Here is a 71,548-nt window from a genome sequence, read left to right on the forward strand (position 1 = left end):
GTTAATGCAAAGCATATTTTTTTCAAGTAGTACAATTCAACAGGCTTTTTGTTTCAAAAACATTTGTCATTATATTACTTCCATAGACGCGGGACTAATATATCACAGAGTGATAATAATGAAGCAACAAGGGTATATTGGTGCATACAACATAATGAAGCAAGAAGTGCTGGTGCATACAACATCAGAACAGCTGTGCTGTGGTAAAGCATGCATACAAAACACAGCGTCTGGAATAAATCCGCGGGACGAGTGAAGTGCACGCACAATAATAGGGCAGACAGCTGAAACCAACGCATACTGAAAAGACGCAGAACACAGAAGGTTGTGCTATAAATGCATTAGTCGTCTTAGTAGTCCAGAACGCGCTCCCTACTTAGTCCTAAGGGGTAAAGCACTGCATAGGCTACTTTTCGTGAACGGAGCGTGACACCTTCGAACACGAATCTCGGTAAACGCCTGTGAAAGTATGCGTCTTTCAGATCCACCGAGCGAGGATCTGTTTTATCGTGATCATTACATTACATTATAACGCGTGTTTAGCAAGTCTTATGCCACTCGGTACCACTTGAAGATACTCTTTAGTCTTTACTGCTATGGAGGTATTTTGTCATGTCTAATGTATTAATAGGGCCACCAGAATGCAACCAAAGCACAATAACTAGAAGGCTAGGTAATTGTAAATCATACAAAATAAATGCCATGATCACTAGATTTTATACAGGTGTTACTATAATGATTTTGTTAATGGTGATCAGCAACCAAATATTGATAATGTGGAAGTTACTGCCTTTTGCCTTGGCATGACTTCTCACTTTTTGCTGACAATACAAAGGCAGAGTACAGTAACTTTAAAATAGTGGTCAAAAGTCAAGTTTGAGCTCAAAATTTTGTTATGTAGATCATTTTCATTACTTAAACATCTAATTGCCAGATTTTCAGCGCCCTACCTATAATTAATTTGGCAAGACAACTAAAAATCTTTAAAGTCATTTTTCTCAGTTACACACTCTAGCGAGTTAAGGTCTTTTGCCTTTGTAGGGCAGTAATGAACTCGCACGTGAGAGAACACCTATTAAGAGAGACGGACCTGACACTGGAGAAATGTGTGAGGATATGTAAAGCATCAGAACAGTCAAAAGAGAATGTGATGACTTGAGGGTCAGAAATCAGAAGTACACGCAGTTCAGAGAGTTAGACAGGCCCAGAGTGCCAAACAAACACAACCAGCTAAGTGCCAATTCTGTGGAAAACAGCATGAGTGGAAAAAACAGAGTTGCCCTGCTTACAGAAAGCAGTGCAGTCAATGTGGCAAGCTGAACCATTTTGCATCCACATGCAAAACAAAAGAGACAATGCGAAAGGGAATACACAGTGTTGCAGAAAGGGAAGAAGAACCGTATCAAGAAATCCTGAGCCTTAATTCACAAAAGGAGGACAAACATGAAAAGCAACTGTTTGCAACCATGCTGATAAATGAGAGGCCAGTAAAATTTAAACTAGACTGCGGAGCCAGTTGTAACGTCATACCCATTCAACTGTTAAACCCTGACACAGTAATGGAAAAGACTAAACAGATTCTAGTCATGTATAACAAGAGCACCTTGAAACCCATAGGGAAGTGCAGAATAAAAATAAGAAACCCCAGAAACAGAAAACGTTATTGTCTGGAGTTCATTGTAGTGGAGGAAAGCTCATCAGTGCCCCTGCAAGGAAACAAGGGTGTGCAAGCAATGGATCTGGTAAGAATACAGCATGAAAACATGGCAATTGATGATATAGTTACCATAGAGAGATGCAGAGAAAAGTTAACATGGGACAAGAGAGACATACAACGAGAGTATGCTGATGTATTTGAGGGAGATGGATTCCTGGAAGGGAAATACAACCTCGAGGTGGCTCCTGAAGTTAAACCGGTGAGGCTTCCAAAGCGGAGAGTTAAAAGATGAACTAGGAAGCCTGGTAGAGAGAGGCATCATAGCTCAGGTGGAAAAGAGCACGTATTGGATTAGCAGTATGGTGGTGGTGAAGAAACCGAGTGGAAAATTAAGAATTTGTATTGACCCAAGACCACTAAACAAAGCACTTAAGCGTCAACACTTTTCCCTGTCTACCATAGATGATGTTCTCCCGGATCTGACTAAGGCGAGAGTTTTTACAGTGTGTGATGTAAAGGATGGATTCTGGCATGTAAGGCTTTCAGAGGAGTCAAGTTATCTTACTACTTTCGCTACTCCGTTTGGCAGGTATAGATGGATCAGAATGCCCATGGGGATCAGCCCGGCTCCAGAAGTTTTCCAGCACAGGTTGACTCAGGCGTTGGAGGGGCTCCCAGGAATCCAGATAATAGCGGATGACATCCTCATTTGTGGGGAAGGCGATAACAATGAGACAGCTGAGAAAGATCATAACGAAAAACTAAGACAACTACTGGAGCGATGCAGAAACAGAAACATCAAACTAAACTTCAACAAACTCAAGCTGAAACAGAAAGAGGTGCCATACATCGGACACAGACTGACTTCGGAAGGTTTAAAGATTGATCCAGAGAAGGTGAGAGCCATAGTGGAGATGCCCAGACCATCAGATGTGAAGGGGCTGCAGAGATTATTAGGTATGGTGAACTATCTGTCCAAATTTTGTGCACACTTGTCAGATAGCTGCAACACATTAAGACAACTGACACACAGAGATGTGGTTTGGGATTGGACTGGTATACAGGAAGAAGCATTCAATAAATTGAAACAAACAATTGCCTCTGCACCAGTGTGACTCCTCGGAGACAGGGCTGGGTGCAGCACTTCTGCAGGCAGGACAACCAGTTGCTTTTTGCAGCAGAGCACTTACACCCACAGAAAAGGAGTATGCTCAAATAGAGAAAGAATGCCTGGCAATCCTGTTTGGGATAAAGAAATTCCACCAGTACACCTATGGCAGGAACACAGAAGTCCATTCTGACCACAAACCCCTAGAAACTATCACAGGAAAGCCACTTCTAGACGCACCTAAGAGATTGCAGAGAATGCTTTTGAGGCTTCAGCGATATGATATTAATGTTGTCTATATTCCAGGTTGATTAATGTACCTAGCAGACACCCTCAGCAGAGCGTACTTACCGGAGTGTGTTTCAGAAGGATCCGTCGAGACAGAAATTGAGATGATTAACATGCTGCAGTACCTGTCCATTTCAGAAGGAAGTCTACAAAAGATACAGACAGAAACTGCTAGGGATGGGACGTTTCAGATATTACGGAAAGTGATAGTCCAAGGATGGCCAGAAGAGAAAACACGGCTGAAAGAAGAGGTGAGACCATTTTTTTCAGTAAGAGAAGAGCTTAGTGTGCAACATGGTGTGATTTTCAGAGGTGAGAGAGCTGTAATACCAGCAAAGCTAAGAACAGAAATCATGGAGAGAATTCATGCATCACACTTAGGCATAGAAAGCTGCTTACGCCGAGCAAGAGACTGTGTATATTGGCCTGGAATGAGTGCCGCCATAAGAACATACATAGGAAAATGTGCAGTCTGCAGAGCAGTGGATGCACAGCAGCAGAAAGAGACAATGTGCCCACATGTCATTCCTATGAGACCATGGTCAAAAGTGGGAACAGATTTGTTTTCATTTAACAACAAAGCATATCTCATCACAGTGGATTACTTTTCCAACTTCTGGGAAGTAGACTGTCTCACAGACACCAGGTCAAGTACAGTGATACACAAGTTAAAGCCCCATTTTGCACGACACGGGATTCCAGACACAGTTATATCTGATAACGGACCACAGTACAGCTCACAAGAATTCAAACAGTTCAGCACAGCTTGGGAATTTAAGCATGTAACATCATCTCCAGCGTATCCGCAAAGCAACGGCAAAGCTGAGTCTGCGGTAAAGATGGCCAAACAGCTGATGGAAAAGGCAAAGAGAGCAAAGACTGATCCATATCTAGCTATTCTGGAACACAGGAACACATCATCTCAGGGGTTCCATGCCAGTCCTGCACAAAGACTCATGAGCAGAAGGACTAAAACATTACTGCCGACACATGACAGCCTCCTGCAGCCAGCAGACCAACACAAACAAGCCTTCTACTACAACAGAGGAGCAAAAGATCTTAGACCTCTCCAGCAAGGAGAACACGTAAGGGTTCAGCTGGACACGAAAAACAGATCTGCCTGGACACCAGCAACAGTGTTAAGAGTTGCCAATAACAGATCATACACGGTCAAGATGGAAAATGGAACTGTTGTAAGGAGAAATCAGAAACATCTCAGGACTGTCTGGAGGACCACAGAGAGCAGACACACAAAACATGAGTGTCAAGATTGAACAGTCTAATCAGAAGATCCATCTGGATGAGGGACATTCACAGACAGTACCAGACACGCACACAACATGCAGATAACAGCAACAGTGTTGTGACAACCAGAGTTGGCAGAATAGTCAAGAGACCAACACACTTGAAAGATTTTGTTTAAATCTGTTTAATTGTTATTGTGAGACAGAAGAGTAACTTTGAGTATATGGTGTTATATTGTTGTTCTTGGTCACAAGTTTATTGCATACAGTGACCACAGTGCCATATATATATATAAAAAAAAAATAAAAAAAAATAGGAAGGATGTTACAATATGTTATATATTGTCAGAAGGATGTGACAGACCATGTATGGTTGAACTGTGAGTCCTGTGTATGTGACGTCATTGAGATGCGCAAGCACGTGAAGTAAAGTGTAAGCACTGAGAAGCATGCGGTTGTGAGCATAGATATCCATAATAAAGGCTAGATGTCTCGTCCGCGCTGCTCGTTTGTAAGGTCTTTAGTGTTTAATAAGTAACATTTTGTGATTGTGAATTATCTTATGAGGCATTTTTGTGGGGATACAAATATTAATGACACTGCAACGAGTTTCATGAAATTGTTTTGTTTTATTTTTATAGAGAAATTAATTCATCATAATGCTAAAACACTAGTACCAGGAGTCCATGATACGCCTCATGCTCATGAATCTCATGCCACCCATATTGCTGAAGCTCCTGTGCTCTCCAGGCCTGAAGTAGGACATCTTGCCTCTGTAGTGGGGCTGCTCATACATGAGCCAGTGGCCGTCCATCACATGACAGGACTGGCAGTGAGACATGCGGTAACGGTCCATGATGTTGTCACAGTCGTCCATCATCTCGTACATCTGACCCATGAAGTTCTCCCTCTCGTAGATCCTCATTCTGTAGGATCCCCTGTGCTGTTGTGGAAGATAAGTCATTATAAGTTTATCAGTTTTAACAGTAAACAACATCTAAAACAGTCTAGTTATGCCTCTTTGTAGATCACCATTGTGAAATGATCCTCTTTAAAAAAAGATTTAATCTAAAAATGTTTAAATATATATATATATATATATATATATATATATATATATATATATATATATATATATATATATACTGTATATATATATATTTTTTTTTTACAGTAATTGCCCCAAGTTGATTTATTATGAACACGTTAAAATGCTCACAGAACTGACCATTGGGATCATACGGCAGGACCTGATGCAGTTGCTCATTCCAAACATTGACATGTAGTCAGCGTACTCGCCCTTCCTGAAGAAATACCCATTTCCCATGTAGTTGGGATGATCATACATCATCCAGCATCCACTCTCTACTCTGCAAGAGTGACAGCGGTTCATGTAGGAGGAGAAGTCACCACTGTCGCCCATACACTCATAAGAGCGACCCTGGAAGTTCCTGTCCTCGTAGAAGATGACCTGAAAATTAGTCAAAAATTGTGTTAATTGGTTGATCATGTATCCTGAAAGAATATTTGGAATTTGGCAACATTACAATTTATGTTTAAGTAATGTAAATCAAAATGTTAAGAACGCACTTTGCCCATGATGTCAGTCTGTCAACAGTTAACAAGTAGATATGGCTCCAATGCACTGTTCTTTGCGCTTGGCTACCTTTATATACCTGTCCTAGTTCAAAGACTGTGTGTCCCCTATTGTATATGAATGCCTGACCCAGCATCGCAGTGCACTGGCCTTTTACGTAGTCAACCGTGTTCTCCATTCTACACGTGACTAGATCATGCTTTCCACCTGTTTCAATGGTTCCTTTTTTATTCCTTTTTTTTCAACAAGAATGAGGGGAATGTTTTCAGCATTTTCCCCAATTCATTTTAAAATACTTTTTGGCACAGAACAGATTCTTTTGAATGAATACATTTGGAGGAATCATCCAAAATATCTAGAGCTAAGTGGTTGATCTTATTTGTGGTAGATTCATTTTGAGCTCTGTCATATTTTCATAATCCAATTACTAGTAATACCAAAATTCATTCAAAATTTCATTACAGTCATGGAACTTAAAATGGATGCAATAAGTGAAACTAGATATTGCCAATTTGTGTTGCATATTCCAGGATCCACCATTGAATTAATTAGCTGGAATGACAATTCGTCCCTGCCTCTGTTTTTAAAATGATACACTTTTTAATTTATTGAATGTTTTGATATAATGTCACGGTATAACACAGTAGAGAGTAACAGGAACATATTGAAATAGAAAGAGGGAATATTATCTGGAGATGACACTGATTGTTCTCAAATCAGTCATAGTCTAGAACAGCCTTTCTCAAACTTTTTTCAGTCAGGGCACCTTTCAAAAGTGCATAAAATCTCAAGGCACCCCAGTGTAAAATATAATTTAAAAACACTGCATAACCCAAATGTAAATGCAAATGTCCTGTTTATTTAGACAGAACAGTATGAACAGAGCATAATACGAACTGTAAATAACAATAACAATAATAATAACAATTTTATAGCACCTTTTGGTATATTGTGGTCAATAAAAAAAAATTATTTGCTTATAATTAACATGACAATGTGTACAAAACTAAAGTGGCCTAAATTCACGTTTATTTTTACGTTTCTGTCAGTCTGAGGTGTTGTTGCTATAATAACGCATCGCTATGGGTTGCCGCTGCGTCATTTGCGTCAAGTTGTGTGTGTGTCTTGCTTCGGTCTTGTGAGATGGATTTTTATGGTTAATTTTATATACCGTATTTTCCGCACTATAAGGCGCACTTAAAAGTCTTTAATTTTCTCAAAAAACGACAGTGCGCCTTATAATCCAGAGCGCCTTATATACGGATGGTGAACATACGTTCACCAAGACGGGGAGACAGCGCCGGGCGATTTACGCCACTATCTGCCAAGGGATCGTGGATGCCTGGGCTGATATATCAGTCTTAACTGTGATCCGAGCTTTCACGAAGGCAGGGAATAATCTCTTTATCCTGTTTTCGGTCGAAGTCCACAGTAGTTGATTGTCGAGTTCGCGCGCGCGATCAAACCTCCTCCGTGTGTTCAACATCTGATTCGGATGAACTATCCATTTGAGCTAATATTCTCAGAACACCACACAGCACCGTCATCGGCTGACAGCTGACAGTCTGAGTCTCCACTGTTGCTTAGTTACCAATGATCGCGCGCGCGCACTCGACAATCGCCTACTGTGGACTTCGACCGAACACAGGAAGAAAATACGGGTATGTGAGCAGCTGGCTGAATAAACATAATTTTTATTCATATCTTTCACATTTACTGCAGTCAGATTCACCGTGTTCACTCACATGGCTGTGCACTTGTAATGACACATTAAGGTTGTTAAGAGGCTAAAAGCAGGTTTAAAACTTGCCCCGTTTAAGTCAACAGGGTGCAAATTTTAAAAAGAGGATAACACGGTGTAGGCAACACCGTTTTTTTTCCGTATATATTTTCGTATATATTTATCTAAAATTAATTTACAATTTTATTAATACGTTCATATGTTTAAAAAGAAGAAGTATGTATTTATGTAAATATATTTATATATGAAATGTCAGATTTTTTTATTTTTTAGCCTACGTAATTTTTTGGCGGCACCCCTGACACAGTCAGGGGGCACCCCAGTGTGCCGCGGCACCCACTTTGAGAAAGGCTGGTCTAGAATACCATGATTCAGTTAGTGAACGTATACCATTGTTGAGCTTAAAATATCTTGATTTTTGTACTTTGTTTACATAACAAATTGGGTAGAGTATTGAACAAACAATTTTCTTAAGTAAAAATTACATTTAAAGAGATAGTTCACTCAAACATTCTCTAAACAAAATTACACCCCACTGACTTTCATTAAATGGACAACATTTTTTTTTTTTCAAATGATCTTTGTCATAAGAAAGTCATAAGATTTGTAATGAAGTTGAGTAAATTACAAAATTAGCATTTTGGGTGAACTGCCGATTTAAGATAGTATTTTAAATGTTGTTTTTGTGATACAGTGTTCAAAGGTGTAGTCTATTTGATGTAGTGCAGGCTGATGTTAGTTTGCATTCCAGTAAGGATATGTTCTTGATAAAGGAGCACATCGTGTAAGTTGGACTGTTGATTTAAAATCATTCAACAGTCTGTGTAGTTTTATAAATATACTAATAGTCAGTAGCGTACCGTGAGGTTTCAGTCAGGGCCTTCAGTAACGCAAAACTCATCCAGCAGTTTTGTGCGCTTGGGAGAATGTGTAAAAAATGCAGACAATCCTCCCATATTCGCAAAAAAAAAAATCTTGCAATCCTTGACATCTTGCAAAATCTTGACATCACAAGATTTAATGTGTGTGCATAACAGTGCACAAAAAGAGCCTGAGGAATGTCTTCTTTTACGCACGCCTGTACCCCATTAAGTCCGGATGCCATTACAGCGTCTCCGTCATAACACTGTGCCACTAACTTTGTTTTGCAATTTTAGCTGCCCAACACTTCAAGTACTAAAACTGCTAGATCATGAGCTCGTTTTTTTCCTGTGACATCCTCAAACTTTAAAAATCTTTCTTTTACTCCGATTTCAGTAACATACCGGAGTACAAATGACAGCTGTGCAGTGTTGCTGCAATCGGTGGTCTCATCCACCATAACTGTGACAAACTTGGTGTTGTTAATCTCTTTTATGATGGAATCATTTAGCACCTCAGCAACAGCATTTATGAGATCGTTCTGAATTTTCCCTGATGTTCCCATAAAAACGGTGGCCGTGGCAAGGTGGTGTCGCAAGTCAGCATCGTATTCTGATAGCAGAGACAGTAACTCCAAGTAATTACCTCGATTCAGGGACTCATTCCCCTCGTCATATACCCTGAAAGACAATTCTTGCTGTCCCAAAAAGACACAATCAACGAGGCGCTTCAGTATGTCTCGGTTTTTCTTCACTCTCTCATTGTGCAGGCTTGTCTCTCGTCTCTGCTGGTCATCCAGCTGCAAATCCACCCTGGACTCACCAAAGGTCTTCAAATGTACCACCGCTGTGAGGTGACCCTCGGATGCCAGGTGTTTGATAGCTGCCTTGGTGAAGCTATTAAGGCTGTTAAAACATGTGCTGTTCCATGTTCCCTCACTGGTATTAAAAAGCAAACAGGGCCAGCAAAATAGCTTGTTCCGCTCAGTGCTAGCTGTTAGCCAGTCATAGCGGTCGTAGTTACCCTCAGTGAAGTGCCGCACAAAACCTTTTCCGGCCTTGGTCAACCCATCCAGCTTAGGTGTAGATCTTCCTTTTAAAATGATCTCTTTCTTCTCTCCAAACATACGCCTTGAAAAAGGCACACGAAGGAGATCGAAAACAGGATCGGTAAGAGGTGTGAAGGCAGCGGCCATAGCTTAGTTCACTGACATTGCTCACAACCCTCCAAAATTTCAAACGGTTGATGACATCAGCGGAGGCTAGCGCCGACACATCGCTGGGCCCCTGGGGTGTTCTGTCACTGCGCATCAAAATTTGATTGGCTGATGATACACATCAGCCAAAGTTATGATCAAATGGGAAATGGCAGCTTCAATGGAAGGCTAGCTATATGATGTTTTATTAACAAAGTTCGGGAGGAGCACATTCAGATAATTAACACGGGTGGTGAGCACTCAACAATCAATGATAAGAGGTGTATATATATATAGACTCAGCAGTCTCACCTCAATCCATTGACAGTTTAGCAGCACCCCTCCACCGCCCCTTCTCCACACTTCTAGTCCTAACTACTTACATAGGGGGGAGTACTCTGGGTTCGGGGCGAACTCCGAGCTCGGAGCCCTCCCCCCGGACAGCATGCCTAATACACATTAAACTTTACCCCCTCTAATTGTATGTAAGTGTGAACTCGTGAAACTACTAGTGCTGGTCCACGGAGCTGTGATGCGTTTAGATGACCTTATGGAAAATCCAGCTCAGCCTCACAAAAAATAACCATATTCTTTCTGGAAATATAATCGTAAAAATGAAAAAAAAAAAAAAATTTATATATTATATTATATTTTGACAGGGCCAGTAGAGAAGGCCCTGATGGCCCTGACAGCCCACCTCTGCTAATAGCCATATGCGGAGGGTGAACCAACTCTAGAGCAAGGCTACACACGACTTCTTCTCAAAAACACATTTAAATAGAATGTCATGAACTAGTTTAGTGTAGCCTATCAACAACCTACACATCCCAGCATAAACGCTCTTGTTATTAAAGTGGTTATGTTCACAAACCACTTTAATTTGAACAGGCAAGCATATGGGTGATTTTACATGGCAGCCAGTGTGAATAATAAATATCCTAACCATTGCCTTACCTAATGCAGCTGTCACAGTCCTCGTCTGCACCTGTCTGTCCTTGTCTGCACTACACTTCCCAGAATCCTTCTTGTCTCCACACCTGTATTCACTCCCTCAATCATCCACCTGTTCATCGTCTTAATCATCTGTGTCACCTGTCTTCACCTCGTTAGTGTTCATTTGGACTTGTATTTAGTTTCTTCTGTTCAGTCTGTCTTGGTCGGTTCTCGTCTATGTTACATGGTGTAAAGCTTGAGTGTTTCCGTATGACCGTCATTCTGTATCTGAGTTTTGATTATATAAGTAAATGTTTGAATTGGAGTCTTTGTGTCAGCCTCTCCTTCATCCTGCACCATCATCCGTGACAGACCCGTGACAGAAGAACCGACCAAGAAGGTAATGGAGGAGGACGCTATGGATACGTTTCTGTTCAACCAGAATGGAAGTTCTTTGGAGGAATTAGTGGAAGTTTACCTGCATCTGTATCAGGATGATTACTGGGAGGAGGAGTTTTTAAAGCAACGGTTTTGGGGAGGACTCGATGATCCACTAACCCAGATACTGCTGCTCAAAGACTTAGACCGACCTTTTCTTGAGTTCTTGGACCGAGCTCTTTTTGTCTGTGGTTCCTCCCTCACTATAACACCAGCCGATCCTGAGTTTCCAGTACCAGAGCTTCACGTCAGCCACGTCCAGCCAGAGCTTCACGTCGGCCACGTCCAGCCAGAGCTTCACGTCAGCCACGTCCAGCCAGAGACCGTCCAGCCAGAGACCGTCCAGCCAGAGACCGTCCAGCCAGCTCTGGAGGACGCAGTGCTCCTTGTGGGATCCATGGCTGTTTTGTGTGTGTGGGCAGCACACACATTTGTTACAGCCCATGAACCCAGCCCTGAGCTTCCTTCGCCGCTGGTCCCGTCCAGTCCTGAGCTTCCTTCGCCGCTGGTCCCGTCCAGCACTGAGCTTCCTTCGCCGCTGGTCCTATCCAGCCCTGAGCTCCCTTCACCGCTGGTTCCATCCAGCCCAGAGACCCCTTCACCGCTGGTTCCGTCCAGCCCAGAGACCCCTTCACCGCTGGTTCCGTCCAGCCCAGAGACCCCTTCACCGCTGGTTCCGTCCAGCCCAGAGACCCCTTCACCGCTGGTTCCGTCCAGCCCAGAGACCCCTTCACCGCTGGTTCCGTCCAGCCCAGAGACCCCTTCACCGCTGGTTCCGTCCAGCCCAGAGACCCCTTCACCGCTGGTTCCGTCCAGCCCAGAGACCCCTTCACCGCTGGTTCCGTCCAGCCCAGAGACTAGTAATGACTCTGTCACTCTCCCCATTAATTTTTTGGGGGGGGGGGCATAGGCCCTCGCCGTGGGTGCCCCAAGGACCCACGGCCACCCAAAGGGGCCTCACCGCCGTGGCCACCCGAAGGGGCTTCTCCGCCGTGGCCACCCGAAGGGGCTTCTCCGCCGTGGCCACCCGAAGGGGCTTCTCCGCCGTGGCCACCCGAAGGGGCCTCACCGCCGTGGCCACCCGAAGGGGCTTCTCCGCCGTGGCCACCCGAAGGGGCTTCTCCGCCGTGGCCACCCGAAGGGGCTTCTCCGCCGTGGCCACCCGAAGGGGCTTCTCCGCCGTGGCCGCCCGAAGGGGCTTCACCGCCGTGGCCGCCCGAGGGTTCGTCACCACCATGGCCACCCGAAGGGTCTCCACCGCCCTGGACGCCTGAGGGTCCGACAGCTCCGCCCTGGCCACGCCCACGTCCTGCTCCGCCCTGGCCAAGCTCACGTCCTGCTCCGCCCTGGCCACGCCCACGTCCTGCTCCGCCCTGGCCACGCCCACGTCCTGCTCCGCCCTGGCCACGCCCACGTCCTGCTCCGCCATGGCCGCCTGGTCCATCCTGGAGTCCATCCTCCTGCACCCGGTCCGCCTTCCCGTTACGGACTCCAGGATGCCCACCCTCCCACCCCTGTTCTAAGGCGTGAGGTCACGCCTACCGGGAGGGGGAGTAATGTCACAGTCCTCGTCTGCACCTGTCTGTCCTTGTCTGCACTACACTTCCCAGAATCCTTGTCTCCACACCTGTATTCACTCCCTCAATCATCCACCTGTTCATCGTCTTAATCATCTGTGTCACCTGTCTTCACCTCGTTAGTGTTCATTTGGACTTGTATTTAGTTTCTTCTGTTCAGTCTGTCTTGGTCGGTTCTCGTCTATGTTACATGGTGTAAAGCTTGAGTGTTTCCGTATGACCGTCATTCTGTATCTGAGTTTTGATTATATAAGTAAATGTTTGAATTGGAGTCTTTGTGTCAGCCTCTCCTTCATCCTGCACCATCATCCGTGACAGACCCGTGACAGCAGCAAAACATACATTTTCTTCAAATTCTGAATGGATTATCATCTAGAAAGCGTGCAGAAAAGCGCTCCCTTTATAATCACTAAAATGTCACTCATCTTAATTGATCACGATCTCACAAAGTTATGCTTATCGTTTAAGCTGACTGAATATCTTAATTAGAATTTGAGTGCAGGGGTCCGTTCTTCGTACGTCGCTTACTCGGTTAGCTAGATTTGATTGTTGACGATTTGGCATGATGTTGGATTGTTAGGTTCTTCGACGCTCATCCTGGACTTGCTGTCATAGCAACAGGTCCTTAAGCTTAAAGGGACAATGTGTAGTTCCCCTTCGAGGGAACTCGCACTGCGTCATCGTGATGACACTTTGGGGAACGCCCTTAGCGTAATGCATCTGAAGTATGAATGAAACTAATCCAATCCTGATTGGTGCTGCGTCATGACGTAGTAGATGACGGCATAACCGGAAGATACAAAGGGACGCTGGCACACACACACATTAGCTTTTTGCTCTTCAGCAAGCGCTCTGTGTCAAACTGTCTGTCCTATTTGGTGTTGTTTGTCCCATAAGAATTGTCCTAAATAATTGCAATATAGAATCTAGTGGCTCGGATCTCGCGTTTGCCGAGGCAGCGTGTAGATTACGGGTCTACTTTGCAATGAAGATTCTGTGATTGGGATCTCGCGTTTGCCGAGGCAGCGCGTAGATTTAAGGTCTGCATTGCAATTCAGAATCTAGTGGCTCGGATCTCGCGTTTGCCGAGGCAGCATGTAGATTACGGGTCTACTTTGCAATAAAGATTCTCGGTGCTTGGATACGGCGGCTCGCTGACGGCGGTGGCATGCTGTTTCATGTGTGACGTCCCGATTGCTGGGAATGGGGAGCGTTCTTTGATCACTTTGTGATGCACGAGCGGCGCCCTGGGCGAAGCGTTTATTAGTAAGCGAGCGCGCTTGGGAGTGGGCACGAGACTTAAATTCGTATGCAACGCCCCGATCGCCTTTGATGGGGAACGTTTTGTGTTAACTCTGTGACGCGCGGCTGGCGCTTTGGCCAGAGTGTTTATTAGTAAGCGTGAGCGCTCGTGAGCGGACACAGGACTTACATTTATATGTGACGCCCCGATCGCTTTTGATGGGGAGCGTTTTGTGATCGCGCTGTGATGCGCGGGCAACGCCCTTGGCGAGGCGCTTATTAGTGAGCGTGAGCGCTTGTGAGCGGGCACGAGACTTACATTCATATGTGACGCTCCGATCGCTTTTGATGGGAGGCGTTTTGTGATAACCCTGCGACGCATGACCGGCGCTTTGGTCAGAGTGTTTATTAGTAAGTGTGGGCGCTTGTGACCGAGCACGGGACTTACATTTAATTATGACACCTTGATCGCTTGGGATGGGGGGCGTTTTGTGACAACTTTGAGAGGCGCGCGCGGTGCTTGAAGGGAAGTGTGTGTTAGTAAGCGTGAGCGCTGTTGAGCGGGCACGAGACTTACATTCATAACTTGACTGATATAAGTTTGTAATGGCCGTGTGACAGAGTAGGCGTGGGCATGGACTCGTGGACACATTCCCTACATTTAACACTCTGCCCGCTTTATGAGAGTGATTTTTGTGAGTGACACGGGAAGTGTTGTGCTTGTGTGTAGGGGTGAACACTGAGATGTGGGCACATTTTCTACACTTAAAACACCATCGGCGTGAGCCGGATAACCAGACATTACACTCTTTACGAGATTTCTCTGGGTCGCCGTAAAAATGGCGGTTGTGTGCAGGCGAGAGGGCCGTGTTACTGGCTCGTTGGCTGCTGAATGTACCTCTGCAGTAGCCTATTTGAAGGGGACTGACAGGGAGGGGAGTTTTGACGTCGGTCCAGCCGCAGCGGGACTCAACCGTCTTTTCCCCGCTGACGCTAGCATGCTCAGGCTTCAGCACGATCTTAGGCCGAGGCCCACGAGGTGGGGGCGGTCTGCGGCGGCTGTCCGAGGGCAGGCGTCCGATCGAGGGCAGGCGCCTTGGCGTCGCTGCGAAGGCTGGCTAGGCTGAGCTGGATGCTGTGAAGTAGTTCGCGCAGGAGGCTGGTCACGTGAGCGGCCTGCAGCGGAACTAGAGCGTCGCGGAAGGAACAAGTTCATGGCCTGCGTGGTCTTCTGTACTTCGGAGAAGCAGTCGACGATCCCGTTCACCGCTGGGCCGAAGAGACCAGTGGGGGAGAGCGCCGCGTTGAGAAACGTGGCGCGCTCAGATTCCCTCATGTCAGCAAGTGTCAGCCAGAGGTGCCTCGCTGTAACAGTTAGCGTGGCCATGCATTTTCCTATGGCCTGTGCTGCGGACTTGGTAGCGCGAAGGGAAAGGTCCGTCGCGCTTCTCAGGTCCGTGGCGGCGGCTGGATCCCGTCCTCTCTCGTCCCACTCACGAAGAAGATCTACTTGAAGGATCTGAAGCACAGCCATCGAGTGCAGGGTGGACGCGGCCTGTCCTGCTGCGGCGTAGGCATGGCCGACAAAAGCAGACGTAGTCCTGCAGGCCTTGGACGGGAGCGCAGACTTTGAGCTCCATCTCGCAGAGGGCGGACAAAGGTGTGCTGCAACCGCTTCCTCCACAGGGGGAATAGAAGACTATGTCTTCTCGGCGGCGCCGTCCACTTGGGAGAGCGACGCGGAGACTTGAGAGTGGAGCCTCGCGGAGAGTGGAGCATTCCACGATTTAGCAAGCTCCGTGTGGAGTTCAGGCAGAAAGGGCGCGGACCTGGAGGCGGGCGCTTGACGGCGTCGATTCTGAAGAAAGCAGCCATCGAGTCTGTTAGGCGCGGGCTCTGGGGGCGGCGACCACTCGAGGCCGAGGCGGTCGACGGCCTGTGAGAGGAGGCGCATGAGCTCGGTGTCCACTCCAGCACGGGTCCGGCCGGATTCCTGGATCGAGGAGGAGGCGGAGTGATGAAAGCCCGACCATTCCTCGCTGTCCGATGCCAGGATAGAACAGCTGTCTTTAGTGGCGTCACCTTCTGCCTCGTCGTCCGACGCGACAACAGCGAGGGCCGTAGCCGGCGGTTGCGCGTCCGTGAAGGGGGGCGGAGAAGGGGGGCGGAGAAGGCGAGGGCGAAGCTCGAGCGAGGGACTCCGGCGAGCGTTTCGCTGTGGCCACATGCTCCGGAGGCCTTTGGGAGCGGCGCTTTTTCTTGCGCGGACCAGCAAAGGGCGGAGTGACAGCCTCAGTGTTGAAGGTCTCGAGTCGAGCCCACAGGGTCGACATCGGCAGTTCTTCGCAGAGCTCGCAGCTTCCAGAGGAGAGGGCGAGCACTGCGTGTTCCTGTCCCAGGCAGAGAGCGCAGATCACGTGGCGGTCTCCGACGCTGAGCGGGGCTCTGCACGAGCCGCAGGAAGTGCGGGGCATCTTTAAAAAGACGTATCGCTGCTCTTTTAGATAGAGGTGGTGTCGCAGCAGTGAACACAACAAAGCTTAAAAGGATACGTCGCTGGATAGCATAGCTCGCACGGATGGTGACCGGCTTCTTCAGCGCTGTCTTAGGCTGGCTTTTCGCTTTCTCAGATGGCGACGCGGCTTCTCTCGGATCCAGCAATGCGAAGAGCTTCGCTGAAGAGATGAAAATCAGAGAAACAGCCTCCGAGCCCTGCTTAAGCCCATACTGGCGGGCTATGACGCTGTGAAGGCGCGAGCGCCCTTCATTGGACGTGACGTCACGTCGGGTTCAGTGGTAGGCTGCTGCAGTTCCCGCAGGGCAGCCTATGAGCACGCTAGACAGCCTGCTCTAGGTCTGCTAGCTGCTGCACTGCGTTGACAATGAATACAAAATTAAGGATAATTTTTTGGCTTCAATATCTCGAAAAGATTAATCTTTCCCGTAGCGTAAGCTAACTTATGCAATACGAGAGAACCTCTTGTAAGAGAACTATAATAGCAGAGAGGGACAAAAAGTACTAGGCCAACGCGTTTCAACAACTCGTTTTCATTCAGAGCCAGCGTCATGTGACTGAAAGCAGCTGAACCGGACAAGAAGATTTGAGAGACGCTTGTCACTGCCCCGGCAAGTTTAAAAGGCTGCACTGCACGGTTATTTATAATGGAGGACCATACTTATGTGGAGCCACAGGACCGGAGATTGCAAAAAACAAGGTTTAATGTCAGGATAGCTTTTTCCAGGTGGAAAGAGTTGATGCAGGAGAAATGTCACAGGTCGGGGCGGGCCAATCTGACCTGCACCCACCCCTAAGACCCGTACCACCCTTGGGGAAACGGAACAAGGAGGACAGACCAGAGAAATTAGTTAAAAACAAGGTTTTTATTCAGGATAAAATTATTCAGAAGAATGCAGGGTCCGGGCTACTCTGTGTCAACTTCTCCAGGAGTCAATCCGGGGGGAATTATAGCTCTTTGATCCTTTCGTTACAGGCTGGTGGTCGCCAACTTGCTGCAGGAACCCCAGGTTAGAGGGCTTCAGGCTGACGTTTTCGCTGCAAGCAGACAGGTAAGTATGCAGGTACGTACTTCTCTTCAAGTGTCAAACAGAGGGCTTACGGTTGGAGGCTTTACTGCAGGGCGGACAGGTAAGTATGCAGGTACGTACTTCTCTTCAAGTGTCAAACAGAAGGTGTACGGTTGAAGGTTTTACTGCCAAGCAGACAGGTAAGTGTGCAGGTACGTGCTTCTCTTCAAGCATCAACAGAGGGCTTACAGTTGGAGGTTTTACTGCAAAGCAAACAGGTCAATATGCAGGTACATGCTTCTCTTCACTGACAGGGTCAACAGACACAAGGCTCACCGCAGGGGAGGTTTCACTGCAAACAGACAGATAAGTAAGCAAGTACGTACTTCTCTTCAAGTGTCAAACAGTAGGTTTACGGTTGGAGGTTTTACTGCAAAGCAGACAGGTAAGTGTGCAGGTACGTGCTTCTCTTCACTGACAGGGTCAACAGACACAGGGCTCACCGCAGGGGAGGTTTCACTGCAAACAGACAGATAAGTATGCAAGTACGTACTTCTCTTCAATTGTCAAACAGAGGGCTTACGGTTGGAGGCTTTACTGTAAGCAGACAGGTAAGCGTGCAGGCTCGTACTTCTCTTCAAGCATCAACAGAGGGCTTACAGTGGGAGGTTTTACTGAAAACAGACAGATAAGTATGCAAGCACGTGCTTCTCTTCAAGTGGGCTGCCAGATAAACACACTCAATGATCCAGTGAGTACAACAGTGTGAGCCTCTTATATACAGTCAGAAAGAGATGGAAAGCTCAGGTAAGAAATGGGCATCCAGCGGGTTTAGGTTCACACTTCACACAGCAAGTAGGGCACCACATCACTTCATCTCAACAATTCAACACTCAGTGGAAAATACACGTATATACACTCACCGGCCACTTTATTAGGTACCCCATGCTAGTAACGGGTTGGACCCCCTTTTGCCTTCAGAACTGCCTCAATTCTTCGTGGCATAGATTCAACAAGGTGCTGGAAGCATTCCTCAGGGAGTTTGGTCCATATTGACATGATGGCATCACACAGTTGCCGCAGATTTGTCGGCTGCACATCCATGATGCGAATCTCCCGTTCCACCACATCCCAAAGATGCTCTATTGGGTTGAGATCTGGTGACTGTGGAGGCCATTTTAGTACAGTGAACTCATTGTCATGTTCAAGAAACCAATTTGAAATGATTAGAGCTTTGTGACATGGTGGAAGTAGCCATAAGAGGATGGGTACATGGTGGCCATAAAGGGATGGACATGGTCAGAAACAATGCTCAGGTAGGCCGTGGCATTTAAACCATGCCCAATTGGCACTAAGGGGCCTAAAGTGTGCCAGGAAAACATCCCCCACACCATTACACCACCACCACCAGCCTGCACAGTGGTAACAAGGCATGATGGTTCCATGTTCTCATTCTGTTTACGCCAAATTCTGACTCTAACATCTGAATGTCTCAACAGAAATCGAGACTCATCAGACCAGGCAACATTTTTCCAGTCTTCAACTGTTCAATTTTGGTGAGCTCTTGCAAATTGTAGCCTCTTTTTCCTATTTGTAGTGGAGATGAGTGGTACCCGGTGGAGTCTTCTGCTGTTGTAGCCCATCCGCCTCAAGGTTGTGCGTGTTGTGGCTTCACAAATGCTTTGCTGCATACCTTGGTTGTAACGAGTGGTTATTTCAGTCACTGTTGCCCTTCTATCAGCTCGAACCAGTCTGGCCATTCTCCTCTGACCTCTGGCATCAACAAGGCATTTCCGCCCACAGAACTGCCGCTCACTGGATGTTTTTTCTTTTTCGGACCATTCTCTGTAAACCCTAGAGATGGTTGTGCGTGAAAATCCCAGTAGATTAGCAGTTTCTGAAATACTCAGACCAGCCCTTCTGGCACCAACAATCATGCCACGTTCAAAGTCACTCAAATCACCTTTCTTCCCCATACTGATGCTCGGTTTGAACTGCAGGAGATTGTCTTGACCATGTCTACATGCCTAAATGCACTGAGTTGCCGCCATGTGATTGGCTGCTTAGAAATTAAGTGTTAACGAGCAGTTGAACAGGTGTACCTAATAAAGTGGCCGGTGAGTGTATATGGCCGTTACCCATCTCCTGACCGGGCCTTTACATCGAAGATCTCACTGGCACAAGGGAGGCAGATGGAAATTGATTTCGATCACTCACTATCTCTCACAAACGATCTTCGGTCCCGAGGTTACCACCTTTCCATTGAATCAGCCTGCTCATCCTCCACTTCACCGTACCGTGCCCGTTGCCAGCCCCCCCCCCCCCGTCCTCTTCGCCACGCTCGCTCTTCCTCCGAGAACACCGTTCCCCAAAAAAACACAACCCCGTCTGGTCTGCACTTCCTCCTTTTATCTTCCTTGGATCGCTACGTGTCCCAATCGCGAGACCCCATGCACAGCTGTTAGTGATCTTTGGCTAATCATCTCATTGTCAGGGATGTTTGCGCTACCCCGGAACTAGCCCGGTGTCCCGTTGTTATGGGTCCGGCGAGAGGCCAATTCGGAGAACATTAGTTCCGTCTTGAGAAAGGAATGGATTTTGTCACCCCGTGACATACCTGTTGTAATATAGTAATTTGTCAATAGGTGTCACTGTTGTATTAAGTGAGTCACCACAGTTCTGTTTTTCTTCTTCGCTGTTTTTCTCTCTGTCTTTGTCAGTAATAAAAAAAGCACGTGAAACTTCAACAGGTTATGGGCCCAGATCTTCGCTAAAGAAAAAGAAGAGGTAGTTTTACACAGGATTTTTTGTGTGAAATAGACAGTGTTCTGGTATTCACCATGGAGGATAAACTGTTTATTGAAAAATTGAGTGGGCCAGAGAACTGGGCAACGTGGAAATTTCAAATGGAACATTTTCTGAAAGCTAAAGGTTGTTGGGGCATGGTAATGGAGACTGACAACGTGGCAGAAGGAGCAAATGCACAGGCAAGAGCAGAATTTGAAAAACGGAAGGAAAAAGCATTTTCTGTGTTGGTGCTGAATGTAAGTACGCCTCAGTTGTATCTGATAACAAGCTGTAAGACCCCTAAGGAAGCTTGGAACACACTAAAAGGACATTTTGAAAGAGACACTCTAGCAAACAAGCTGTTTCTGAAGAAAAAATACTTTAGATGTGAAATGAAAGAAGGAGAAAATGTAACTGAACATTTGAAACGAATGAAGGAATTAACTGACAAGCTGGGGGCAATAGGTGCGTTGATCGAAGAAGAGGATCAGATTGTAACACTGCTTGGTAGCTTGCCACCAAGCTATGCTACAATAGTTACGGCACTGGAAACTAAGTTGGACAGTTTGACGCTACAGTTTGTTCAGCAAGCATTAATAAATGAAGAACAAAAACGAGTGTCTGCTGATGGTAACTATAGTGATGCTTTGTCCGGTGGTGCATCAGCGATGTCAATACAAGTTCGCAGTGATATGCAGACTATCTCCAAGACAGCGAGAGATGACAGATCTAGTTCGTGGAGATGTTACAAATGTGGAAAAGAAGGACATATCAAGCGTGACTGTCCAAGTAAGAAAAAACAGACTAAAATTCACAAAGCAAAAAATGTAACATGTGACCATGATGAAGATTCGTCTGAGAGTGCCTTTATCGCTAGAGGTGAAAATCAGGATAAGATGACACAACAGGTCGAGTGGTTGATCGATTCTGGAGCTTCAAAGCACATGACGTGTCACGAAGAAATTCTTCAAGACTACCAGCAATTTCAAAAAACACAGTCTGTGAAACTTGGTGATGGTAGAGTGGTTGACGCTCTAGGAGTGGGTAATGTTAAACTGAGAATGACATTACAAATCAGTGATGTAAAAAATGTCACAATGTTTGATGTGCTGTATGTTCCCAAGTTATCCGGGAATCTCTTCTCAGTGGGAGCTGCTGTAAAAAAAGGGAAATACTGTGCAGTTCAAGAAGTCTCGTTGTTACATTCGTAACAAAAATGGAAATCTCAGAGGAATGGGAACACAAAGATCTGATGGATTGTATCAGCTGGATGTAGAGGGAAGTGTGCATTGTGCATCAAGTGCACTAACAGCAATCAGTTTGTGGCATCAGCGTCTGGCTCACACCACTAAATTGAAGGAACTGAAAAAACTGGTAAATGGAGTGGACTTTCCTGAAGAGAAAGAAGTTTCTTTCTGTGAAGCATGTGTGGAAGGAAAGCTGTCAAGGAAGCCACATAAGCCAGTAGGTGAAATTCGTTCAAAACGAAAACTACAGTTGGTGCATAGTGACGTCTGTGGTCATTCTCCTCTGACCTCTGGCATCAACAAGGCATTTCCGCCCACAGAACTGCCGCTCACTGGATGTTTTTTCTTTTTCGGACCATTCTCTGTAAACCCTAGAGATGGTTGTGCGTGAAAATCCCAGTAGATTAGCAGTTTCTGAAATACTCAGACCAGCCCTTCTGGCACCAACAATCATGCCACGTTCAAAGTCACTCAAATCACCTTTCTTCCCCATACTGATGCTCGGTTTGAACTGCAGGAGATTGTCTTGACCATGTCTACATGCCTAAATGCACTGAGTTGCCGCCATGTGATTGGCTGCTTAGAAATTAAGTGTTAACGAGCAGTTGGACAGGTGTACCTAATAAAGTGGCCGGTGAGTGTATATGGCCGTTACCCATCTCCTGACCGGGCCTTTACATCGAAGATCTCACTGGCACAAGGGAGGCAGATGGAAATTGATTTCGATCACTCACTATCTCTCACAAACGATCTTCGGTCCCGAGGTTACCACCTTTCCATTGAATCAGCCTGCTCATCCTCCACTTCACCGTACCGTGCCCGTTGCCAGCCCAGCCCCCCCCCCCCCGTCCTCTTCGCCACGCTCGCTCTTCCTCCGAGAACACCGTTCCCCAAAAAAACACAACCCCGTCTGGTCTGCACTTCCTCCTTTTATCTTCCTTGGATCGCTACGTGTCCCAATCGCGAGACCCCATGCACAGCTGTTAGTGATCTTTGGCTAATCATCTCATTGTCAGGGATGTTTGCGCTACCCCGGAACTAGCCCGGTGTCCCGTTGTTATGGGTCCGGCGAGAGGCCAATTCGGAGAACATTAGTTCCGTCTTGAGAAAGGAATGGATTTTGTCACCCCGTGACATACCTGTTGTAATATAGTAATTTGTCAATAGGTGTCACTGTTGTATTAAGTGAGTCACCACAGTTCTGTTTTTCTTCTTCGCTGTTTTTCTCTCTGTCTTTGTCAGTAATAAAAAAAGCACGTGAAACTTCAACAGGTTATGGGCCCAGATCTTCGCTAAAGAAAAAGAAGAGGTAGTTTTACACAGGATTTTTTGTGTGAAATAGACAGTGTTCTGGTATTCACCATGGAGGATAAACTGTTTATTGAAAAATTGAGTGGGCCAGAGAACTGGGCAACGTGGAAATTTCAAATGGAACATTTTCTGAAAGCTAAAGGTTGTTGGGGCATGGTAATGGAGACTGACAACGTGGCAGAAGGAGCAAATGCACAGGCAAGAGCAGAATTTGAAAAACGGAAGGAAAAAGCATTTTCTGTGTTGGTGCTGAATGTAAGTACGCCTCAGTTGTATCTGATAACAAGCTGTAAGACCCCTAAGGAAGCTTGGAACACACTAAAAGGACATTTTGAAAGAGACACTCTAGCAAACAAGCTGTTTCTGAAGAAAAAATACTTTAGATGTGAAATGAAAGAAGGAGAAAATGTAACTGAACATTTGAAACGAATGAAGGAATTAACTGACAAGCTGGGGGCAATAGGTGCGTTGATCGAAGAAGAGGATCAGATTGTAACACTGCTTGGTAGCTTGCCACCAAGCTATGCTACAATAGTTACGGCACTGGAAACTAAGTTGGACAGTTTGACGCTACAGTTTGTTCAGCAAGCATTAATAAATGAAGAACAAAAACGAGTGTCTGCTGATGGTAACTATAGTGATGCTTTGTCCGGTGGTGCATCAGCGATGTCAATACAAGTTCGCAGTGATATGCAGACTATCTCCAAGACAGCGAGAGATGACAGATCTAGTTCGTGGAGATGTTACAAATGTGGAAAAGAAGGACATATCAAGCGTGACTGTCCAAGTAAGAAAAAACAGACTAAAATTCACAAAGCAAAAAATGTAACATGTGACCATGATGAAGATTCGTCTGAGAGTGCCTTTATCGCTAGAGGTGAAAATCAGGATAAGATGACACAACAGGTCGAGTGGTTGATCGATTCTGGAGCTTCAAAGCACATGACGTGTCACGAAGAAATTCTTCAAGACTACCAGCAATTTCAAAAAACACAGTCTGTGAAACTTGGTGATGGTAGAGTGGTTGACGCTCTAGGAGTGGGTAATGTTAAACTGAGAATGACATTACAAATCAGTGATGTAAAAAATGTCACAATGTTTGATGTGCTGTATGTTCCCAAGTTATCCGGGAATCTCTTCTCAGTGGGAGCTGCTGTAAAAAAAGGGAAATACTGTGCAGTTCAAGAAGTCTCGTTGTTACATTCGTAACAAAAATGGAAATCTCAGAGGAATGGGAACACAAAGATCTGATGGATTGTATCAGCTGGATGTAGAGGGAAGTGTGCATTGTGCATCAAGTGCACTAACAGCAATCAGTTTGTGGCATCAGCGTCTGGCTCACACCACTAAATTGAAGGAACTGAAAAAACTGGTAAATGGAGTGGACTTTCCTGAAGAGAAAGAAGTTTCTTTCTGTGAAGCATGTGTGGAAGGAAAGCTGTCAAGGAAGCCACATAAGCCAGTAGGTGAAATTCGTTCAAAACGAAAACTACAGTTGGTGCATAGTGACGTCTGTGGTCCGATGCAGACTGAGTCTATAGGTGGATCAAAGTACTTTGTGACTTTTATTGATGATTATTCTAGATGTTGCAAAGTATACTTTATGAAACAAAAGAGTGAAGTTCTTTCCAGATTCAAGGAATTTGAGAAAACATTATCCAATGAGTGCGGGCAGAAAATAGCAAGACTGAGAACGGATAATGGTGGGGAATACACTTCAAAAGAATTTCAAGAATACTTGAAGGTTCAAGGTATCCATCATGAGACAACTTTACCTCACACACCACAGCAAAATGGTGTTGCAGAAAGAAAGAACAGGACATTAATTGAAGCAGCGAGAACCATGCTCTCTCACGCTAAATTAACAAAGTCGTACTGGGCAGAGGCTGTAGCAACCGCAGCTTACAGACAGAACAGACTTCCTACTTCTGTCCTGAAACAAGTGACGCCGTATCAGAGATGGTGCGACAAACAGCCAAATGTGAGTCACATGAAAGTGTTTGGTTGTGTAGCTTATGCACATGTCCCAGACACAGAAAGAAGAAAACTGGATAAGAAGGCTGTGAAGCTTCGTTTCGTGGGATATGCCAACAATGCCAAGGGCTATCGTTTGTACGACGAAGAAAAAAGGAGGATTCTGATTCGTCGTGATGTGATCTTCAATCAGTCAGATTTTGACCTGAAACAGGAAGTGGACATTTCTTGTGTGGAGAACGAAGTGGTCTTGAGAACTGACGAGAGAACATCAGTCGATGCAACTGTCGATGAAACTACTAGAGTAGGTGGCAGAATCAGAAAACCACCTAAGAGATATGGTTATGATGAGTTTGCTGATCTGGTGACTGTTGATCATTATGCTAGTGTTTGTTGTGTTGCAGAACCAAGTACACTGAAAGAGGCAATGATGAGTTCTAACGCAAATGAGTGGCAGGAGGCGGCTGATTTGGAATATGAATCACTGCTTGAAAATAAAACGTGGGATTTGGTGGAATTACCAAAGGATCGGAAGGCCATAGGATCGAGATGGGTGTTTAAAGTTAAGCATCATAGTGACGGACGAGTGGAGAGATACAAGTGCAGACTTGTCGCTAAGGGTTACTTACAGAAGTATGGTGCCGACTACGATGAAACTTTTTCACCCGTGGTACGTTTTAGCTCAATTCGTACATTGCTGTCCTTCGCTGTCCAGAATAACATGCATGTGCATCAGATGGATGTGGTAACCGCATTTCTAAATGGACACCTGGATGAGGAGATCTATATGGAGCAACCAGAGGGATACATCAGACCAGGGGAGGAAAATTTGGTGTCTAAACTGAAGAAGTCAATATATGGACTGAAGCAATCTCCTCGCTGCTGGAGCAAAACTTTTACAGAGTTCATGAAGAACATTGGTTTCAAGCAGAGTACATCAGACCCGTGTGTGTTTGTTAGATCTCGACAGGAGCTGAAGATATTAGCTGTGTATGTTGATGATCTAATTCTAATCACAGAGTCGATGGAAAGCATGGAAGAGTTGAAACTAGCTCTTAGCAAGCACTACAAGATGAAGGACATGAGAGAACTGTCCTATATCTTGGGAATCTCGGTCATCCAAGACAAAGAAAAAGGCTGTGTATTTCTTCATCAGAAGCATTACATTGAAGCCATTCTTCAAAAGTATAGTATGCATGATGCAAATCCAGTTGCAACACCAGCTGATGCAAATGTAAAGCTAAAAAAGGATGATGGGGTCAGTAAGTCTGTGGATTCAAGTGCTTACCAGTCTATGGTAGGTAGTCTACTATATGCTGCGATGGCCACACGACCTGACATAGCACAAGCTGTGAGCGTTGTATCAAAGTTCAATGCAAACCCAAGTGTGTCACACCTGACTGCAGTGAAGCGAATTCTACGATACTTGAAAGGAACACTGAATCTTGCACTCAAGTATGAGCGGTCAGAGTCTGGAGCGTTAGTTGGTTTCTCAGATGCTGACTGGGCTGGAGATCAGGACGATCGTCGCTCTACAACTGGTAATGTGTTTTTACTGGGTGGAGGAGCTGTGAGTTGGCTAAGTAAGAAACAGTCAACTGTTGCTCTTTCGACAGCGGAGGCTGAGTATGTTGCACTTAGCCAAGCAGCTCAGGAATGTGTCTGGCTTAGACGTCTTCTGAATGATCTTGGGATGGATGCTAGTCCTGTGGTGATTCTGGAGGATAATCAAGGAGCCATTGCAATTGCAAAGAATCCAGTTGATCATTCAAGAACCAAGCACATTGACATTCGTTACCATTACATTCGTGAATGTGTGCAGAATGGACAAATACAACTGAAATATTGTCCCACAGATGACATGAAGGCAGATATCTTTACCAAGCCATTGGTGAGACAGAAGTTTGAGTATTTCAGGAGTGAGATTGGACTTTGTTTCATTTAATTCTGTTTTAGTCTTATCTTGAATGGACTATACTGTTAACTATGTTACAGTGTCAGACTAATAACATGGAAAAAGGACCTACAAATGTTTTTTTTTTGTTAATATAATTTACTAAGAAAGGCTTAGACCAATTGTAAATTAAGTGGGAGTGTTGTAATATAGTAATTTGCCAATAGGTGTCACTGTTGTATTAAGTGAGTCACCACAGTTCTGTTTTTCTTCTTCGCTGTTTTTCTCTCTGTCGTTGTCAGTAATAAAAAAGCACGTGAAACTTCAACAATACCCCCCCAACAAACCGTTCTAGTCCCTAGAACGCGGTGCTTCCATCCAGTCTCCGTACCGTGCCGGAGGCTGGCCTCGGTTATCCCTCTGGGACCGTCTTGGGGGTGAGGGGACATTCGCTTGGTCAGGCTCAATGGCCGGTCCCCCTGGAACCACTGCCCACCCTATCATTGGGGTTCGGTGGACTCTCTCTTCGGTGGGGGAGATGGTGTCTACAAGCCGTGGGTAGTTGGGGCAGGGGCGGATCAGGTTCCGATGCAATACCCTTTCTGGGCCGGAGTCCCCTTCGGGGCGAAGGACGTACACGGGCTGGTCAGGGCGGGGTTGTCGTTGGACTACGTAAGGTCGGGACTCCCAACGGTCACTCAACTTCCCTTTCCCCTGGCGCCGATTGTCTTTGACCAGGACCCTTTCTCCCAGCAGCAGGGGGGCTTCACGAGCCGTCCGATCGTATAACCTTTTGTTCTTCCGAGCAGCTCGTTTGATTCGGGCAGAGACCTGCTCATAAGCAAGGTGGAGACGCTGGTGATGGTTGCTCACCCATTCCGTTAGGCCGGTTCCCTCCTCTGCGGGGCTGGATCCCAACAATAAGTCCGTGGGTAACCGTACGTGCCGTCCGAACATCAGATACGTCGGCGCATATCCAGTAGTGCTATGCACGCTGTTATTATAAGCCTGTACTACGGCCGGGAGACTTGCCATCCAATTCCCCTGTTGTTCTACCTCCAATGTCCCTAATAGGCCCAACAGGGTCTGGTTGAATCATTCACACCCTACGTTCCCTTGGAGGTGATACGGCGTGGTGTGGGTTTTCTTGCACCCGTACAGTCGACACAGCTCCCTGATAACCCGGGACTCAAAGTTTGGACCCTGATCTGAGTGAAGGACTTCTGGACATCCAAAGGGTTGAAACACATGCTTCCAGAGGGCGTTGGCAGTAGTGACCGCGGTCTGATCTCTAGTGGGGATGGCCCATGCGAACTTCGTGAAGAGGTCTGTTACCACGAGGATGTTCTGAATGAGGTCAGTGGGCCGACCCAACGTCAGGTAGTCCATCGCCACCATATGTAGTGGGGCTTTGGCTTGAATGGGGGCCAGTGGGGCTCGTACCTCTCCCCGGGACTTAAAGAGAATGCAACGTGGGCACTGCGAAATAAACACCCTAACTGCCTCCTCCATCCCTGGCCAGTAGAAGTGTCTCCGCACCAATGAGGTCGTTCTCTCCTGTCCTTGATGTCCCAGGTAGTTGTGGTAAGCTTGGAGTAAAGTTTGGGTTTGATCCCTAGGCACAACTATTTGACATACCTCTTCTCCCAGGGCTGGGTCCAGTAACATTCGACAAACAACTCCCTCCTTGAGGAAGAATCTCTTCCTCTGTCCCAGGAGTTGCTGCATCCCCCGGGGTTGTCCACGTCGTTCTCTCCCTTCTGGCCAAGTCCCTCGCTGCAGCCATCCCTGTATCTGGGCCAGAGCTGGATCCTCTGCCTGCCGGTCCCTCCACCGTAGGGGGTCCCAACCCCAACTCGGGGGAGCTCCTTTCCTTTGAAGCCCAGGGGTCTCTACGATCCCCACCATGAGTCCTTCCTCCGATCCTACATTCTGTTGCGAAGTGGGTCTCAGGGGTCTACCCTCAGGGAGCCGAGACAGGACGTCGGCATTGGTGTGCTCCTTCCCTGGCCGATACTGCAGATGATAATCATAGTTGGCCAGCTGCGCCACCCACCGCTGCTCGACGGCTCCCAATTTCGCAGTTTGGAGATGGACCAACGGGTTGTTATCCGTAACCACGACTACCTTCGCTCCCCACAGGTAATCCTTGAACTTCTCGCTAACGGCCCACTTCATGGCGAGGAGCTCAAGCTTGAAGGAGCTGTAATTAGCGTCGTTACGCTCGGCTGGGTGCAGAATCCTGCTTGCATAGGCAATAACCCTCTCCTCTCCCTGTTGCCTCTGGGCTAGTACGGCCCCCAGCCCCAAATTGCTAGCATCCGTGTAGAGCGTAAAGGGCTGGGAAAAGTCGGCATAAGCCAAGATCGGGGCTTGGAGCAGTTCTTGTTTTAATTTCTGGAAGGCCAACTCACAGGCGGGGTCCCACGAGATGGCAGGGGACCCCCTCCCGCGGGTCCGTCCCGAGCCTCCAAGCAGCTGGTTCAAGGGTTTAGCGATCTTGGCAAAGTCCTTAATGAACCGCCGGTAGTATCCCACGAATCCCAGGAATGACCTCACTTGCCTCACTGTCCTTGGTGTGGCCCACTCCTGAACGGCAGATACCTTTTCGGGGTCCACCGCAATCCCCGCCGCACTGACTCGATGGCCCAAGAACTTTACCTCTTTCCTGAGCAACTGGCACTTCTCTGGCTGTAGCTTTAATCCATACCGTTCGAGGGACTGAAACTCTTGCTCCAGGTGTTGGAGGTGAGACTCAAAGTTGGGCGAGTACACGATAACATCGTCTAAGTAGACGAGCGTGGTGTCCATGAGCTGGCCTCCCAAGCAGCGCTGCATGAGACGCTGAAAGGTAGCGGGAGCGTTACACAACCCAAACGGCATACGTTCCCACTCAAAGAGGCCAAAGGGGGTGGTAAAGGCGGTCTTCTCCCGGTCTCCTTCCTCCACTTGAACTTGCCAGTAACCACTAGCCAGATCTAGAGTAGAATACCAGGCGGCCCTAGTGAGGCTAGTCAAGGAGTCCTCAACCCGCGGCAGAGGGAAGGCGTCTCGTTTGGTGACCTGGTTCAGCTTCCGATAATCAACGCAGAATCGCCATGCCCCAGTCTTCTTCCGAACGAGGACTATCGGTGCTGCCCATGGGCTGCTACTCTCCCGGATAACTCCCTTCTCCAGCATCCCTCGTAGGAGGGTACGAACCTCAGCATACAGAGTCGGAGGTACGGGGCGGTAGCGTTCCCGGCTCGGAGGCACATCCCCAGTCGGAATCCGGTGCTTTACGATGTCTGTCCACCCATAATCCTCATCATATGCAGAGAAAAGATGCTTCCATCTCCCCGAGAAGTCCCAGAGTTGCTCCGCCTGCCCCTCTTCCAGCCCATCGCCTTGTAAGGACTCTCCCGCCAGGTGGGCCGGAAGTGTTTCTTCCCGTCCGCCTGCAGGAGCCTCAGCCTGCGTCAAGGCCACCTCCACTACCGTCGGGCCCACCTGACAAAACTGAAACTCTCCTTCCTCATGGACTTGCTGGGGGATTACCGGGGTGACTCGAGCTAGTCGTTGGTGTTGATGCAGAGCCACAGCATAGGGGTTGGTATTTCTCAGTCTGACAGGAACCCGACCCCGGCGGACAGAAGCCAACCCCCGAGCCACTTCCACAGTCTGGCAGTCCGAATGGGGCTCCACCAGGACCCACTCTTGGGACCCATGAAGCTGAGCAGGGACACGAGCCCAGATAATGGCCTCGCTCTGAGCCGGGACCGACAGTGCGTAGCGACACCCCACTCTTCCCACGCTCTCTCGATCCCGCTGGGCATCAGCCATGCGGACCCGGCGACAATCGGCCATGATCCGATCCCATTCCTGTTTTTCCCCTCCCGGGGCCGACGGCATGGGTCTCGCTTTAAACAGCTCCTCCCAGCATTCCGTGATGACATTCATCCCCAGTAGGGCACGGTGAACTCCCAGACACGTATCCCGCACGATCACAACCCCCTTTTGAGGTACAAAGGTCCCATGAACCTCCAGGTCCGTGACCAGATAGCCCACATACGGAATATCCAGGCCGTTCGCCCCACGTAGGGTTAACCAGGGGGCATCTGCGGCCGAATGTCCCTGGACCCCGAATAACTCCCGAGACAAGCTTTCGGAGAACAAGGTGACCTGGGACCCGGTATCCAGGAGGCATTGGACTTTGGTCCCATTAACTTGAACCACCACAATAGGGCAGCGCCCAACTAGACAATTCCTGGTTGCCAATGGAGAAGGGTCGATTAGGGGGGTTCCGGCCCACAGTGGCCGGAGACTCTAAAACCCCCCCTGCGATCCCCGGCGTGCCCTGCATTGCCGGGCGTAATGGCCTGGTTCGCCACAGCCATTGCAAATGGGACGACCTTTTTCGTCCCACTGAAACCGGAGGCCGGAAGAACGGGGTGGGCATTGCTCTGGGAGTCGACTACCTTCGGAGGCGGCTCGTTCTCGTGTCAGCGGCAAGGGTCGGAAATGTTCTCGACGAAATTCTTCTAAGAAGGTTTTAGACAGTTCTGCCATCTGTTCGCGGACGTCTCTCCTCAGCTCTTCGCGTAGGGCCTGTTTCCAGTCAGGCGGGGCAGGAGGCAGGGGACAACTGGTAGCATTGGTGGCCATACAGTGGGAGGGATCCGAGCTGTCAGCATGATCCTGTTCGAGGGCCAGCGCTTCCTGGCGTAGTTCATCAAATGTCAAAGCAGAATTGCGGCGAAGTTGTATCCGGAGACTCTGATGTACTGGGCCATCTCGCAGCCCCAGAAGAAACTGGTCCCTGAGGAGGGCCTCTCCTCTTCCAAGCCCATGGTCCGGCCTTCTCTCCAGCCGGGACAATTGTTCTCGCAATTGCAAAGCAAAGGGACGTATGGTCTGCCGAGGTCCCTGTCTACAATTGAAGAATTGCGTCCGGAGAACAGCCGCAGGCGTAGCGTCGCCGTACAGCCCCGTTAGAAAATCAAGGATAGCCTGGGCTGTGACTCGAGTTGCTTCTGGCGCCGCTTGTACCTCTCTCCTTGCTTCGCCATCTAGTGAATTTAAAATAAACTGGGTCTTTTGTGCAGCGTTTAACCCTTGGAGGCCCGCCAGGTACTCCACTTGAGTCCTCCATGCTGATAAACTAAGTTCGGAGTCTGGTCCCCCATACTTTTGGGCCCACGGAGCTCCCATGAAGATGGGCGTGACCTGGGGGCGACCCACTGGTGCGTCTTCATCTGCCATTGCTCTGCCCCCGTCTACTCAACCCAAGGTGGAACCCTGCCGACTACGCCAAATTTATGTCACAGGTCGGGGCGGGCCAATCTGACCTGCACCCACCCCTAAGACCCGTACCACCCTTGGGGAGTCGGACGGGAAACGGAACAAGGAGGACAGACCAGAGAAATTAGTTAAAAACAAGGTTTTTATTCAGGATAAAATTATTCAGAAGAATGCAGGGTCCGGGCTACTCTGTGTCAACTTCTCCAGGAGTCAATCCGGGGGGAATTATAGCTCTTTGATCCTTTCGTTACAGGCTGGTGGTCGCCAACTTGCTGCAGGAACCCCAGGTTAGAGGGCTTCAGGCTGACGTTTTCGCTGCAAGCAGACAGGTAAGTCTGCAGGTACGTACTTCTCTTCAAGTGTCAAACAGAGGGCTTACGGTTGGAGGCTTTACTGCAGGGCGGAGAGGTAAGTATGCAGGTACGTACTTCTCTTCAAGTGTCAAACAGAAGGCGTACGGTTGAAGGTTTTACTGCAAAGCAGACAGGTAAGTGTGCAGGTGCGTGCTTCTCTTCAAGCATCAACAGAGGTCTTGCAGTTGGAGGTTTTACTGCAAAGCAAACAGGTCAGTATGCAGGTACGTGCTTCTCTTCACTGACAGGGTCAACAGACACAGGGTTCACAGCAGGGGAGGTTTCACTGCAAACAGACAGATAAGTATGCAAGTACGTACTTCTCTTCAAGTGTCAAACAGTAGGTTTACGGTTGGAGGTTTTACTGCAAAGCAGACAGGTAAGTGTGCAGGTACGTGCTTCTCTTCACTGACAGGGTCAACAGACACAGGGCTCACCGCAGGGGAGGTTTCACTGCAAACAGACAGATAAGTATGCAAGTACGTACTTCTCTTCAAGTGTCAAACAGAGGGCTTACGGTTGGAGGCTTTACTGTAAGCAGACAGGTAAGCGTGCAGGCTCGTACTTCTCTTCAAGCATCAACAGAGGGCTTACAGTGGGAGGTTTTACTGAAAACAGACAGATAAGTATGCAAGCACGTGCTTCTCTTCAAGTGGGCTGCCAGATAAACACACTCAATGATCCAGTGAGTACAACAGTGTGAGCCTCTTATATACAGTCAGAAAGAGATGGAAAGCTCAGGTAAGAAATGGGCATCCAGCGGGTTTAGGTTCACACTTCACACAGCAAGTAGGGCACCACATCACTTCATCTCAACAATTCAACACTCAGTGGAAGATACACGTATATATATGGCCGTTACCCATCTCCTGACCGGGCCTTTACATCGAAGATCTCACTGGCACAAGGGAGGCAGATGGAAATTGATTTCGATCACTCACTATCTCTCACAAACAATCTTCGGTCCCGAGGTTACCACCTTTCCATTGAATCAGCCTGCTCATCCTCCACTTCACCGTACCATGCCCGTTGACAGCCCCCCCCGTCCTCTTCGCCACGCTCGCTCTTCCTCCGAGAACACCGTTCCCCAAAAAACACAACCCTGTCTGGTCTGTACTTCCTCCTTTTATCTTCCTTGGATCGCTACGTGTCCCAATCGCGAGACCTGTTTTTCCCCCATGCACAGCTGTTAGTGATCTTTGGCTAATCATCTCATTGTCAGGGATGTTTGCGCTACCCCGGAACTAGCCCGGTGTCCCGTTGTTATGGGTCCGGCGAGAGGCCAATTCGGAGAACATTAGTTCCGTCTTGAGAAAGGAATGGATTTTGTCACCCCGTGACAGAAAGCTTTCAAAATAGACGCTGAACTTGCCTGCTTTCTTCTCAACAGGTAAGTCAATGTTACGGTCTAAATTACAAGCTTTTTTTCATTGCTTGATTGCTTCTCTGCCTTTGGAAACTTTCAATTCTATCAAATATCCGTTTGTTCGTTGTGTCAAGTTGCAGTTTGTTTGAAATAAACCTGTTCACCCGAAGGAAAACTCGATGAAGTGCTAATAGAAGACATCCTGTCATAGCTTTTTGGTACATAACGGCTACCGTAGAACAGGGGCGGACTGGGACCAAAAAGTGGCCCTGGACTTTCTGGCCCACAGCAGCCCACCACATCCTACATCACAACACATTGGCCCATTAATGTGCAGAATATTTTTTAACACCACTTATAGCATACAAATATAACACAATACAAAAATAAATGCTATTTAAACATTTATTTTAAGTAACACAACATTTATTAGGTCATATTTGTAAAACCAAAGGGAAACAAGCAGAAGAACATTAAGTCACACAACATTATTAATATAAAACTATAAAGACAGCATATCATCAGCTAGTCAGGGGGAGCTAGAGCCGTCAGAGCCTGCTGAACTGCTACTCTTCGCGCCAAACGTATCTGTTAATTTGAAGCATTTCACAGCATCTACCTCTAATGCTTTTTTTAACGCGTAACTTTTCAGCTCCACCTTTTCTTTTCTTCCCCTTTTCATCCAAGGCTGTTTTAATGTTACGTCATAATACCTGAGTGTTCCTTGGCGAATATTTAAATATTAACATGAGTGGAGTGGAATAAAGAAAGTGTTTAGCAGGATCGATATTCAAAACTGTAACGTTAACTAAGCACGCACTGCTTTGTTAACGGTTTGTGTATTTGCAGCGGGCAGCGTCGGTTTCTCTTTTTGCATGTCGAATATAGACGAATATATCTGCAGAAATAGACAGTTGTCTCATTCACACGCAGGAGCAGAACGCGCATTCTAGCTGTTAGTCGGCTGTAGTTCTCTCGGTGTGTTCAAGTCGGTTCAAGTGCAGCTTTTTTCCCGCGACAGACACAGGCGACGCGAGGGAGTCGGCTTTCATCTGCGTGGCTTGGTGTGTTTCCAGGACGTGAAAGAGGGCGTGTTTCAAGATACGCTATGGAGTAGACCAAACTAATTAACAGGGAGGGATACACTCACATGCATGCACACGAAACACACTCCTTGTCGGCCGCGCCCGCGCGATCTATTCCCTCATTCATTTGCGTAGAAAAGAAATGTAATATTTTGATTTCCGTCATTTTTTATATATATTTGTGTACCGGGCCGGCCCACATTAGCCAGCGGCCCACCGGGAAAAGTCCCGGTGCTCCAGATGGCCAGTCCGCCCCTGCCGTAGAAGCAACATCCATTTGAAAAAACGAGGCGCCGTAGAGCACTATTCGTTTGAATGCAGAATACAATTTACATATTGTAATACAATATACAAAATACAGTATACAACAAGTATACATGTATTAGAAGCCCAGCAAGCAAAATTATGATATAAAGTTCTTTTGTCCGTAACTTGCATTCCGAGGGTACGGAATCTGCATTTCCTGCCTGAAGACGAAGGTGGGGCCATCTTTTGTTTTTCTTTCATACGGGGCCACCGGCCATCTTTTGTTTTTCTTTCATACGGGGCCACCGGCCATCTTTTGTTTTTCTTTCATACGGGGCCACCGGCAATCTTTTGTTTTTCTCTCATACAGGGCCACCAGCCATCTTTTGTTTTTCTTTCATACAGGGCCACCGACCAACTTTTGTTTTTCTTTCATGCTGGACCACCGGCCATTGTTTCTTTTAATGCAGGGCCAACTCGGCCATTTTTTCTTTTTTGACATCACCACTAGTAGTTGCATAGGGATTTACCTGAATTGTTACTGGAGAGCTTGCTGAGCTTCGAATATGACTCTCTGTTCGGGGTCCTATATAAGATTCAAAAGCAGGAAGACCAGGAAGACCATCTGCCCAGGATTTTGATAGCTGAAGTAGAAACACCACGTGTTTTTTTTTTTTTTTTTTTTTTTTTACAAATTAAATAGTCAACGAATGACGGATCGGGGTGAGAAAAAGGTAGCGTGAAAAGTTTGTAATATGAATAGGAGTAGTTGGTTGTCTGTTCAGAAGTTTTTCCGAATCAGAACTCTCCCTCAATCCTTGCAAACTCTACAGATGTGAGCAAATTTACAATAAGAATGTGAACAAACAGACTCATTAAAGGAAGCGAGCGGATCATGGCTAGCGAATGCTTTAGGGCAAAATGATGCCGTGTGACCATGACCATGAGCATGCAGTGTGACCATGAGCCCTGTGACAGACTCATTAAAGGAAGTGAGCGGATCATGGCTAGCGAATGCTTTAGGGAAAAATGATGCCGTGTGACCATGACCGTGTGACCACGACCATGATGCTGTGTGACCGTGACCATGAGCAAAAAACCAATGTTTTTTGGCCACCGAAATGACGGACAAGCAGTTTGGTTGAAGTCCGCTATCATATCTAGATAGAGATTTAACTCTTCCCTTCTATCTGGATAAACCTGGCACAAAATGTCTCTGTAAATGCTAAAAGCAATTACAAATTCGCCAAACATAAGATTACGTTGCAAACGGGGATCGGAAGTTTTTAGTAGGACTGCCACGTCGCCGCAGTCCACCATTTTCCTGTCAGCTCCAGGTGAAGGGAGCAGTAATGTAGCCAAGTTAATGTCCTTACCTTGGACGATGTTAGCTCTTAGATGGAGAGACACCATTATGGCACAGGGTGAAACAAAATGCCTACCGAAAACTGGTCGGTGGAATGGCGACTGAACCGCATAGGAAGGAGCTGACAGAGTAGCTGATGTCGAAGGCACACTCGGGAGATCACTTAGTCCGAAATGAGGGAACTGTGGTATGGCTGAAAAGTTCGTTGCAGGATTTGAGCTGAGGTTAGTAAAGGAATGTTCAAAATTCGCCATTTTTTATTCTAATCCTTAACCGTTTGAGAGAGGCTTTGAACTGCAGAGATGAGATGATTATTCATGTCGGTGGAGACATCGAACTGCGGAGAAGATGACACTTGTGCAGGCAGCGAGGCTCTTTTTACTGGACGAGGTGAGGATGATTTTGCAGTTCTCTTCCTGCCGGCTTGTTTTGGCTGGGCTGACAATGATGCTTTTGGTGTCGAAGAATTAAAAACTGGTGGATTTCCCAGGGTGTTTTGGGCAAGGAGGAGCAGATCTTCTATTGAAAGACCTTGGCTGATGGGTATTCTGGGGTCCTCGAGAGCGCTGATCATGCTCTCCGAAGACCACTGCGCCCATGGGGAGATGCGGCTCTGAATGCGCGAACTGCGACTTACAGCAGGAGGAGACGGCGGGACGAATTCGTCGTCAGAATCGGAATAATCGCAAACAATATGCGTGTCTTGAGACATGTTTGGTTGGCAACTGAATGTGAGTGTGGCAGGGCGGATTAGATCCCGCCCTGTTAATTGTGGTGAGTGATGGGTGTGACAGCCTATCGGCAGCCATCCCTGGCATATTTAAGGCGGAGTTCAGGCAACCTGGGTATGTGTCATTGTCATTGTCACCCTTGTTTGGGTACGCGCGCCCATCTCTGCTGGAGGTATGTACCTAGCTGTTTGGCTAATGTTGCTGCTAGTACAAATGCACGATTTAAAGTGGAAATGTATATGTGTTAGCCAGACTAGGGTCTGGATTTGTGCGACGTCGCTGTTGGGTGCAGGCTGTCCTCATCACAGGTATGTTGCTGCTAACGGATTACTGTTAGTTTTGGTTTGATCTCCGGTAACCTATGTTTCCATCATAGTACAGCTTATGTGTTTGGTCAGATGGCACACCGGTACTATTTCGGTTGGCCTATTATAAACGAGGCTGTGAGTAGCTGAGTCTTTTGTGGGTCTAGCGATCTACCATTGGAAAGTGCGTCAAGCTGGTTGTGAGCGGTTCATCTTGGTGGACTGCGGGGCAAAAAGCTCCATAGACAACGTCGTTAAGACTGCACTGTTTTGTTCTGCTGCCATTAATCCTATTATGTGATCATTTTATTATTTTGTTGCATTATTCGTTTTCTTTTCTTTAGTTTATTTGTTTATTCTGTGAAGTTTGCTTTAAGCCAGTGCTGGTGGCCTAAGTGAGTGGCTAGTCCCAGAGCCGTCATTTGACGTGAGACGTGCTATCAATCGTGTAATTTAGCCCTTACCTTTTGTAATATTGCCACCAGCAGTTTGGTTATTTTGCTCTGTGATCAGTGCTTTTCTTAAAGACTGTGAAGAAATGAGCTACATTCGGTTTTGGATTTGTTTTCTGTGATTTAATTCACTGTTCTCATTTTGTTTCTTACATTATTTTTTTGTTTTATATAGCATTTGGCTGCTCTAATGTTTATGCTGCACTGGCAGTCTGATGTGAACTCTTTGGGAAACACTAGCCAGTTCAACTGCTGTGACCAGTAATCTGCCAAGTGTTGGCTTCTTTTATAGTCAGAATTTGTTCTACTATAATTTGTTGATACAGGTGTTTGCAGCTAATTGTGAAATTGTATTGTGTCTGTTTGTGTGTCTTTCAGGAGCTGCAGGCCCCCGGTGTAGGGAAGCTAGCTGTTTGTGCCCTTTCTGGTGGTGGTGTTTCCTTCACCGAGTGTTTTTTTCATTGGCACCTGCGTTCCTTTCACTTATCTAGTGTGAGTGTGTTTGTGAGGAGTGGAGTTGTGTGAGTGGTGTGGTCTTAGGATGCTCACTGCCCAGCTAGCTCCCTACCGGTAAGCCTCAGCCCGAAAGTGTGTTTGTGTTTCTTTGTTTTGGACGCACACTGAAGTAGTGTGAGACCCTTGCTCCTCCGGAGTCAATAGTTTTTATATATATTTAAAATAACTAGGATTGTGAAAAATAAAGTATTTTTGTATTCAGATTCACGTCTCTTGTCCTCTGTGGTAGCGAACCTGTGTGTTCTTGTGAAATTTTCCCCGTCTAGTGAAATGGGGTGGCGTAGTCTGCTTTTCCCTTTTTATTTTGCTATACTTTTCCCATAAGTGTAACTTTTGCCCTACCTTCACCTCGCCACATTCTGGCGCAGTCGGCAGGATTTTTCCACTTTGAGACAGAGACGTGGGTGTGTATACAGTTGTTTGTTTTGTTTTTTTTCTGTCTCTCTCTTTTTCGTTTTTTTTTACTTGTTCTAGGATTGACTTTTCTGAGGAGTGGCAGCAGAACAGCAGTGCACGTCTAGTGTATTAATTCTAGCCCTTATTGTGGGCTGATTCTTCTTTCATTGGTAAGTACCTCTGTAGTTGAAGTATGGAAGAAGAATTACAAGAATTGAGGGGAATGATTGATCTGCTTAGAGCAGACAATGAGAGGTTGCGTCAGGAGCGGATTCCTGTACCCCCAGGTCCTGTGGATGTACCCCCTTCTGCACCTGGGCCTTCTGTTCTTTCGCAACCCAGTAATGCTAATGTTGAGGTCACCCGACCAGAACGATTTGTTTTTGTACCACGAGATAGGAAGTGTCCAAAATTCAATGGTAGGGTTGGCGTTGGCATTGAGGAGTGGGTTGAGGAGGCCCAGGCTTGTATGCGCGTTCGTCACCTTTCTGATACCGATAAGGCGTTTTATTTGTTTGATCACTTGGAAGGGGAGGCAAGGGAAGAGATTAAGTACCGTCCAGAGGTAGAGCGTAAAGACCCAGACAGAATTATTTCAGCTTTACGGGAATTGTATGGTTGCTCACAGTCATATGTTTCGTTGCAGGAGGCCTTTTTCTCGAGAAAGCAACAGGAAGGGGAGAGCTTGTTGGAGTTCTCTCTTGTCCTGATGGGTCTACTTGACCAAGTGAAACAACGATCTCCTCACGGTATGCCAAATTCACATATTTTACTCCGAGACCAATTTGTTGAACACGTGTTTGATAGCGCCCTCCGTCGCGAATTAAAACAGTTGATACGTCGTCAACCTGCGTTAACCTTGTTGGAGATTCGTAGCGAAGCCCTTAGATGGGAGAGGGAGGGTATGCCAGGAAGCACAAGGGCCCGAAGTCATTCTGTTCCTTCTGCTTATGGGATTCAATATGGGGTGCAAGGGAACCCGTTTATTGGCGTGAGTAGTTCACCTGGGAATTCTGAGTTGGCTGAGTTGAGGGATATGCTTAAATGCCAACAAGAACAGTTAACTAAACTCACACAAAGTTTTGCTCGTTTGCAGACCCCCCAGTCGCGGAGTCAACCTCCTAGACAGGGGCCTGTTATATGTAGGAGGTGTCAAAAGCCGGGTCATTTTGCTAGGGAGTGCGACGGTGAACGCGCCCCTTCTCGTGCTCCGTTTTCCGCACGCTCCGTCCCGTCATTAGCTGGAGGAGGACGGCCTGGCCCATCAGCGACGTCGGGAAACTAGTCCCCACCGTGATTCAGGGCCATAGCACGGATGGGGAAGTAACTGGCTCAAAAGTTTCAAATATGTCGCATTTATTGTCATCTTGCCCGCACCTTGTTGTATTGATTGGTGGAGTTCGAGTACCCTGTTTGGTGGATACTGGCTCCATGGTAACTACAATCACAGAGAGTTGTTTCCAGAAACATTTCGAACCATGGGGTCAGGATCGACTTAAATCGTGCCAGTGGCTACAGCTTCGAGCTGCTAATGGTCTTTCAATTCCCTATATCGGTTACATGGAATTGGATGTCGAACTATGTGGTCAGTTGATTTCAGAGTGTGGCGTGCTTGTTGTGCGGGATCCTCCTGGTGGCTTGTGCACTCGGGTCCCAGGTGTGCTGGGAATGAATGTTCTTGGCCGATGCTACCAGGAGCTTTTTGGACAACATGGCCCGGCCCTCTTTGACTTACCTTCGACCATAGAGGTTCCAAATTCTGTTCTACAGGCGCTGCAACATTGTCGTTTAGTCGATACTCAGTCTCCCGAGGTGAGTCCAGGAAGGGTTAGAGTGCGAGGACGGAGACCATGTCGCATCCCAGGTGGCATGATGAAGTTTGTGGCAGCTACTTGTTCCGAGCAATATGCCAATAGCACTGTTCTTTTTGAACCTCCAGAGTCTGGGTTACCGGCTGGTCTGTTGGCTTCTCCGGCCTTAGTGCAGGTTACACGAGGTACTGTTTATCTACCTGTGGTAAATGTGGGAACCATTGACGTGTTGCTCTATGCTAACACTGTCCTTGGTACACTAAATAATGTTTGCGTGGTTAGCTTGCCATCGGGAATTAGTGAGGTCAGGTCTGTAGCGGCCACAGTGGGTTCCAAAGCCCCTGAAGTGATCCCTCTTGTTCAGGAACAAATTGAAGCACTTGATCTGTCTGTTTTATCGGATGTAGAACAGGGCCAGGTAAAGGATCTGCTTTATAGGTTTCAGTCTGTGTTTTCTACTCATGAGGGTGACTTAGGATGTACAGGGTTGATTTCTCACGACATTCCCCTGTTAGACACCGTTCCTGTCCGGCAACGGTACAGGCGTATACCTCCGTCGGAATATGAGGTCGTGAAGTCCCACATTAATCAGCTGTTGGAGGCGGAAGTTATAAGGGAGAGTTGTAGCCCGTACGCTTCACCAATTGTCCTTGTTAAAAAGAAAGACGGTGGTCTACGTATGTGTGTTGACTACCGTCAGCTAAATTCAAAGACCCGAAAGGACGCGTTCCCCCTGCCACGCATCGAGGAATCGTTGGACTCCTTGACAGGGGCCTGCTGGTTCTCCACTATGGACTTGGCTAGTGGATACAAGCAGGTTCCTGTCACTGAGAGAGATAGGCCTAAGACAGCATTCTGCACCCCTTTTGGGTTGTTTGAATGGAATCGCATGCCCTTCGGGCTTTGCAATGCCCCAAGCACCTTCCAGCGTTTAATGGAACGGATGTTTGGGGACCAGCAGTGTAGGTCCTTACTCTTGTACCTTGATGACATCATAGTCTTTTCTTCCTCGGTGCCTCAGCAGTTAGAGCGGTTGGAGGTTGTTTTGAGTCGCTTGGAGCATGAGGGTTTGAAGGCTAAATTGAGTAAATGCGCATTTTTCCAACGTGAGGTAAAGTATTTGGGACATGTTATTTCAGCACAGGGAGTATCAACTGATCCCGGTAAAATCGAGGCGGTAGCTAATTGGCCACGCCCCACTAGTGCGTCAGAGCTGCGTTCATTTTTAGGCTTCGCAAGCTACTATCGCCGTTTTGTTGAGGGGTTTGCGAAATTGGCAGCCCCTCTTCATAAAATGGTAGCCGCATGGGCTGCTATTAAGCCTAGGACACGAGCAGGGCAGGGTTTTTCTAGTGCCTGGACCGAGCAGTGCCAGCAGAGTTTTGATGAGCTGAAGAGTAGGTTTACCACCGCCCCAGTACTTGCCTATGCCGACTTCTCCTTGCCTTTTATCCCGGAGGTAGACGCTAGCCATGGTGGTCTGGGAACTGTCCTTTCTCAGGAACAAGGAGGTAAAGTACGGCCAATTTCTTATGCTAGCCGCAGTCTAAGGCCCACGGAGCGCAATATGTCCAACTATAGCTCCATGAAGTTGGAGTTTTTGGCGCTCAAGTGGGCCTTGACTGAGAAATTTAGGGAGTATTTGTTAGGACAGCAGTGTATTGTCTACACTGACAATAACCCTCTCAGCCACCTGACTACTGCAAAGCTTGGGGCTACAGAGCAGCGTTGGGCTGCGCAGCTGGCAACGTTTAATTTTGAGATCCGGTATCGGTCAGGGAGGAGTAACCGGAATGCCGATGCGCTTTCCCGACAGAACCCTGCTAGTCATGGGGTAGTGAGAGGTTGGTTACCAGGGACTGAGGTTCCAGAGGTCATGACGGAAGCGTCAGGGGTAGATCTGGGTGTACAAGCTACCCCGGCAGTAGTTTCTGTTTTGCCTAGTTTGGTGGGGGACATGAGGGTGTTACAGGAGGCAGATTCTGTGATTAAGGAGGTTTTAGTGTTCTGGAGGCTGGGAACACGCCCCACCTCTGAGGAGCGCCGACAGCTGTCCCAGACTGCCCGGGTCCTACTGAATCAGTGGGATGGGTTGCTGGAGAAAGAGGGCGTTTTGCATCGTCGTGTGTTTCGTTCCAATGGCGGTGAAGAGATTCTCCAGGTAGTTCTTCCAGCTGTCTTGCATAAGGAAGTTCTGACACAAATGCACCAGGGGCATGGGCACCAAGGAGTCGAGCGGACCACCGAGCTGGTGCGGCAGCGCTTCTACTGGCCACGCTTGACCTCTGATGTAGCCCAGTGGTGTCGGGAGTGCGAAAGGTGTCAGGTCGCCAAGGATACGCAGCCGGTTGCCCGCAGCTTTATGGGTCATTTATTGGCCTCCAGGCCAAATGAAATCCTGGCCATTGATTTTACACTGCTGGAACCATCTCGCTCAGGGCTGGAAAGTGTCTTGGTGATGACTGATGTCTTTACAAAGTACACACTTGCAGTCCCCACTCGAGACCAGCGAGCTGAGACTGTGGCTCGCACATTGGTGGCGGAGTGGTTCTACAAGTTTGGCGTCCCTGGTCGCATTCATTCTGATCAGGGCCGCAGTTTTGAGTCTGCCTTAATACAACAGCTTTGTAGTCTTTATCAGGTCGAAAAGTCCCGCACCACGCCATACCACCCGGCCGGCAATGGGCAGTGCGAACGTTTTAACAGGACATTGCATAATCTCCTGCGCACCTTACCCCTCTCCCGAAAGGCAGATTGGGTCTCTGCTCTCCCTCAAGTGCTTTTCTGTTATAATACTACCCCTCATCAAGCGACTGGTGAGTCACCTTACTTCCTGATGTTTGGCCAAGAGCCAAGGCTCCCTATTGATTTTCTTTTGGGTAGAAGCCAAGAGATTGGGTCTGGTGGCGTGAATGAGTGGGTGTTGGAGCACCAAACCAGGTTGCTGGTGGCCTTTGAAGGGGCCCAAGAGCATTTAAAGGTAGCGGCAGATCGTCGTAAGAAGCAGCACGACCTGCATGTCAGAGATGCACCATTGGGGGAGGGTCAATTGGTTTACCTTCGGGATTATGGCGTGAGAGGGCGCCATAAGATCCAGGACCTGTGGAGCCCAGTGGTGTATCAGGTGGTGAGAGCTCCACAGGCAGGTGGGTCTGTATACACAATTGCACCAGTGGATGACTTGAGTAGGGAAAAACGTGTCCACCGCTCTTTGTTGAAGACCCGCGTACGTAGGGATTCTCCTGCTGAAGTTTCTACAGGTGGCCCTTTAGTGGTCGAGTCGGTACCTTCAGAGGAATCTCCATTTGATGAGGTCGATCTGTGGGTTTTGGTACCTGAAACTCCACAGGCTGCCGGTGGGTTGGCACTAAGGGATCCAGTGTCATTACCGGCCCAAGCTCCTCGATGGTTAAACGAGGATATTGACCCTACAGCTTTAGTGGCCCCTGGACAGCCTGGTGTGGTTCCTCTGGATCCAGAGTTGGTAATGGAACCCTTAACTCTTTAGGCGCCAAGGTTTTTTTTTTAAAAATGCTGGATTTTGACATCAACATTTCAAAAGCTTGTGGCTTGAAAGGGTTTAAAGATAGAGATCTACTGTAAATTAGAAAAATGTTGGGGATGACTAAAAGTTTATGAAGGGTGTAAATATACTCATCTAATTTGCATATTATGACGCCATAAGGGGGCGGCCCTCTTGAATTTCATAATATTCAGGAAATAGTAGATATTGAACTGATGTTTAAACTTATTTGCATGTTTTATTTTTTTTATCCTCATTCCAAATGATGAGAAAAGAGGAAACCAACAATAACAGGAGAAAGTAGTAAATTATTACTATACTATATAGTAGTAAAACGCATATGAACAGTAGCCTACTTTTTGATCAGTTCATCAGTAATATTCAGGAAATAGTAGATATTGAATTGATGTTGGAATTTATTTACATACTTTTTTTCTTTTCTTTTTTTATCTTCATTCCAAATGATCGGAAAAGAGGAAACCAACAATAAAATAGGAGAAAGTACTAAATTATTACTATATTACAATACATTAGTAGTAAAACACATGTGAACAGTAGCCTCATTTTTTATCAGTTCATCAGTAATATTCAGGAAAAGATCACGTCCACCCCTGCCACCCCTATCCCCATTGGGCAAATGGTCAAAATGATTTGTTTGTGCTTCGTGAACACTCTCGCCTTGCACGGCAAAGATGTAGGCCTACCGCGAGAAGCGCGCGCGGCACCATTGCGCGCCAAAGATGTACCGGGAGAAGCGCGCGCGGCACCATTGCGCGTCAAAGATGTACCGAGAGAAGCGCGCGCGGCACCATTGCGCGTCAAAGATGTACCAGAAGCGCGCGCGGCAAAGTTGTACCGGGAAAGGCGCGGGCGGCACCATTGCACGGCAAAGATGAACCGGGAGAAGCGCGATCATTAGACGGCCGATCGTCGTTTACAAAAGGCAAATATTCCCCTTCAGAGTCAGAATCGGCGAATAACATTTGCAACACATCCTCACGGTACAAGTTTTTATTAGCCATTTGACTATTTTCTCTCACAAATATCACAATTTACTCCTCAGACGCTCTGAACTGAACTGCTTCCGCATCAATGACACGATCGCTCACTTGCTCTGCTGTTTCCTCCAACACTTTGAATAGGAACATGACGTCATTTTGATCTTGAATCGAAGTATTACATGTCTGCCATCTAGTGGTAGGGAATACAAATTAGATATTACACCATATTAGGACCCACAGCCTGTTTTATTAAGTATGACGTCTTGTCGCAATTTTGCGACTTTGGCGCTTAAAGGGTTAACTGTAGATCAACCTGGGAATAGTGAGATTGCCTTGCGACGGACGGGGCGAGCTAATGCTGGTCATCATTCTAATCGACACCACCTCCCTCGGACAGCGGAAGTGGTGAGGGGTGGTGCCTCTATGGTTTCCTCTGTGTCGAATTCTGTCTCTGCCCTCTTTAGGCCCTGGCACTAGGTCAGTCCTTGGGGTGAGTAGCCGTTGGTCCATCGTCGGGGCGACGTTGCAAGGGCTAGTGATAGATTGTGGCAGGGCGGATTAGATCCCGCCCTGTTAATTGTGGTGAGTGATGGGTGTGACAGCCTATCGGCAGCCATCCCTGGTATATTTAAGGCGGAGTTCAGGCCACCTGGGTATGTGTCATTGTCATTGTCACCCTTGTTTGGGTACGCGCGCCCATCTCTGCTGGAGGTATGTACCTAGCTGTTTGGCTAATGTTGCTGCTAGTACAAATGCACGATTTAAAGTGGAAATGTATATGTGTTAGCCAGACTAGGGTCTGAAATTGTGCGACGTCGCTGTTGGGTGCAGGCTGTCCTCATCACAGGTATGTTGCTGCTAACGGATTACTGTTAGTTTTGGTTTGATCTCCGGTAACCTATGTTTCCATCATAGTACAGCTTATGTGTTTGGTCAGATGGCACACCGGTACTATTTCGGTTGGCCTATTATAAACGAGGCTGTGAGTAGCTGAGTCTTCTGTGGGTCTAGCGATCTACCATTGGAAAGTGCGTCAAGCTGGTTGTGAACGGTTCATCTTGGTGGACTGCGGGGCAAAAAGCTCCATAGACAACGTCGTTAAGACTGCACTGTTTTGTTCTGCTGCCATTAATCCTATTATGTGATCATTTTATTATTTTGTTGCATTATTCGTTTTCTTTTCTTTAGTTTATTTGTTTACTCTGTGAAGTTTGCTTTAAGCCAGTGCTGGTGGCCTAAGTGAGTGGCTAGTCCCAGAGCCGTCATTTGACGTGAGACGTGCTATCAATCGTGTAATTTAGCCCTTACCTTTTGTAATATTGCCACCAGCAGTTTGGTTATTTTGCTCTGTGATCAGTGCTTTTCTTAAAGACTGTGAAGAAATGAGCTACATTCGGTTTTGGATTTGTTTTCTGTGATTTAATTCACTGTTCTCATTTTGTATCTTACATTATTTTTTTGTTTTATATAGCATTTGGCTGCTCTAATGTTTATGCTGCACTGGCAGTCTGATGTGAACTCTTTGGGAAACACTAGCCAGTTCAACTGCTGTGACCAGTAATCTGCCAAGTGTTGGCTTCTTTTATAGTCAGAATTTGTTCTACTATAATTTGTTGATACAGGTGTTTGCAGCTAATTGTGAAATTGTATTGTGTCTGTTTGTGTGTCTTTCAGGAGCTGCAGGCCCCCGGTGTAGGGAAGCTAGCTGTTTGTGCCCTTTCTGGTGGTGGTGTTTCCTTCACCGAGTGTTTTTTTCATTGGCACCTGCGTTCCTTTCACTTATCTAGTGTGAGTGTGTTTGTGAGGAGTGGAGTTTTGTGAGTGGTGTGGTCTTAGGATGCTCACTGCCCAGCTAGCTCCCTACCGGTAAGCCTCAGCCCGAAAGTGTTTTTGTGTTTCTTTGTTTTGGACACACACTGAAGTAGTGTAAGACCCTTGCTCCTCCGGAGTCAATAGTTTTTATATATATATTTAAAATAACTAGGATTGTGAAAAATAAAGTATTTTTGTATTCAGATTCACGTCTCTTGTCCTCTGTGGTAGCGAACCTGTGTGTTCTTGTGAAATTTTCCCCGTCTAGTGAAACGGGGTGGCGTAGTCTGCTTTTCCCTTTTTATTTTGCTATACTTTTCCCATAAGTGTAACTTTTGCCCTACCTTCACCTCGCCACATGAGCAAGGAATGAAGGTGTCAGCATCTGAGAACTCAGACGTGTAAGTTTCGATCTTTTATACTACAAGTATTGTTTGTCATAAATGAAGGAGTGAATCCAAATTGTTCCGTGGGTCAGTAGTTTTTTTCTACTTATAGCCTATTTAGGAAGTGGAAATTGTAAAATAAATGCTCCTCTGCTGCCACCTACTGATTATAGTGGTAATCTCATGTCATTTTTATTTTAAGTGTTTGTTTTTCCTACAGGTGAAAACAAGATGCATCCGTTTGCACCTCTTACTTTATTTATCTGGGCTGTCAATTGTTTTGCCTGACTTGGGTGAGATTTGTGTATGCTCTCAACATAGTAGCAAAAAAATTGTAGTATGACTAGGCTACATTTAATAGAGTGCTAGGCTTTATAAAAACTTTAGTGTAGCTCTGTTAAATAGTACATTTATGTTAAACAATTTTAAATTGAATGATTAATTAGTTGGTGCTGAACTGCTTGAACACGTTCAAAGGCAGGATTTATTTAACCACTGCACGTGCAGAGCTTCTTTGTGTGGAGAGCTTAGTTTCCACCATGGGACAATATTGTTTATCTATATTCTTTGATGTTGTGAATGCATCTGAAAAATAACGAAGGACACCTTAAAGCTGCCTTAAAAACTGTCTATTATAGGGTTAATCCTAAACCTAACCCTATTGTAAGTACATGTAGTTAATTAATATTACTCAGTACTGAAATGTATATTTACTTTGTAACACGGACACCTTTAAGTGCCCCTATTATGCTATTTAAAATTTTCCTAATGTTGTTGTGGAGTCTCCTACAACAGGTTTACATGCATCAAAGGCCGAAAAACTGTTTAATTTTCTCAAAATATACATTTGCACATCACCACATATTTCAATGATTCTCAAACGACTCATTGCATGAATCAGTCTCTCTAAATCCCTCCTTTCTGCGAGCTACTCTGCTCTGATTGGCCAGACAGCTCAGTCTGTTGTGATTGGTCTACCACGCACGTAGCTTCCTTCATCTCAGCTCAGCTACACTGTAAACTAAAGACAGTAATGAACAATGACGTCGATTTTACCATATCAATCCAAGCGCGAGTCCGATGATAAAACACTAGAAGAACTATTCAACCTGAACCTCCATCGCATTCGCAAGGACGACTCGAGCAGGACGTTTCTCAGTGATACGCTACTCAGTTTGAGGTACATTATGAGATGTTGCAACTGTAATTCCTCAACATCAGCATTAACAAGTGTATGTCCATCAACAAAACAAGTTTTTTACTTAAACTTACTTATTTACCGTGTATTTTTCTAATTTTATTGCGGTGAACATTTGGGAACTGTATCAATAACAGTGAATACATTAGCTGAGCTCTAGCATGAATGACTGATGTAACATAAACGTTGGTAAAACAAATCTTGCTCCATGCTTGATCTTTACTCAAAGTAGTTAGAATGACAAACAATCTGCATTAATAGACACAGTTTTAGGTAATAGTGGCCCACAACTGATTAGCAGAAGTATTTCAGTAAGAGTAATAAGAGTTAGCCAGTTAGCAGGAGACCTACACAATTTACAACTCAAAACTAAGTATTTTGAACACCGGTAGAAAAATACATCAATAATTAGTTATACTTACAGGTTGTGATTCTGAGGAGCAAGTTAGTCAAAATTAACTGGTTACTGACCCCTCTTTCAAGAGCAAGTTTTGCGAATCCTGCATTAAACTCTGAAATTTGAGAAGCAGTGGTCAGTAAAATAAAGGGAACACAGCACAAATTTAGGATTATACTGCCGTGGTATCGTGGTAAAGATGAATTTTAACCACTGATTCTTCACATGCTCATCCTTGGGCAGTGAAAAAAACTGGCTTTACCTTCACATTGTAGAGCACAGCGTCTTCTCGACATGATGCTATCCAGTATCCACAGGAATCAGCTGCAGTGTTTGTGGGGGTTCAAGTTTTCTCTGGTGTCTTGCGCAATAAGTGGGCGGGCAATATGCTAATGTTTCATCTTGACGTCACGTCACAACAAAATGGCTTAGGATACGTTTTAAAAACTATTCATTTAATTGACTCAGAGTCGACTCTGACTTTTGAAAGACAATGTGTCTCATTCATGAAACACGAGCAGAACGAATTTTTGTGTAAATCGTGTGTAAAGTGGTTCTGGCGTAAATTTTCAGATTCATTAAAATGTTCGTATTTTCCAAATGTTGGAACGAAAGAAATCTACACCTGCTCCCAGCCACGCGTAAATAGTGAGCTTAACATCCGAACGTTTTGCTCATTAATAACTAAGGCTGCATTTTAATTCACTTTAATCGGCTACATATTTACACAGCTTTTTGAAAAAATATTATATATAGTAATTACATACGGTTTTTCTTTTTACTTCTGGGACTGTTTGATTAACAGATGAAACTCCATTAACTGCATCTGTAATATGCTGCAAAGCTTCCTTTTTTTTAGGACCTGATATGTCACTATGTATGCTTGAAAATAAAATGTGGTGTTCTCTTACGAGAGGTTCTCTCATATTGCGTAAGTTTAGCTTACGCTACGGGAAAGATTCATCTTCTCGAGATATTGAAGCCAAAAAATTATCCTTAATTTTGTATTCATTGTCAACGCAGTGCAGCAGCTAGCAGACCTAGAGCAGGCCATATCGCGTGCTCATTGGCTGCCCTGCGGGCAACTGCTGCAGCCTACCAGTGAGCCCGGCGTGACGTCACGCCCAATGAAGGGCGCCCGCGCCTTCATAGCGTCACAGCCCGCCAGAATGGGCGTGGCTTAGCGTATAAAATAGGGGCTGTAGGCTGACATCCCTGATTTTTCGTCTCTTTAGCGAGCTCTTCGCATTGCTGGATCTGAGAGAAGCCACCGCCGCCGTCGAACAAGCGAAACAGCCAGCTTAGGACAGCGCTGAGGAAGCCGGCCGTCTTCGCCACCTTCAGCCATCCGTGCGAGCTACGCTATCCGGCGACGTATCCTTTTTTGCCTTGCAAAAGTTGTATTCTATTCCTAAAAGCCGCGAGTGTCTTTTTAAAGATGCCTCGCATTTTCTGCGGCTCGTGTAGGGCCCCGCTCAGCGTCGGAGACCGCCACATGATCTGCGCTCTCTGCCTGGGCCAGGAACATGCAGTGCTCGCCCTCGCGTCCAGGGGCTGCGAGCTCTGTGAAGCGCTTTCGCTGTCGACCCTGCGGGCTCGACTCGAAGCCTTCAACATGGAAGCAGTCACTCCGCCTTTTCTGGGACCGCGCAAGAAGAAGCGCCGTTCCCAGAGACAGCAGGAACCTGTGGCCACAGCGACGCGCTCGCCGGAGAACCTCCCTCGAGCTCTGCTTTCGCCTTCCCCGCCCCCCCCTCAGCGACGCGCAGCTGCCGCTCACGAGCCTCACTGCCGTTGCATCTGAGGATGAGGCTGAGGGACACGCCACGAGAGACTGCTGCTCCATCCTGGCATCGGATAGCGAGGAATGGTCGCTTCACTTCGCCTCCTCGTCGATCCAGGAATCCAGCCGTACCCGCGCTGGAGCTGCCGTGGAACTGATGCGCCTGCTGACACAGGCTGTTGACCGACTCAGGCTCGAGTGGTCGCTGCCGAAGGAACCCGTGCCGAACAGGCTCGACGGCTGTTTCCTCCAGAGTCGCCGCCGTTCAGAGTCAGCGAGCAGGCCCGCTCCGTTCCTGCCGGAACTGCACACGGAGCTGACGAAGTTCTGGAATGCACCTTTTTCCTCGAGACTTCAGTCCCATGCTTCCGCGTTGCTCTCCCAAGTGGACGGCGCTGCCGAGAGAGGGTACACGGCTATCCCCCCTGTGGAAGAGGCGGTCACAGCGCACCTTTGTCCGCCCTCCGCGAGATGGCGGTCACGGTCAGCCCTCCCGTCCAAAGCCTGCAAAACCACGTCCGCCTTGGTCGGCCGCGCTTATGCTGCCTCCGGCGAGGCCGCGTCTGCTCTCCATTCCATGGCTGTGCTACAGATCCTGCAAGCCGACCTCCTCCGTGAATGGGACGAGAAGGGCCGGGATCCAGCTGCGGTTACAGACCTGAGAAGTGCGACGGATCTCTCTCTCCGCGCCACCAAAACCGCAGCTCAAGCCATCGGACGAGCCATGTCCGCGTTGACTGTTACAGAGAGGCACCTCTGGTTGACGCTCGCGGAGATGAGGGAAGCTGAGCGCGCCACCTTCCTGAACGCGCCGCTCTCCCCCACTGGTCTCTTCGGCCCAGCGGTGAACGGGATCGTTGACCGTTTCTCCGAGGTACAAAAGACCACGCAGGCCATGAACCTCTTCCTGCCACGACGCTCAAGCTTCGCTACAGGCCGCTCTCGCGAGAAGCAAAGCCAGCCTCCTGTGCGAGCCAGCACCCAGCGTCCAGCACAGCCTCAGCCTTCGCAGCGACGTCAGGGCGGCCGCCCTAGGTCGCGCTCAGACAGCCGTCACAGACCGCCGCCCCCCAGAGGGCCGCGGCAGAGGATCACGCTGAAGTCTGAGTACGCGAAGCCCTCCTAACAGAGAGAGAGAAAAGACGCGCGTGTCCCGCTGCAGCCGGACCGCCGTCAAAGTTTATTTCCCTGTCAGTCCCCTTCAAACAGGCTACTGCAGTGGTTCAATTAGCAGTCAACGAGCCGGTTCGTTCACCCTCTCGCCTGCACACAAACGCCGTTTTCACGGCGACCCAGAGAAATCTCAAAAAGAGTACAATGTCTGGTCCGGCTCACGCCGCTGGTGTTTTAAGTGTAGTGAAAGTGCCCGCGCCCCAGTGTTAACCCCTACACACAAGCACATCAAATCTCGTGTCACTCACAGAGCACACTCTCATAAAGTGCAGAAAAGCCTCTCGAGTGTTGAATATAAGAAATGTGTCCACAGGTCTGTGCCCACTATCTGCCCGCTCTGTTACACGGTCAAAAAAGCAGGTTATGAATGTAAGTCTCGTGCCCGCCAGAGAGCGTTCACGCTTACTAACACACACCTCCCCTCGGGCGCCGCCCGCGCGTTTAAGTGTTATCACGAAATGCAGGGCATTAATAAGACGCTCCCCATCCATTATGATCGGGGCGTCAAATACACTTGTAAGTCTCGTGCCCGCACACACGCGCTCACACTTACAGGAAGGTTTTCCGCCCAGAGCGCTGCTCGCGCGTCAAAAAGTGAAAAGAAAATGTTCCCCATCCCTTATGATTGGGACATCTCACATAAATCAGCCGGTTTCGGTTTTCAGCGAGCAGCCATTGCCCAGAACCGACAGCGCGCGCGCCGCGCTTTCGGTTCCGGTTCAGTTTCACAAGCCAGCAAATGGCGGCGATCTGAACCCAGAGGCCATTCGCCCCCTAGCGGCTCACATAGCTGCTTGGAAAACTATCCCAGGGATTTCAGAATGGGTATTGAGCATAATAAAGCAGGGCTATACACTCCAATTCAGTCGCCGTCCCCCGCGCTTTCGAGCCAGGACCGCGACGATAGTGAATGCGGAAGTAGCACACCTACTTCACGCAGAAATAGCAAAGCTGCTGTGCAAAGGGGCTATAGAAAAGGTACCGCCTTCTCTGAGCGAGTCAGGCTTTTACAGCCGATATTTTCTCGTACCCAAGAAGGACGGAGCCTTCAGACCTATCCTAGATCTGAGACATTTGAACAAAGCGCTTGCGAAAAGACCGTTCAAAATGCTTACGACCAGGAAAATCCTCGCGCACGTTCGCCCGAGGGACTGGTTTATTTCTCTAGATCTGAAGGATGCCTATTTTCAGATTCAGATAATACCCCGTCACAGGCAATTTTTGAGATTCGCCTTCGACGGTCAGGTATATCAATACACCGTCCTGCCGTTCGGCCTGTCTCTAGCACCCCGTACATTTACGAAGTGCATGGACGCGCCGCTCGACCCCCTGAGGAGTCAGGGGCTGCGAATAATGAACTATCTGGACGATTGGCTGATACTGGCACAGTCAGAGACAGAACTGCTATCTCACAGAACAGTGCTTCTCAGTCACCTGGAAAGCTTGGGTCTCACGGTCAACTGGACCAAGAGCTCATTAATGCCCAGCCAGTCGATTTCTTTTTTAGGAATAGAACTGGATTGTGTGGCCATGACGGCTCGTTTATCGACACAGCGCGCGTGCCGTGTTCGCCACCTAGCCGCATCTTTCCAGAAGGGCAGCTTTCTCTCTTTGAAAACGTTTCAAAGGATGCTAGGCTGTATGGCATCAGCTGCAGCGATGCTTCAGCTGGGCCTACTGCGCATGCGCCCGCTCCAACGCTGGTTGAATGCTCGCGCGTCTCGCCGAGCTTGGGTTTCTGGCGGCCAGAAAATCAGAGTGACTCAGACCTGCATATCGGCTCTGCAGCCTTGGTTAGTAGCCGACTGGTACCAGCAGGGAGTGATGATGGGAACCATCTCTTATCGGAAAGTCATTTCGACAGACGCGTCCAACTCGGGGTGGGGCGCGCTGTTCGAGGGCAGACCGGTCTTTGGCCAGTGGTCGGACTAAGAGAAGTGTTTTCACATAAACTGTCTGGAAATGATAGCGGTCGAGAACGCACTGAAGTGCTTCCTCCCGCTCATACAGGGCCAACATGTTCTTGTCCGCTCGGACAACATGTCTGTGGTGTCCTATGTAAACCGTCAGGGCGGTGTCAGATCCAGAAATCTCTGCAGTCTGACGGAACGCCTCCTTATTTGGTCCCTCTCGCAAGAAGCAAAGCCAGCCTCCTGTGCGAGCCAGCACCCAGCGTCCAGCACAGCCTCAGCCTTCGCAGCGACATCAGGGCGGCCGCCCTAGGTCGCGCTCAGACAGCCGTCACAGACCGCCGCCCCCCAGAGGGCCTCGGCAGAGGATCACGCTGAAGTCTGAGCACGCGAAGCCCTCCTAACAGAGAGAGAGAAAAGACGCGCGTGTCCCGCTGCGGCCGGACCGCCGTCAAAGTTTATTTCCCTGTCAGTCCCCTTCAAACAGACTACTGCAGTGGTTCAATTAGCAGTCAACGAGCCGGTTCGTTTACCCTCTCGCCTGCACACAAACGCCGTTTTCACTGCGACCCAGAGAAAACTCAAAAAGAGTACAATGTCTGGTCCGGCTCACGCCGCTGGTGTTTTAAGTGTAGTGAAAGTGCCCGCGCCCCAGTGTTCACCCCTACACACAATCACATCAAATCTCGTGTCACTCACAGAGCACACTCTCATAAAGTGCAGAAAAGCCGCTCGAGTGTTGAATACAAGAAATGTATCCACAGGTCTGTGCCCACTATCTGCCCGCTCTGTTACACGGTATCCTTCAGATACTGCGCATGCGCCCGCTCCAACGCTGGTTGAATGCTCGCGCGTCTCGCCGAGCTTGGGTTTCTGGCGGCCAGAAAATCAGAGTGACTCAGACCTGCATTGCGGCTCTGCAGCCTTGGTTAGTAGCCGACTGGTACCAGCAGGGAGTGATGTTGGGAACCATCTCTTATCGGAAAGTCATTTCGACAGACGCGTCCAACTCGGGGTGGGGCGTGCTGTTCGAGGGCAGACCGGTCTTTGGCCAGTGGTCGGACCAAGAGAAGTGTTTTCACATAAACTGTCTGGAAATGATAGCGGCCGAGAACGCGCTGAAGTGCTTCCTCCCGCTCATACAGGGCCAACATGTTCTTGTCCGCTCGGACAACATGTCTGTGGTGTCCTATGTAAACCGTCAGGGCGGTGTCAGATCCAGAAATCTCTGCAGTCTGACGGAACGCCTCCTTATTTGGTCCCAGATGCACCTGCGCTCGCTGAGGGCGGCGCATGTGCCTGGCCATCTAAACGACGGCCCAGACAAACTATCCAGGGACAACGTTCCCCCAGGGGAATGGTCCCTGCACCCCCAAACGGTCCAGAAACTGTGGCGCCTATTCGGCAGAGCGGAAGTCGACCTATTTGTGTCAAGAGACAACGTTCAATGTCCGATGTTCTTTTCAAAGGACGAGGACGCGCTGGCCCAGGTTTGGCCCAACCTCCCACTATATGCTTTCCCTCCGGTCTCTCTGTTACCACAGGTGATCAAGAGAATCAGGGAAACGCGCCACTCGGTGCTCCTCATAGCCCCACGTTGGGAGAATCAGATTTGGTTCCCGGAACTAGCACGGCTGTCACATACAGCTCCGTGGCCGATTCCGGTGAGGGCAGATCTCCTCTCTCAGGCTCGCGGTGCGATCTGGCATCCCCATCCAGAGCGCTGGTCTCTGCACGCATGGTTGATAAACGGGTACTCGTTACCCTGCCAGAAGGAGTGATGAACACGATCATGCAGTCTAGAGCTCCTTCCACGAGAAGGCTCTACGGGTCTAAATGGTCGGTGTTCTCCAGATGGTGCACCGACAGAGGTCTGGACCCACGGACATGCGGGGTGGCGCATCTGCTCACTTTCCTACAAGAGCTTTTGGATAAGGGGAGGTCCCCATCCACGCTCAAAGTATATGTGGCGGCCGTGGCAGCGTTCGCAGAATCGACGCATGGCCAGTCACTAGGAAGACATGAGTTGGTCATCCACTTCCTTAGAGGAGCTAGAAGGATGAACCCGCCGCGCCCCCCGTCGGTTCCTGTGTGGGATCTTTCATTGGTCCTCGAGACCCTGAAAGCTTTTCCATTTGAGCCACTAGACTCCGTGGGGTTGAAATATCTATCACTAAAAACCGTCTTTCTGACTGCACTGTCGTCAGCAAAACGTGTGGAGGACCTGCACTATCAGTCTGTCAGCGCGTCGTGTCTTGAGTTCGGGCCGAATGACTCTAAAGTCATCCTCAGACCTAGACATGGCTATGTTCCTAAAGTGATGGACACTCCATTCAGAGCGAAAGTTATTTCACTGTCAGCTCTGCCAGCATCTGACTGCGAAAGTGATGTGAATCCCCTCTGCCCTGTCAGGGCGCTGAGGTGTTACATTACGCGCTCCGCCTCCTTCAGGCGTTCAGAACAGCTTTTTGTTTCGTTTGGTGGGCGCACCAAGGGTCTCGCCACCTCGAAACAAAGCCTGTCCAGATGGATAGTGGACGCTATAGCAACTGCATATGCGTCAACAGGTCTGCAATGCCCTCGGGGCATCAGGGCTCATTCCACGAGGGGCGTTGCCTCATCGTGGGCGTGGTCCAGTGGGATTTCTATCCATGACATATGTGTAGCGGCGGTCTGGAGTTCCCCGTCTACCTTTGTCAGGTTTTATAACCTAGAAGTTCCCGCCTTGCAGGCTAAACTTTTGTCAGTCTAAAGGAGATGTGTATTCTGCCCAGATCTTCCTGCTCAGATCGCTCTCACTTGACTCAGCTCTCCTAGTTGAGCTGCACCAGTAGGGTATGTGCCATGTGCCTATACAGACCAGCGCGCTGCTCTGTATTCCCTATGTGTGCTTATGTACAAGTGATGGCCCGCGTGGCTGGCCACCTTATTTCTTCCATTTATTGGGTTCCCCTGAAAGTTCGGGGACTCATGGTGGATGCTTGGCGCGCACGGCGTTGACAAAGTGTTCCCGTAGCGTAAGCTAAACTTACGCAATATGAGAGAACCTCTCGTAAGAGAACGATACTCGGTTACTTAACGTAACCTCGGTTCTCTCTAGAGAGGGAACGAGTATTGCGTAACCGGCCGTGCTCGCGCCACGAGCGACTTCGCTTCAGTCGACGAAAAACCAGGGATGTCAGCCAGCCCCTATTTTATACGCTAAGCCACGCCCATTCTGGCGGGCTGTGACGCTATGAAGGCGCGGGCGCCCTTCATTGGGCGTGACGTCACGCCGGGCTCACTGGTAGGCTGCAGCAGTTGCCGCAGGGCAGCCAATGAGCACGCGAGATGGCCTGCTCTAGGTCTGCTAGCTGCTGCACTGCGTTGACAATGAATACAAAATTAAGGATAATTTTTTGGCTTCAATATCTCGAGAAGATGAATCTTTCCCGTAGCGTAAGCTAAACTTACGCAATACTCGTTCCCTCTCTAGAGAGAACCGAGGTTACGTTAAGTAACCGAGTATCGTTTTGAATGAACTTCTGATAATAAAACTTCGATTTCTGCATCTGAGAAATTTTTCTTTTTCATTCGCTTTTGAGAAGACATGTTGAAATCCTTCGTTTGGTGACATAATATGATGCCCATATATAGTTGTCAGTCGGATTTAGTGGGTGGGATTTATGGTAATTGAGAATGAGCGTGCACGCGTGTCCCATTTACGACTGATTGGAATTCATTAACACACACACATTTCACTATCACATCTGACGTTTACGAAGTATTTGTGAATCAGGAGATGAGTTTTCGGGAAGGTCTCTTTACGTGCAAATCACTCTCATATTTACTCGTATATTTACGAATGTTTCATGAATGAGACCCAATAACTTTATACGGTGCACTTTCAGATTTAAAACTTTGCAGGGTGTTTTCATTCACTTAGAGCTATGTTACACACTACATGAAAGTGAAAGTAATTTTCAAAAATCCATAATTGGGGCACTTTGAAATTATGTGTAACAAAAAAAAAAAAAATGGTTTGTTTTTTCCCCTGATATACCAAAGTGGTTCAAAAGCAAGGAGGTGTAGAGGAAATGCAGAAGGGATATACACAATATGAGAAATTAACAATTTATTAAGACAAGATTTAGTCAGGACAATGCCACTTAACAAGCCCAAACCTCAGAGCTCGGTCTAGATTTATATCCCATGCAATGTTGAATATTGGCCTTAAACAGTTGCTGTACATTTGGGTCTGGATCAATTTGTGGCTCATTCCTGTTATATTTCTAATACGAATGATGGAGGAGAAAGGGAAAAGAAGCAGCAAAAGACAACAAGCCATGACTCAGGTCACTGTCGATGTTAGAGAACTGCATTCAAGGCTATGGCTCTGACTCGTGAGCCTTTCTAACTCATGAGGTGTGTGTGTTTTTTGGTGGATTACACATGTAAATATTGGCAATAATGATTATTTAGAGAGTTTTATGTTGTAGAGTTATCATTTTATTGAAACATTTGAACACTAGTACCAGGAGTCCATGATACGCCTCATGCTCATGAATCTCATGCCATCCATATTGCTGAAGTTCCTGTACTCTCCAGGCCTGAAGTAGGACATCTTGCCTCTGTAGTGGGGCTGCTCATACATGAGCCAGTGGCCGTCCATCACATGACAGGACTGGCAGTGAGACATGCGGTAACGGTCCATGATGTTGTCACAGTCGTCCATCATCTCGTACATCTGACCCATGAAGTTCTCCCTCTCGTAGATCCTCATTCTGTAGGATCCTCTGTGCTGTTGTGGAAGAGAAGTCAGTTATGTATAAATTAATTAGGAAGAACCATTATCACATGTAGTCATAAGTCCAACTTCAACAACAATCTAGGTCTATCTCACACAGTTTACCATTCTGATTTCAAAATAAATGGTTAAAATAAATTTAGGACTGTTGTCTAATGTCAGTTAATAAATACGTCAAGAGGTTCATGGAGCTCACCATAGAGATCATACGGCAGGACCTGATGCAATTGCTCATTCCAAACATTGACATGCAATCAGCGTACTCGCCCCTTCTAAAGAAATACTGATTTCCCATGTAGTTGGGATGATCATACATCATCCAGCATCCGCTGTGCACTCTACAAGAGTGACAGTGGCTCATGTAGGAGGAGAAGTCACCACTGTCGCCGGTACACTCGTAAGAGCGACCCTGGAAATTTCTTTCCTCATAAAAGGTAACCTGAAATTTATATAGTTAATCTGTTAGTGGTTTTAAGGGAGGAACAAACCACATTAAAGTAATTTGAGTGAAATTGTATGGATTGGGAGCTGTAATAAAGTTTACCTTCATGGTTGTGCTGGCTGATCCTCAGTAGTTCCACAAAGGAGAAGCTGAAGCTGATTCTGGTTGTTGACTGACTGCTGTCACTCGCACCTTTATACTAGACCAAGACTAAAGACTACACAGCACCTATTGTTAGTCAATTCCTGACTGTGCAAGTTGGAATAGAGGCCATTCTAGCTAAAGCTTGGTATGTAGATCTTAGTCCTTTCATTTTCAGGAATCTAGCATTTCTTGAGTTTCTAAATTTCAATTTTTTTTTTTCTAAAAGTTTCTAATTTGCTAATATGAAAAAAAATATATATATATTAAATGCGGAACACTAAGCAAAGATTTAAACAAGTAGGTTCCATTGTTTTTTCTTGTTTCATATTCTTCTTTAATTTGTTTTCATTCTGATACACAAGAGTTGGACCATGATGGATCCATTTTTAGTCCAACTGTAATTTGAGAAAATGTGTTATTTTATTATGTTCCTTGTGGATTCCATTTGAAGTTCTTGTGTTATGTTCTTCTTCTGTCTGTTCTAGGTTCACAACCTAATGGTTTAGATGTGTGTAACCCTTCACTCAATTTGATACAGACACAAAGTCTGAGTATGGACCAGTTTGATCAGAAGTCTAAATTTACCTGGAGAGAATAAGGAGGTCACAACAATAATGAGTCACTCACACAAGGTATGATGTTAACTGATTTATATTTAGTTTGTATTGAATTCAGAAACTTGAATTCAACAACTGGGAAGTATGAAAGAAAAAAAAAAGAATATAGAAAAAAAAAAAAAAAAAAAAAAAAAAATTGTTCTTTTCAAACAAAACAAAAAAATATACTCTATAAACACTTTTTTTTCAAATGCCCTAAATGACTCAAAAGGTAAGTATAATCACTTGTCTTATAAACACAATTTAAATTATTACATTCATCTCGTTTGTTCCCTCCTTGTCTTACTCGCATTTCATTTTTTTTCTGTGGGAAAAATAAAATAAAATAAAAATAAATAAAAAAAATCAAATAAATTCAAATTTAGTCACCACCAGTAATATTGAATTCACTTTATAGCTGAAGATCTTAATTTAGAATATAATCAAGTGTTAAATTCACCATTTGATACCTTGCTTCCAATTTTCAAAACAAAAATATAGAATAAAAAAAATTAAAATAAAAATCTAAATAAAAGCAATCACATTTGCAACAGTTAATGCAACAAAAATAAATAACAATTACATACAAAATTCACTTTAAATTCCCTTCACAGGGATTTAACCCTTTTTTTCCACAAACGAGTTCGGTCTCACAGTCTCTCAAAGTTACAAAGTTACACAACTTTGTGAATATGGTCGAAATCCTTAAACGACAATGATATTGTTCGTTACTCAGTCTCTCTGAAATCCTTGCGAATGAACAGTAAAAAGACTAAGTGCTTTTAGTTCAGTTTCCTACCATTCCAAATCAGCAATGATACTCAGTTTCAGGTCCGTGCAGCTCGCCAGTCCCGACTCCCTCCGCGAACATGAGAGTCGGAACGAAAATCCGGAATCCAGAAAGCATCGATTCACAGCCAGCACTCAGGATGATGAAATAATCAGGAAAAATAACAAAAAGAAAGAAGAAAACAGGAACAAGAAAAATACAAGGTCACAAAAAGAAAAACCTTGTTAGTTTTCTCCATAACATACACATATTACATCATTTACCAATATTTAACACGGCATCAAAATGGCGATCACGTTTTACGAAAGTGCTAACATTCGCTCACCAAATGTGGTTGTAAAGAAAAATACATGACTCATACAACAACTTAAACAGATTTCTCATTTATACTTCACTTATATGAGAACTTCATGAACATTTCTCCCAGAAGAAATGAGTAACTCACCAAGACCTGATGAACTTGAACATATAATCTGTTTTAGGTCTGCAAAACTCAATTTCCACTCAATCTTCTGCTCCTTCTCGCAAAAATATATTCTATTTAGTGATCTCTTTGATATGTAAACGCACTATGCGTTAACACGGCTGCTTCTCCGCAACTGTCTCTTTTACATAAATCTTCACTTCTCTTCTACTATGTCGTCTCTGGACACATAACTTCAATACTACTCAGTTTCCGAAAATAAAACAACCAATTTTCTTTGGTAAGATCTGAAAATAAAGAAATACTCGGATTTCTTTGGAGAGAGCTGAATCACTTCTGCTCTCGTCTGCTCTTCAAACCAAAAAGGAAAGATCGAACTCCAACCGCGTGCGAAATCCAAAAAACAAAATGTGCGCTACACAACATTCTCATGTCTCATTGGTCGATTCTTCCAAACAAAAATTACTTTAATTGGCTTTTCTAAAACACACAAAAATAATTGATAAAATGAAAATAATATAAATATTCTACTTATTCATGTGCTTTTTATTTAATTTTTGTAACCTGGGTTACATGTGTGTTTTTTTTTTTTTAAAGTTATTAGCTGTTGTGCGTAATCCTCATGTCTCTTTTGTCTTTATGTATTATTGTCCGGTCTACCTGCATAATTCGGCTAATGGTTTGTTTTTTTGGCTCAAATTTCAAATTCAAAGCACATTATATCTAGCACTTGTGTTCAAACTTCTTGCCTTAAGCCTCACCATTGCTCTTTGGCATGAAAAGTTCTCAGTATTTGCAATAGAAGAACAGATTAAAGCGAATAAACCTTAGATCCATTAGGGACCTTTCTGATGCCAATGATGTTGTAATAGTTTTAAAAGGCAGACCTTTTACCATAATCTGTTTTTTCTACCGATTGTTCTTAATCATTATGAATCTTCTTAAATGTATTAATACTCAAGACGCTTGAGTGCTGAATTTAAATCACAGTTTATTAAACAATTGGAGATCAATATCATCAAACAGAATTTAAATGACACAAAGCCTCAAAGTTGTAGCTGAATGGACTGCAAAAATCATCTTTCTTGGTTGAGAATTCAAAAGTAGTCATGTACAGGGGTGCCCTTGGGATTTTCCTCAATGGTATACAAAAGAAAAAATGTAGCCTAATCATAGGTGACTGCGTCACAGGCTCAGCAGCTATTTGTTTACGTTTTGTCATCCTAATTAAACTTAATATTTCACTGAATAGTTTTATTACCTTATCAGGCCTTTGAATCAATGACCTGTTGAATGAAATTCCTAGCTACTGGCAAGAGCAGTTACTGTTCAACAGCTGGCTATATAAATGCCAGCCACATAATTTTGTTTGTGTTGTTTTTTGGCTTTCATTTGCTGCTTTTAAACAGTTTTTATATGTGTTATACAGACGTGTCTGACCACGCTGCATCTCACTGCTTATTAAGTCTTGGGCATGAGTGGCGAGTTCAACTTTTAAAATTGTGCCTCAAGAGTTTCCCCATCCCACTGCCATGCCATGTTTTTAAAAGCAATTATGTGTTCTATGTAAATCACCCCTTTGCTTATTCGTCTCATCAGTTCATTCTGTTTAAACACAGGATTTTTTATTAACATATATGATTAGTGATATATACAGTATACAGTACATGATGTAGAAATAACATATTGAAATGCTGTTGAAGTCAGGGTATGCAGAGTGTGTACTCTCCGTACAGGCACCTCTCTATTCTGACAAAATAAGATTTTTGCCAGCAATATATAATTAGTCAATTTGCATTATAGTACATGTTATCTTTGGATGGCTCTTAAAAGCATGAAATAGACCCTTGTATGCAGTGAAGTGACTTTTCCCAATGTGCTGCAAAGAGTTCTAATAAAAGAAAAAATCAGCCACATGGTATTTGAATCGGATGATCATTGTTTTCTTTGTAACAAATCTGTCTGAACTTACTACATTTCTACCCCCAAAGAATCACAGTTTATATGTGCTGTATTTAAAAAAAAAAATTTTTTTACATTGTTAAAGGGATACTCCACTTTTTTTGGAAATAGGCTCATTTTACAACTCCCCCAGAGTTAAACTGTTGAGTTTTACCGTTTTCGAATCCATTCAGCCGATCTCCGGTTCTGACGGTACCACTTTTAGCATAGCTTAGCATAGATCATTGAAGTGGACAAGACCATTAGCATCTCTCTCAAAAAAATGACCAAAGAGTTTCGATATTTTTCCTATTTAAAACTTGACTCTTCTGTAGTTACATCGTGGACTAAGACCGACGGAAAATGTAAAGTTGCGATTTTCTAGGCTGATATGGCTAGGAACTATACTCTCATTCCTGCGTAGTAATCAAGAAACTTTGCTGCCGTACCATGAGTGCAGCAGGCGCAATGATATTATGCAGCGCAAACACAAACTTATATGGTCACGCAGGAAGTAACCTAGCTGGGGACTATTTTCAGCCACTGCGTCATATCATTACGCCTGCTGCTCTCATGGTACGGCAGCAAAGTTTCTTGATTATTACGCAGGAATGAGAGTATAGTTCCTAGCCATATCAGCCTAGAACATCGCAACTTTACATTTTCCGTCGGTCTTAGTGCACGATGTAACTACAGAAGAGTCAAGTTTTAAATAGGAAAAATATTGAAACTTTTTGGTCATTTTTTTGAGAGAGATGCTAATGGTCTAATGGTCTTGTCCACTTCAATGATCTATGCTAAGCTATGCTAAAAGTGGTACCGTCAGACCCGGAGATCGGCTGAATGGATTCAAAAACGGTAAAACTCAACTGTTTAACTCTGGGGGAGTCGTAAAATGAGCCTATTTCCAAAAAAAGTGGAGTATCCCTTTAAAGCCCATTTTCACAATGCCTTGGGCCTAGTTTCGGGAAGGTTACTTTGGAAATGCAATAGAGTGGTGCAGGTATGACATCACTTGGTAGGCAAAAGCGCGGAAGCGAGTTAGCATTTTAGCACTTCTGGTTCCGTTGGAAAAGGGGTTGCTAACAAGTGGCTAAATGGGACTACAGAGGTTGTCGACGAGATTAAACGTCAGGTAAGCTCTGTCAGTCCGCTTTTATAGCACCATTCTAACTCAAACGTTCTGGGAATTTTTTTCTTGAGAAAAACTGAAAGAGTTGTTGGAAGCTTAGTGATGGTGACGTTGAATTAGTGGGACTGTGGTGTAGTTTGTTTATAGCCTACCTTTAGCTTTTTACTTCTAGCGACTGCATTAAGGCTTCAAAATTTACATAAGTGTTCATCTGTGATAATTGTAATGTGGACTCATGCATTTTCTGTAAAGCTGCTTTGAAACGATGTAAATTGTGAAAAGCGCTATGCAAATAAATGCAAATTGAATTGAATTGAATAATTATCTTGATGGACAAAAGGTGCAAATATCATAAACTTGTGTTGATCACAGAGCTTGTTTTAGCGATAATCCAAAAGCCTATGGGAAAATCCTACTGGGTTTTTGTCGAGGGAATGTCACAGTGTCTGGTTGTGTTCCCTTGTCTATCACTAGAGGTCCTCGTTCTCACGGTGTCCTTCACATTTGACTTCAATTCCAGCATTCTGTCTGTCACTGACTACGTTTACATGCAGCCAATTTTCGGGTTATGGTCGGGTTAAGGTCACTATTCGGGTTTCTGAAACATTAGGAATAACCCGTTTACATGCGTGAGCAGAGAGAGTTTCTCCTGTATACATGGAATTGCAATATCCCGATGTAAACGGCGATGCACGGTTAGCGTCAAGACGTACGGACAACCTTAAGACGCAATATGCGTCATTTCCGATTCTTCTTCCTGTATCCAAAGACAACAACAACAGGAGCAGCACGCGGATAATGAATAGTTCGGGGCAGATAGCGATCGCCTTTGTTTGCGCTTTGGTGCTGGTACTGACCTCGCTCCAAAAGTATGCTGTGCTGCGTCTCGCCATGTTTACTTCCGGTATACTGCACGCAGGTTTTTGTATGCGCCGAGAAGTTCCTCTACTCAAAAGACCAAGATTCTTTGCGAATAGAACATGCGCAGAACACAAATCACTATGGGGATATGCCGATGCGCGTTTACATGACCAAAAATTCGGGTTAGAAAAGGGGTACCCCAGGTATCAAATCCCGGTTTTTAAAATCCGGGATATAAGCATATTCGGGTTTTTGCAGGTGTTTACATGGCCGTGCGCGACCGGGTTATTGCTAATATCCCGGTTTTGAACGGGTTATTGGCTGCATGTAAACGTAGTCACTGTCACTCATCAGTTCATTGCACTCAGCTGTTCCCCGTAATCATTGTTCCCAGCTGTTCTGTGTTAGTCTTGTTAGATATGTGTATATATTCCCTGTCTGTGTTAGTATGTGTACGGAGTCGTTGTTTTATGTCCACACTTCCAATCTGTATCTGCCCGTTCTTGTTTTGTGCCTTGAATTGCCTATTTGGATTTTGACCCCATGCCTGAATTACTACGAGTTTGGATTACCCTTTATTTAATAAATTACTGCACTTGGATTTTTCCGCCTCCTGTGTGTGTTCCGTGACAGAACGACTCCGTCCTCAGAAATCCAGCGGTAATTTTCAGTTTTTATTTTTTATTTTATATATATATATATATATTTTTTTTTTTTTGGAAGATCTCGTCCCCAGTCACCATGTGGATTCCACGTAGCGAGCTTTCTCCCACAGAGAGAGAGAATGGCATCTCGTTACTAGAGTATTTTTCTAGATGCGCACAAAGGCATGAGGAGATCAGGGCAGTTGAGGCTTCACCACTGGTCTCATCGAGCGCTGGGACTTCGTCGATGGTTTCGTCCAGTTCAAAGGCGGCAGAAATCCGTCTGAAGGGACGGAGGAGGAGAAGGAGACCTCTGTCTAACCAGTCAGAGATTGTTCACGTCCCGTCTGCCCAATCAGAGACTGTTGACGTCCCGTCTGCCCAGTCAGAGACTGTTGACGTCCCGTCTGCCCAGTCAGAGACTGTTCACGTCCCGTCTGCCCAGTCAGAGACTGTTCACGTCCCGTCTGCCCAGTCAGAGACTGTTCACGTCCCGTCTGCCCAGTCAGAGACTGTTGACGTCCCGTCTGCCCAGTCAGAGACTGTTGACGTCCCGTCTGCCCAGTCAGAGACTGTTCACGTCCCGTCTGCCCAGTCAGAGACTGTTCACGTCCCGTCTGCCCAGTCAGAGATTGTTCACGTCACGTCTGCCCAGCCAGAGACTGTTCACGTCCCGTCTGCCCAGCCAGAGACTGTTCACGTTCCGTCTGCCCAGCCAGAGACTGTTCACGTCACGTCTGCCCAGCGAGAGACTGTTCACGTTCCGTCTGCCCAGTCAGAGATTGTTCACGTCACGTCCGCCCAGTCAGAGACTGTTCACGTCACGTCTGCCCAGCGAGAGACTGTTCACGTCACGTCTGCCCAGTCAGAGACTGCTCACGTCCCGTCTGTCCAGTCTGGGACAGAGCAAGAGAGGCCCATTCGTGTGGCCGCCAAGGCTATGCTGGACTATCTGGAGCGTCTTGCTCGGATCCTGGACATGCCGGTGGATGCTCCGGGGCCGAAGGCAGAGCCAGTTTCTGCTGTTCCTGAGCCAGAGACAGTGTCTGCTGTTCCTGAGCCGGAGCCAGTGTCTGCTGTTCCTGAGCCCGGAGGCGGTGTCTGCTGTTCCTGAGCCGGAGGCAGTGTCTCCTGTTCCTGAGCCGGAGGCAGAGCCAGTTCCTGTTCCAGAGCCGGAGGCAGAGCCAGTGCCTGTTCCAGAGCCAGAGGCAGAGCCAGTGCCTGTTCCAGAGCCGGAGGCAGAGCCAGTGCCTGTTCCAGAGCCGGAGGCAGAGCCAGTGCCTGTTCCAGAGCCGGAGGCAGAGCCAGTGCCTGTTCCAGAGCCGGAGGCAGAGCCAGTGCCTGTTCCAGAGCCGGAGGCAGAGCCAGTGCCTGTTCCAGAGCCGGAGGCAGAGCCAGTGCCTGTTCCAGAGCCGGAGGCAGAGCCAGTGCCTGTTCCAGAGCTGGAGCCAATGTCTGTTCCAGAGCCAGTGCCTGTTCCAGTGCCAGAGCCAGTGTTTGTTCCTGTGTTTGTGTCTGTTCTTGTGGATGTTACAGTTCTTATGGCTGTTCCCGAGCCGGTGTCTGGTCCCGAGCCGGTGTCTGGTCCCGAGCCGGTGTCTGGTCCTGAGAGGGCTGCTCCGCCCTGGCCGCCCGAGGGGTCTCCACCGCCCTGGCCGCCCGATGGGTCTCCACCGCCCTGGCCGGCGGTGTTTCGAGGGTTCTCCACCGCCCTGGCCGCCCGATGGGCCTTCACCGCCCTGGCCGCCCGAGGGACTCTGTGTTTCGCCCTGGATGCCCGATGGACTTTCTGTTTTGCCCTGGTTCCCGGTTAAGCCCTCACCCCTTGTTCCTGTCTCCCTTCACGGACCTGGCCCACCATCCCTCCCCCTGATCCTCCACCGTTCCACCTCCCTCCTGAACTCTTGTGTCGTGTTATAGTGTTGTCGTGGAGCGTCTGGTAGCCGCTCCGTAGAGGGGGGGGTTATGTCACAGTGTCTGGTTGTGTTCCCTTGTCTATCACTAGAGGTCCTCGTTCTCACGGTGTCCTTCACATTTGACTTCAATTCCCAGCATTCTGTCTGTCACTGTCACTCATCAGTTCATTGCACTCAGCTGTTCCCCGTAATCATTGTTCCCAGCTGTTCTGTGTTAGTCTTGTTAGATATGTGTATATATTCTCTGTCTGTGTTAGTATGTGTACGGAGTCGTTGTTTTATGTCCACACTTCCAATCTGTATCTGCCCGTTCTTGTTTTGTGCCTTGAATTGCCTATTTGGATTTTGACCCCATGCCTGAATTACTACGAGTTTGGATTACCCTTTATTTAATAAATTACTGCACTTGGATTTTTCCGCCTCCTGTGTGTGTTCCGTGACAGGGAACCAGCGTGATGTTAACTGCCGGTTGGCCTACAAAGTGATGTCATACCTGCACCAATCTTTACAGATGACAAGTTACCCTATTTAAGATTTAATAAGTATTGTAACTATTCCAATTACTTTATTAAAGTAATGTAACTGATTACATTTTATTACTTTTTGATTACTTTTATAATTTCCAGCTCTGGAACACATTTTTATCACTCAGCATGGTGGCAACTCTTAGACAGATTGTAGCCTAAAGCTTTCAGTGGCAATGTGGATTGATGTTGGCAGTAGTGGTGCGCTGCAAACTCAAACAAGATAACCAATCAAAAGCATCAAAATAGCATTGCTTTACTAAATGGCAGGAGGCATTGTGCACCTCAAAAAAAGGCAAGGCAACAAATTAATATTATTCAACATTTCCTTGCTTTTTACAGAAAATATGCAGACGTAACACCATTTGTAATTGTTAACATTTTCATAAGTAACTTCATTTAATTACATTTAATTTAATTACTTTTTTTCTCAGTAACTAACTGATTACAGTTGCATTTATTTTGTAATTAAATTACAGTTACTCCCCAACAACGCTTGGGCCCTACAAATCCAACAGCTGGAACTGCACTCCAAACTTTGCACTTCCTCTATGAGGAGGGTAATTTTTTTAACAACAACAACAACAACAAAACTATTTATAGAAACCATTTTAGCCTTCCTAAATTAAACCTGGCTGTAAATTATGGCGTTATATATGTGCCTCATTCCTGAGCGAGTAATTGTAAGTTTTGAGCACAGAGAACTATATTTTGCAAGCACATTGCATTATATTTTGAACAGAAATTAACAATCGCAAAAAAAAAATTCGTTTGAGCAAAAAAAAAACATTCCGTGCTCAATAAATGTATTTGCTATTATCCATATTAACGTGCAATAATAACCCCTCTCACGCAGTTTACTCAGGTGCTCTCTCACAAACTTATTCTCTGCGCTCCTGTCAAGTTCCTCTCTCTCTCTCTCAACCTCTTAATTCTGTGCGCGCTCAACTCTTGACACACGCGCGCTCAACTCTTGATACACACGCGCGCTCAACTCTTGACACACGCGCGCTCAACTCTTGACACACACGCGCGCTCAACTTGCAACAGCGTTACAAGTGTGCCACAAAATCAACCAATCGGAAAATTAAAGGTCAATTGTGATTGGCTGTTGGTCTCCAATCACCACGCAGCACAAAGAAGAAGAAAAAAAAATTATGGACAGATGTCTTCTCTAGTATGGAATGCCAAAGCTGACTTAATTAAAAATAAATAAATACATAAATAAATAAATATACGAAGAAATGCAAAAAAGCAAAAATACATAAATAAATATACAAAGAAATGTAAAAAAAAAAAATACAAATAAATGAGTATTTATACTTTTATTTCCTTATTTATGTATAATTGTATTTTTTTCACACATTTTTTATTTTTTATTTATACATTTATTTATTTCCACTTTTATTTATTTCCACATTTATTTATTTATATATTGTATTGTATTATATAAATTGATTTCCAGGGGCGATCAGCATCATATACTGCATGTTCAGTTCTTAATATGAATCGATAAACTACTCAGTTATTATAATAATAAGGCACTATAGCTGTTATCAGTAAAATAAAATTAACAAAAGTCATTAAGTCATTAAAAGTCAAAATCTTAATACAGAGGAGAATGTTTTTACACTGCAATTACAATTGCATAAAAGTCGTTATGAGATTAATGTTAAAAATAAAACATTTGAATATAGAAATATGAAATGATGGAATCAATTAAATTGTATGTTTAAATATGAAACTAAAACAGCCAGTAGGTGGCGTTAAGTCACTGTCTTAAACGAGTGAGTCATATCATTAATTTAGACCGATTCATTCAAATACTGAACTTCGGGGAAAAAACACCACGTGTTATGTTCAACTGTACAGCTCAGGTATCAAAATTATGGCGGGGCGACGTGGCACCAACATTAATAAAAAATGTCAGCATTTAAAAATGCTGTAAAAAAGCCCATGTATGAGATAATTGTATTATAATTTTTTCCCCGAACTGAATGAATCAGTATTTGAATGAATCGGTCTGAATTAATGATATGACTCACTCGTTTAAGACAGTGACTTACCGCCACCTACTGGCTGTTTTAGTTTCATATTTAAACGTACAATTTAATTGATTCCATCATTTCATATTTCTATATTCAAATGTTTTATTTTTAACATTAATCTCATAACGACTTTTATGCAATTGTAATTGCAGTGTAAAAACATTCTCCTCTGTATTAAGATTTTGACTTTTAATGACTTAATGACTTTTGTTAATTTTATTTTACTGATAACAGCCATAGTGCCTTATTATTATAATAACTGAGTAGTTTATCGATTAATATTAAGAACTGGACATGCAGTATATGATGCTGATCGCCCCTGGAAATCAATTTATATAATACAATACAATATATAAATGTATAAATAAATAAATGTGGAAATAAATAAAAGTGGAAATAAATAAATGTATAAATAAAAAATAAAAAATGTGTGAAAAAATACAATTATACATAAATAAGGAAATAAAAGTATAAATACTCATTTATTTGTATTTTTTTTTTTTACATTTCTTTGTATATTTATTTATTTATTTATGTATTTATTTATTTTTAATTAAGTCAGCTTTGGCATTCCATACTAGAGAAGACATCTGTCCATAATTTTTTTTTCTTCTTCTTTGTGCTGCGTGGTGATTGGAGACCAACAGCCAATCACAATTGACCTTTAATTTTCCGATTGGTTGATTTTGTGGCACACTTGTAACGCTGTTGCAAGTTGAGCGCGCGTGTGTGTCAAGAGTTGAGCGCGCGTGTGTCAAGAGTTGAGCACGCGTGTGTCAAGAGTTGAGCGCGCGTGTGTGTCAAGAGTTGAGCGCGCGTGTGTGTCAAGAGTTGAGCGCGCACAGAATTAAGAGGTTGAGAGAGAGAGAGAGGAACTTGACAGGAGCGCAGAGAATAAGTTTGTGAGAGAGCACCTGAGTAAACTGCGTGAGAGGGGTTATTATTGCACGTTAATATGGATAATAGCAAATACATTTATTGAGCACTGAATCGTTTTTTCTTTGCTCAAACAAACTTTTTTTTTTTGCGATTGTTAATTTCTGTTCAAAATATAATGCTATGTGTTTGCAAAATATAGTTCTCTGTGCTCAAAACTTACAATTACTCGCTCAGGAATGAGGCACATATATAACGCCATAGTAAATGAGAAAGAAATCCACTGTTTGGTAACACTTTACAATAAGGTTCATTTATTAAACATTAGTTAATGTATTAACTATGAACTACCCATGAGCAATACATTTGTTGCTGTTTTTGTTCATCTTTGTTAACGTTAGTTAATACAAATACAGCTGTTCATTGTTTGTTCATGTTATTTCACAGTGCATTAACTAATGTTAACAAGATTTGAAGAAAGTATTAGTACATTTTGAAATTAACATTAACAAAAATTAACAAATGCTGAAGAAGTAATGTTCATTCTTAGTTAATCTTAACTAATGTAGTTAACTAATGAACCTTATTGTAAAGTGTTACCCACTGTTCTAGTCTCATGAGCCTAAATTTTGTTTTATTTGTTAGTCTGTTTAATTCATTGGATTTTTTGTGTGATTGATTAGACATGCAAATATTATTGGCAGTAAGGATTTTG

The 71,548-nt window shown here is 46.0% G+C and overlaps 2 protein-coding genes across 3 annotated transcripts; both read right to left on the reverse strand.

Annotated features, from left to right (window-relative positions):
* Positions 1-4,906: 4,906 nt before the first annotated feature.
* Positions 4,907-59,098, reverse strand: LOC130085883 (gamma-crystallin M2-like). Of its 2 annotated transcripts, none has more exons than XM_056251869.1 (3): positions 59,040-59,098; positions 5,526-5,768; positions 4,907-5,240 (listed from the first exon to the last, which is right to left on the reverse strand). In XM_056251869.1, the coding sequence occupies exons 1-3, from the start codon at positions 59,043-59,045 to the stop codon at positions 4,968-4,970; spliced, it is 522 nt and encodes a 173-aa protein (XP_056107844.1). In that variant the 5' UTR covers positions 59,046-59,098; the 3' UTR covers positions 4,907-4,967. The 2 variants fall into 2 exon arrangements, with proteins under 2 accessions (XP_056107844.1, XP_056107843.1); XM_056251868.1 differs by lacking the exon at positions 59,040-59,098 and adding an exon at positions 5,888-5,993.
* LOC130085887 (gamma-crystallin M2-like) lies at positions 58,208-59,115 on the reverse strand. The gene is made up of 3 exons (XM_056251874.1): positions 59,040-59,115; positions 58,692-58,934; positions 58,208-58,489 (listed from the first exon to the last, which is right to left on the reverse strand). Exons 1-3 carry the CDS (start codon positions 59,043-59,045, stop codon positions 58,217-58,219), a joined length of 522 nt encoding a protein of 173 aa, XP_056107849.1. The 5' UTR covers positions 59,046-59,115; the 3' UTR covers positions 58,208-58,216.
* Between the last annotated feature and the right edge of the window lie 12,433 nt (positions 59,116-71,548).

The sequence above is a fragment of the Rhinichthys klamathensis genome, unplaced genomic scaffold (assembly GCF_029890125.1).
Source record: "Rhinichthys klamathensis goyatoka isolate OS25496 unplaced genomic scaffold, OSU_Roscu_1.1 h1tg000090l_1, whole genome shotgun sequence".
NCBI classification, from domain to species: Eukaryota; Metazoa; Chordata; class Actinopteri; order Cypriniformes; family Leuciscidae; genus Rhinichthys; species Rhinichthys klamathensis.

What these genes read in the sequence shown, in the direction of transcription:
- LOC130085883 (XM_056251868.1), bottom strand. An exon ending in CCTGCCGTATGATCCCAATG is followed by an intron (nt 5,241 to 5,525) that starts GTCAGTTCTGTG and finishes CTTCCACAACAG; the next exon opens with CACAGGGGATCCTACAGAAT.
- LOC130085887 (XM_056251874.1), bottom strand. An exon ending in CCTGCCGTATGATCTCTATG is followed by an intron (nt 58,490 to 58,691) that starts GTGAGCTCCATG and finishes CTTCCACAACAG; the next exon opens with CACAGAGGATCCTACAGAAT.